The sequence below is a fragment of the Theobroma cacao genome, chromosome 8, assembly GCF_053813885.1.
Source record: "Theobroma cacao isolate CCN51 chromosome 8, ASM5381388v1, whole genome shotgun sequence".
In the NCBI taxonomy this organism is placed as follows: domain Eukaryota; kingdom Viridiplantae; phylum Streptophyta; class Magnoliopsida; order Malvales; family Malvaceae; genus Theobroma; species Theobroma cacao.
This window is the reverse complement of record NC_142646.1, coordinates 10,266,087-10,338,175: the sequence shown is the minus strand read 5'-3', so window position 1 is coordinate 10,338,175 and position 72,089 is coordinate 10,266,087. Positions and strand designations below refer to the sequence as shown.

The window sequence follows — 72,089 nt, the reverse complement described above, 5'->3', positions numbered from 1 at the left end:
GGTGATGGCTTCCATAATTTGAAGGTATAATCTGTTATCTTCAGTTTTTTATTTAGAATTGTGGACTCTAACTGGGTTGGTTAATTTGTATGTGAATGCTTTCCATAGGAGATTAAAACTGTGGAACTTGTCAAGCCTACTGGTTGGGTTCATCTTTCATTATCCGCAAATGATCCTTGGTGAGTGGCCAAACAATTGTTTCGATGTCAAGCCTATTGCTTTCTGAAGTATTTGGAATTTTGTAGTGATCATGTTTCTTTTGTTGGCTGTTGGTGCAATATTGTTAATTTGATCACTAACTGTTTGCTCTTTGTTAGCAGATTAAGAGACTAATTCATTTCTTTTCAAAAATGTTTGGGCTCTTCTTTACTACGTAATGCTTTAGGTCCCTAGTATATATATTTTCCTATTATCTGTTTTAGTTGCATGCATTTGTTTATTTATTTATAATTTTGTTAGTTATTGTTAGAAATGGAAAAACTGAATCTGTATCGATGTAACGTGGTTGCCTACTCTGAAAGGTATATACGAAGCTTGGGAATTGAGGGATGTGTAGACATCATTTTATTTTTATTTTACTTATATTTTCTTTTTATTTATTTTATAAGTTTTTAAGGTTTATATTGGGCCCTAATATGTTTTGTGGGTTCTAATTTCTTAACCCATTCCCAAAGCCTTTCTAATAACTCAAAAACAAGTTTGACTAATTAATTCAACCTAAAAACAGATCAAGCACCATAATTAAACAAAATTAAGTCAGAATTAAAACAAACATGAAGAACATGCCAGAGTAAAAATTGAAAGGCTAGTTGGCCATACGGAGGATCAAAACAACCATACTCCGATAAGGAAAAAAAGTTTTATGTTAGGAGCGAGAAATCTCACTTGGCAGAGACCAAAAACGAAGGGATCTAATGGCACTTATTGTTTGAAGAGCAGAATAAATAGTAAACAGTAACGAAAAAACTGAGGGAGGTATAATTCGAAGAGAAACCCTAAAAAAATCCTTTTTTTTCTTTTTGAAAACCCTAGCAACCAAAAAGCCTAACCATAGCCAAATCTTCAAAAAAAAAAATTCGATTTTTAAAAATTCTTAATGACCAAAAACTTAGTAGCCAATTTTTGAAAATCCTAAAAAAACCATAGAACAAAAATACCATAGTTTTCTACCAACAAAAATACCTAGCTAAAATCCAAAAAACTAAATCTTTAAATCCCAAAACAAAAAAGACAAAGCAAAACAAAAAATGGGGATACATAAGGGTCGGCATTAGGGTAAACGGTTTTTATTTTGGGTTTGGATTCGATGGGTTTGTTTACGCCTTTCGATCGTTGCTTGAGAAAGAGATTGAGAGAAAAGAGATTAAAAGTTTCAGTGGTTACCGGTCGAAGAAAGAAAGAGAGAAGGAGGAGGAAAAGAAGAATGAGGTAGAGAGAAGGGGGAGGAACGATGGTAGAGAGAGAAAATGAAAGGAGAAAATGAAGAGAGAGGAGAGAAAAAAAATGTTTTTATTCTTGGGGTTAGAGTGAGATGGCGTCGTTTTGGGGAAAGGGGGTTATAGTCCAAACAACGTAGTTTTGAGAGGTAAAGTAGTTGCTGTACAAGCATTAAACGGTGCATTCTGGGTGAAGCGTATTGAGTTGAAGAGGCAGGCTTGGCGCGTTTTTGTACGGGCTAGTCTTCTTGGGTCACCACTTGAGCCCAAGTCAGGTAAAGGCCTTGCTCCTTTTTTTTACATGGATTTGTTGTGGTTTGGGTTGTTTGGGTCTAACCCATTTTATTTGGTTAAAAATATATGATGTAGGATTAATTTAACTCATTTTAGCACAATATCTTAAAATTTTTAGATGACATTTTCGGGTTAGGAAATTAAAACAAACAAAGAATATAGAAATAATAATAATAGTAGAAAATAATAAAAATGTTTTAAATATGGTTAGCCATAAAAAGAATTTAAACTTAGATGAATATGTATTTATAAAAATATATGGAGTTAGGTAAGTGAAGTATATATATATATATGTAAATAGGGAGTATATGTCTAGATAAAATATAGTTATAGTAATAGATTTAGCTAAGGTAAAAAAAATGATATAGGAATAAATAAATGATTAGTAATAAATAAATAAAAATAAAATAAGGGAAAAAGTAGACATTTGTTGTCAAGTAAGGAAAATAATAATTATAATAATAAAATGTACATTCAGGATCAACATTAATAGTTAGGAAAGTATGTAAGTCGGATCTCAAAGTGCTTCACTATTAATCATGGGGATAATATATAAGTTGCACCAATGATGGGATGTTCATTTGGAACGCAAGAAGTTACAATTCCGAATGAACTTTCCCTAGGCCTAGGATTTAAATTAAGACTCTACCAATACGATGGGAGGGTCTTAATTTTTAATTTCAATATTTCTAATCCTAAATAAATGAAAATTACATATACTTAATTATGCACTAGTCAAAATATAAAAACAAAAGAAATAAGGAAATAATGATAACAATAAATATAAATAATAATAATAATAAATACAAAAAATGGGATGGATAATATATATATATATATATATATATATATGAGGTTTTAAAAAGAATATAAGATTATATAGAATAATGAAATTCCTGATCATAAATTATTAATAAAAATCAGAATTTAAAAAAATAGTAAGCTCATCATAATAATGAGTATGGCTAAAATATAAAGGCAAATATATATAATCATAAAAAAATATATACATAAATTTATGAAAAACATATATACACAAATAATAATAATTATGGAATAAAAATATTGGGTTAAAAAAATATGATTTTTGGGGAAGTTTATATAGTGAAATAAATAAATATTCACTTAGAAAAAATACATAATGAAATAAAATGGTTATATAAGAACTATAAGTAAATGCAAAATATTTATCCATGATATATGTGCATATAAAGAAAAATAGTATATTTTTTTAAGATAAGAAACAAATATCAAACTTCGTAGGCACATAACACATCACTATTCATCGCACTCGAGCATTTGGCTCATGATTGGTGTATTATCCCTCTACCTAAAAAGCAGAGTTAGAATTCCCCTTTCTCCAATTATAAAAAAACAAAAACACATCACTATTACATCGTTAAATGTCATGGCATGTAGATATTTAATAAGAGTTTTCGATAAGAGTATAAGTCCCGATGATGGGAGTTTTCGAAATATCTTGCGAAGGTGAGTTTTCTTTGAAAAATTCCTTATGTGAAGAGATACTTCTGGGTCCAACCAGTACGATGGGAGGGTTCGTAGAATATCTTTAATAAGAGGCTTCTTGTGAGATCCTGTCAAGCTCGATTAAAAGACGGTATTGTACTGAGTGGTACAACTAAGTTAAATCGAGCCTTGAACTAGTTCAAATAGAAATTCTAAGAGAAATTTGAAAATTTTAAAACCCACAGAATGGCTTAGAATAGTGATTCGGAGTTCAAGGTCCAGTTTGGAGTCAATCAAGAAAATTGACCGATTAAGGACAAAATAATCATTTTACCATTTGATGATAAAATGGAGATTTTTAGCCAAGATTTGATCACATTTGACCAAGAATAATTATATGAAATATAATTATAAATATTGGAGTATAAAATGATGTTTAGTAGTGAAAAATTATGATTCTTAGTATTTTTGGAGCACAAGGGTAAAATGGTAATTTTGCCACTAGAGGACTAAACGAAATTTTTTATAAAACGATTTTTGCCTCATTTGGTTAATATTGATCAATATTAGTGTTATTTGAGGTTGAAAAGTAGAAATGATGTGATTTCGGTACATTTCGGAGTATAAGGGCAAAATCGTAATTTTTCCATCCTAGGGGTAAATTGGTAAATTTTTTACCCCAGCACTTGTCAAGATCAAGGGATTTTAATTGTGGTAGGATTGGATAAGTACCGGAATATTTGTGGTGGAAAATTAAGAAGAAAAAGTCAAAAAGTTAAAAAAATTAGGCCAATAAGCATGTGACACATGGCATGCTTGATTATTTTATTATTTTCTATAGAAATCAGCCCATTAAATCCCCAATTCTCTCACCATATTCTGCCTAGGCAACCAGCAACAAGAACAAAGGAAGAACAAAGGGAAAAACAAAAAAACCTAGGTGAAAATTCAAAGAAAAAGTGGAGAAATCAAGGAAACAAGCTAGGTAAGTTAGAATTTTTTTAATTCTCCTTGATACCTAGCTTACCCATGCTTTTGTTCTTGATTTCCATGATTGAATATTGAGTTATCATGATGAATTCAATTCTGAAAAATGGGTATGGAAGAGGAATTGTTGTTGGAATAATTTGATTTTAGACCATGTTAGTGTTTAGAAATAGTTAAGCATGGTTATGAACAAAAACATAAAAGAAATATTCAATTTCTCTAGGGTTCCTTGTTGGTTGAACCATGAGGGCTGAATATCAATGGGGGATTGTTTTTATTTCAAGGAAAATGGCTTGGAAAATGATGAATTAAGGTGAAACGGTTATGTAGAAAAAATTTTGGTGCTAGTGCACCAAATGACCAAATTTTTCTACAAGGATTTGTAAGGGTTCTAATGTTGAATTTGGCTTTATTTAAATGGTATGTAGTAAATTAAGGTATTAGAGGAGAAATGGATTAATTTGGAGGTGATTTGGACACAATCGGCCAATTAATCGGGTGATCAGTCGAATTTAATTGATACCGCGATTAAGCGATAATCGGACGTATTTTTGCATTTACATATTAAGCATTAGTAATTTAAATTAGTTTATATCAATTTAGGGACAATATAGTAAATTCCTCGACTTTGTTATTTGTCAAGGTAGTGAGACGTCCGGAAAAGGCAAAGGAATTGCGCCTGAGGACTATTAGTTCGAGTGCACCCGAAATCCAGATTTTCGACACTTGTGAGTGAATTTGCATTTCAAAATTTATTTGGGAATTCTAATTAAGTTGAAATGAAATGCGTGAATGATTATATCTACTTCCCATTTAAAAATGAATCTCGGGAACAAGCCTTTAGTGAAAATATTTCTGTGATGTTAAATATGATTACGATGCATCTGTGTTTATCTGTATGATGCCTACATGTATTATTGAGAAATTGTGTGAAATTGAGTGTACTGAATCTGTGTACCTTTGTATTATGCTGATATACATTATTAATAAATTATGGTGAAATTGATACCATCGTGCATGTGCGGAGTGGGAAGTGCAATGCCAGTTGAATGACAAAGGATGTGATAATTACGACCGGGCATGTGCAGAGTGGGAAGTGCAATGCTAGTTGAATGACAAAGGATGTGATAATTACGACCGTGCATGTACGGAGTGGGAAGTGCAAATGCCGGTTTAATGATAAAGGTTGTGATAATTACTATCGTGCATGTGCAAAATGGGGACATCGATACGTAGCGCCCACAATTTCCTAGAAATTCAGAGGTGTGCAAAGAGGGATACTGAGTGATACCCCTTACTGAGTACTCCGATAGTTATTTCTTTGTACCACCAAGAATAGTGAAGACTTGGCGGTGTATATAATTGCTCATATCTTTGTGTATATATGTGTGATTGTGTGGTATGTGAAACCCTTGTTTGTGACGGTTTGTGATAAACCGTTAATTTTGCTATCTTGCTTGATAGAACAATTGGTGAATGAAATTGTTCGTGATACATATGCATATATGAATCGTACGGGTTGTGAAACCCTTATTATGTGACGATTTGTAAATAATCGTTAGTTTTACTACTTTGCTAGAATGATCGGTGTAAATTCAAAGATGTTTAATCCCTGAATGCGTAATAAATTTCTAGGTAAGGGAAAAAGGATTTGGAATAGTAGTTAGATGAAAATGGCCTTATTTTCAACCGGTGCATCATGATTGTCAAATTTCCTGGTTGAGATTGCTTGTTCCCTTATAATATTCACTCACTGAGTATTGTATTCACGTTTTATAAAAATTCATGTTTTCAAATCAGGTGACTGTTGGACCCTAGATCGAGGAGTCCCCGTAGTGCATCTCCTAGGTATGTGTCTGGCATTCGATAGCAATCCTTTTTATTGTAAATGTCTCTGCTGGAAGTCTTGGGTCCTTTTGTATTGTGAATACAATATAACAATGTGAATATGTGTATGCAATGTAAATTGCTAAATACATGACTGGTATAGTGCATGTATATTGTTATCGATAATGCCATTGTGTTTTGGCTATGTTCACACTCGGGAAAAGGTGTGTGTGTGTATGCATGATATGATAAATTTGTTAAGCAAAGGTAAATGGATAGGCTTGCTTGGGCTTAGTGAGCTATGCTCATTGAGCTCATGCGCCGGTTATGGCCCGGGAAATTGGGTCGTGACACTTCTACTCGTAATAGGTCTGCATTTACGAAAATGTTATTTTTTCTAAAAACACAAATGATTACCCCAAAGATGGAATTTATTCGTTTAATTTGCGAAGGCAAGTTTTCTAGATAATTCCCTAGGTGAGAGAATATCCTCGGATCCCACCAATATGATGGGCAGATTTGGGAAATGTCTTCAATAAAAAGTTTTCGTCTGACATCATTTGGATTTTATACCATGGATTTCACAAGTGCATCATGTGCACGTCACACTCGTAGAACCAAATAAAATATTTTAATTTGCTAGTAAAATAGAAGATAAAATAAATAAATGATAATTAAGGAAACATAATGAAATAAATTTAAGAATTAAGGCTCAAATAAGATAACCTATAATTAAGTGGTATTGTTCATGGAACGGGCGTCTCGGGGGTGCTAATCCTTCCCCATACACAACCGTACTCCTGAACTCAACTCTAAAAATCGTAGACTAGTTTAACGTTCTTTCAACAAATCTAAAATTAATTTAGGATTTTATCGATTAGAATTGAGTCAATAGGTGGCCAATCACACCTAGAAAAAAAATTGGTGGCGACTCTATAATTTTCCATGTCTAGCGGTCGGGTTCCTAGACCCGTACATTACGACAGATGATGACTCCACTAGGGACATCGAGAGTCTAAACATTAATTAATATTATGTTATCTTAAGCCTTTAACAATTTAGTGTTTCCTTTAGTATTAACGATTTATTGTGCATACTTTTGTTTAATGCATTTATTTATTTTGTTATTGTTCATTTATTACTTTTAATAATTATGGGGAATTTAGGATAGAGGGATGTGAGATTATTGGTCCAAGATCGATATATTCCTTCACACACATGACACATCTTGCATTCATGCATAAGCCTTCTACCCGAGCTATACCCATTTTTAAGAGGGAGTTTAGTAGCTACGCTCTCGTGAGGTGATAACTTCCGTATGGGTTAGTGAAAACTCTCACTCAGATCGAATCTAGTCCGTTTCAAACCTGTAATGGGTGAGGATCGAGGTGCCTTACTAGTCTGCGTGGACGATAGTGAGGAACGATTTGGAAACCTTGAGCTTCATTTTTAACCCAAACTCAACATATAGAATACCGTGAGTAGCTTTCTCCTAAGTAGAACCTTACTCGTGAGAGTATACCCTTTGATTAGGTACACGTGAAGGAATTTCTTTTACTCCCTCTATTTTAAATTTTCACCACAAAATAATAAAGTGGATACCCATGATACTAATTATTATCTTTAGCTCCTTTTAAAACAAAATTACTTTTGAAACTTTTCTTTACCATACTGACTTAAGTTTATTTTGGTTGTCATTTGCATTTTTACATGCACGCATTTGCATACATCATAATTGCATATAAGAGAAAATATTGGCTGTACAACACCTATTAACCAAAGAGATCCCGATTATATCCATGGCATCATCTTTAGTGGGTCCACTCAACAAATATAGAAATGATTGTGAGGTAGAGCTATAATGAGGCAAGTTCAGCACGATGAAGGGGATTGTTTGGCCCAAGGGCATGTCTCGACCTTACTGGAGAAAGTTCACCTTGACCTCACATAAAATGACTTCGCAGAAATGATAAGTATCTGAGACCAATGGAGACGCACTAGTCAGGACAATTTTCATAGTAGATATGGGCATATTGCATGGCTCTTTTATGTGCCCGTGGATGATTAAATGCTCAAGGTTATGATTTAGTTTTGGGATCCTTCATATCGTTGTCTCGTGTTCAATGAAGTGGACATGACACCAACCATAGAAGATATTCCTTGTTACTCCATATAGAGTAGATGCAACCAGATAAAGTATATTGTAGAGCATAGAATATCAGACGTCGGAAGAAGTTGGCCAAGCTATTAGATATTGCCACTGACGAGGTTGATTAACATTTGAAAAAGAAAAAAGATATTGAATGCCTTCCATGGACCTTTCTGAATGGCTATATTAAAAAGCATATGGAAGATAAACAAGGTCTTTTAGCCTTTGCAATGGCGAATACCAGTTGGTGGTCTTCTTGAAAGTTCTTGGTTATGTCGAAGTATCGATCATAAATTTCTTTGAGCAAGTGACAAGGATCATTAACCTTGCTCCGTACATCTTAGTCGAGACCTTCTAATCGTTAAATTACTGTCGGCACGAAGGTGAAGGGCGTTTTATCAAGTGTGCTCAGCTTCTCACTATATAGATCAAAGTCTACTTCGAGTGCAAGGTGAGTAAATTCTGAAAGCTTTTTTTGTTACAAGTTGCCTAGTCCTTGAATTCTATGAGAGTGAATGGCTAGTTTGCAAGAAAAAAAGAAGAGTGGATTGCCAAGTTTGGAAAGTTGATAAGTGTCGAAGTGACTTGGAGAGCTCTTTGGATGCCTAGAATGTAAGCGATGTACAAGTACGGGGATGAGCCATGGGTACCACTGATGGGTCCCAAGGGGGTACTTAGTTATTCCCTAATAATGGTACGAAGATAATTTGGGTCCGAACAATTTGTGCCCATGACCATCGGCTCAATTAGTTAGAATTCGCATACGGAGAGCTAGAAGCTTTGAAGAAAATCCAAGAAATTGTACAAGATTGGAAGAAGACAAGTAGAGTAGATCAAGGAAGATTCACTAGTAAGGTTACCACGAGGTATCTAGCATTGCATGCTTAGAGGGTGAAGGATGTTGTATATCCTCCTAAAAATGCATCAAAACTCCTAGTGAAACTAGAACCCCAAGATGTCCTCCTAGAGAGTAATTGGCTAGAAATAAGCTTGAGAAAGAAATGGTGAAAATGAAACGAAGATACGAAGATGAGTTGGAGGAAGTAAAGAAAGAAACAACAAGAAAGGTACGAAGGGCTTTTGAAAAGCAAGATGAGTGGAAAAACAAGTTTGAAGGATCAAATGCAACAAATTCTTCCTTGATGGCCAGAATTCAAGAGATACAAAACATTAATGGTACTTTGCAAAACAAAGTATAACGGCAAGAGCAAACCATACAAGGGCTAAGGAGTGATTGCAACTTAATGGAGATAACCATGGAAGGTTATAAGGGACAATATGAAGCTGTTAGGCAGCAATATTTTCAAATGAAGGAAATATGTGACCTATGCGAACAAAATCTTCAAAAGAGGGAAGCTAAAATGGAGTGGATAATAAAACAGATAAGGGAAGTAGCTTACAAGGCTAAAGAAATGGCCGACAAGACAGAAGAGCTCAAGTGAGAGATCTTTCTGAAGGACGAGTTAAGTGAGCAATTGATCAATCATTTTAGGGTGGTGCAAGACTAGTATGATAAAGATGGTTTTTCTTTTTGAAAGCAACGATGCAAATGTTTGAACGTGGATGTAATTAGATATTCAGTTTTATGGATATGGATTTCTTATGGTAATTAGTGTCGGATGGCCAATATTTTTCTTATTCTTTCTTTTCAATATTTATCACTTGCATTACAATCACATGATTCATTTAATAAAGGCATGAAAAAATAATATGAATTTGTTAGCATTTATTTAATCAAATAAAATTTTAACTTATGAAATGATTATAAAGAACAAAATTCTAGATAATCGAATCCTTTACAAATACAACACAAAGCTCGCTCAAGGGTCATGGGGGACGAACACTCAGAAAGGATGGACAAAATCGAAAAAAAACAAGAGAAAATCATGGGTCAGTTAGCTAGGATTTTGGAAATGATGTCAACCGATAAGGGAAATAAAGTGATGAGGAGTTCCAATATGCCACAAGAGGTATAGCCTTTGGAGGCCAATGCAAAGCCTTTGTATTTACCAGGGTTTACCTCATCATCGGTGAGAAATGCTTTAGTCTCTATGCTACAAGTGGGCCCATATCCATTCTGAGAAATGTTTTTGCCTACGGGACCACCTCTGACCTATGTTTAACCAAGGCCGATTGGAGGAATGAGTCCTTCGGATCCTATTTCTGTGCCTGATTTGGATGATCCGAAAGAACAAGAAACACTTAAGTGTGGTTCTTCTGAATCAAAAGATAACCCTAATACCCATTAGAAGTACGACCTATTGGAAAAAAGGTGGCGCATGGTAGAAAGGATAGGTATGTACTGCTCCATGGACACAATAGAACTTTGTCTTGTACCAGATGTGGTCATCCATCCAAAATTCAAAATTTCAGATTTTGAAAAATATGATTGTACCAAATGCCCGATCACACATATCACTATGTATTGTAGAAGGATGACTGCGTATGCACATGATGACAAGCTTTTGATATATTACTTCCAAGACAGCCTCATGGATGCTGCAGCAAAATGGTACGTTCAATAAGACCATAATCGAATTCACACATGAAAGGACCTTGCTCAAGCATTTGTGGCCCAATATAAACATGTTACAGATATGGCTTCGGATCCCCTCTCTCTACAGAATATGGGAAAAAAACTCACAGAAAGATTCAATGTCAAGCTCGACCTTATAAAATACTTGCCATGTCATTCATGTGATTAACAATATGCTTGCATACTTGGAAAGCCTCAAAAAATCGTCAAAAGACAGTAGTGTACTAAATGCTACAACTAAGTTGAATTAAGCCTCGAACTAGACCAAATAGAGATTTTAAGATGAAATTTAGAATTTTAAAACCCCAGAATGACTTAAAATGGTGATTTAAAGTTCGAGGATCGATTTGGAGTCAAATTGAAATTTTCATGACCTATGGTAAAATGGTCATTTTGCCACCTGAGGTTAAGATGTGAGTGTTGGATGAAATTTTTGACTAAGATTGATCATTTGGAGTATAATTTGAGTTTGAGAAGTGAAGAATTTTAAGTCCGGTATTTTTTCGAGCATAAGGGCAAAATAGTCATTTTGCCACCCCAAGGGCAAAATTGTAATTTTACACCACCCAACACTTGTCTAGCACATGGATTTTACCCAATATTATCATGGATAATTGAGAAAATTTAAGTAGTGGAGAGAGATTGCTTAATGGGTAAGTATGACATATGGACCAATGGAATGGTGACATGTGTCAAATTTTTATCCATTTATTATTTGGCTTTAAAAATCAGCCCATTTCTCTTCATATGGCCGGCCAAAGCAAGAACAAAGGAAGAAAAGAAAGAACAAAAACCCTAGGTGGAAAAATTCAAGGGAAAAGTGTGAAAATTCAAGGAAACAAGTGAAAAAAGGCAAGATTTTTCAATTTAAGCTTGAGATCTCTCTTTCTTAAGCATTTTTTCTTATTTTCCATGGTTGAATCACATGATTTCATGATGGGTCTCTTGCTGGCCAAACACTTAGAGGGAGGTTTTGATGCTTGATTTGGTTAGATTTCAATGTATTTTAGTGCTTTAAGTTGATTGGTGTTGTGTAGCATGAAAATCAAGCAAGAAAAATTCATGTTCTCCCATCACCCATCATTGGCCGAATTTTCCATGTAAAGTGTGGATGGTGGATTTGATTTTATTTCAAATGAATTGGTTAGGAAATGATGAATTAAGGTGAGAAAATCAAGTAGGAAAAATCATAGTGTTGATGCACCCATCATGGCCAAAATTCCCAAGAGAAAATGTGAAGATGATTTTGCTAAATTTTATGCTATTTGACTTGTGCTTGATGGTTTGGAGAATTGGAAGAAAAATGGAGTTAATTGGAGTTGAATTGGACATATTGGCCAATTAATCGAGTGATAGATCGAATTAGGCCAATACCGTTTTATTTAGGTACACAATTGAATTTGTGTAGAACACTGTGTTTAGACGATAATCCGAACAATTTGCATTCCATTTCATGCATCCATATAGTTTTATAACGGTTTAGCACCAATGTGGTAAATTGCTTGATTGTGCATTATGCCTAGGTGGTGAATCCTCCAATAAAGGCAAAGAAATTGTACCAGAGGATCGATAGTCGGAGTACTCTAAAAATTTGACTGTCGAAATAGTGAGTAACCTTATCATCATTTTAATTATCTAAAGTGGTCTTTTTATTCAATTTTGTGAATTTTATGAAAAATGAGTTAAATGGTTAATTTTTAGGTTTTATAAACAAAATATGTTTAAATGAAATGATTTTATAAATTGTCTTGAAATTGAATGATGGCTTTGAAAATAGAGTAATTGGAGACCATTTGATGTATTGTGAATTTATGGTGCTAATTGATTAGCTTATGGCAATATTGGCATGAATGGCTGAATTGGTATTTGTGTTGAAAATGTATAAACTGTTGTTTGCCTTGATAGGCTGGATAATGATAAAATTTCCATGTCATGTTGTTGAATTTTAATTGTATGGTGGGTTTAAGTTGTTGCAGTGGGCGAGTTTTGTGGACCAGCCTATTAGAGGGGCACGAAATCTGGTTATATATGTACCTCGGTCGGAGAGGCGCGTAGCGTATCTCTTGAGGTATGGTTAGAGTTCACGTCAGACCGAACCACCTCGTGATGATGAACTCCGCTAACGCCAAAAAATGGCTGTGTTTTTCAAACTAAAAATATATTTATGTGTATACGAAATTTTTAACAGCCTTGGCGGACTCGGTTAAATGCCTCGGCCAAGGTATTCCCGAGAATGATTTTGGTAGGAGCCAAGCTTTTAAAATACTCATAAGCCATGTTGATTATTTAAATGAAATGAATATTATGTTATGAAATACATATTGAGATGGAATATTTTAATCGTCTCCATTTACTCAACTTTAGATATTTTGAACGATGTTTGTTCACTCACTGAGATTATATAATCTCACCACCCTCATTTTCACCCATTTTAGGCTCAAAATAGGCTGTAGATAGCTTATTTCATCGAGGCTACCATTGGATTTGCATCCTCCAAACTGTAGGTTCACAGTCTTTCTTACTTTTGGTTATTCAGGGGCCCACTAGTTATTGTAAATTAAATTAAATATTCTGACTTACTGTATTACAGTATGTATGAATTTATTTTGCTTTTACACTGCAAAAAAAAAATTATTTATGTATAACTTTAAAAATGTTGTTTTATTAGAAAATAAAATATTTTATTGAATATTTCTTTTATTTTTTTTATATTATATCCAAATAATCATAATTTCATTTTAAATGAAGGTTTTAGACGTTTGAACTTATTTTTGATTATAAATTATGTGTTTTGTACTCGCATACTACATTTTTAGCGGATTTCAAAATTTTCAGGGAAAGATGACAAAAATGCCTCATTGAGACAGAAATCATTTTTTTATTGTTTTAAGTTGGAAATAGCTTAAAATCTTTTAAAACATGATATTTGGCAACGGTTACTCACAGGAAAAATGAGAAACTGATATTAAAGTTTTGCGGGGTTTTGATTGGCATTTCGAGTAATGAGTGTTTGTCGAGACATCGCGACTGTTGTCACGGGCTTGAGGGGAGTACCGGGTCGACATTCAAGGAGTATGCCTAAAGGTGGAGGAATATGGCTTATCAAGTTCAACTGCCTTGATCGAGAAAAAGACCACTGTGATGTTTGTTAATACCTGCGAGCACCTTACTATGAATGGTTGGTCAATAGTGCCCCAAACAACTTTGCTGATATGGTGATTTTGAGGGAAATGATCGAGAGTGCTATCAAGTAAGGTAAAATGGAAAGAGATGAGACAACAAGCACGAAGAAAGGGAATACTTTCAAAAAGAAAGCAAGAGAAAATCAGGCCATCTCTTCAAGACAACCACAATATGGGATCTACAACCTTTACCAACCATATCCTCCATACCTTATTACCTAACAATTAACAATACTTCTCAAAGTCCATACTTGTACCCACCAATGCCAAATGCCTTTCCTAACCTTTATCCATATGCTTTTATCCAACAGGCATCTTACCTCTCGAATATTCACCCACTTGTGCCCACATGTATTGCAACTTCAACCACACAACCCACAACATCTCCTAATAATACAACCAGTGAATCCAGAAAATGGCGGAATAGGCAAGAGAAGGTACAATTCGACCTAATTTCGACATCATACGTTGAACTTTTCACATAGTTGGTTTCAAATCATTTGGTGGCACTGTTATACATAGAGCCATTAAAACCTCCATTCCCAAGATGGTATGATACTACTGCTCATTGTGATTATCACTATGGAGTTAAAGGTCATTCTATTGAGAACTGTATAGCCTTCAAACATAAGGTGCAAGGCTTAATCAAGGTAAGGTTAAATTTTGAGAAAAATCCAAAATAGGGTGTTAATAACAACCTATCGCCAAACCATGTTGGAGCTAAAGTGAGTGTGATAGAAAGGGAGACTGTAAGACCTTGACCTTTAGAGACTCGTAAAGGGAAGTATACGCGATATCCCTGATCAGGGGTAATTTTATCATTTCCTTAGTAAGCCCATAAAAGTAAGATTTTTAAACAATATTATGGTCTAAGTAGGCCTAAGGCCTAAATGGATGGTGAAATTAGGGGTAAAATGGAAAGGAAACCAAAATTTCGACGATTTTCATGATAGGGGCAAAATGGTCATTTTTCACCTCGAGTTAAAATTTTAAGTTTTCATGAACCCGAGTATGTCTAAACCATTATGGACCTTGTCCCAGTGTTAAAAGAACAAAAAGATTGCATAAAAGATTGGAGGAGAGTAAGTTAATTGGTGGAGGGGCAATTTGGTAATTTCAAGGGAATGGATAAGTTTGGCTATAAAATATCTTGAATTTTCAGCAGCTTCTTGAATTTTCAGAAGCTTGTCTTCTTCTTCTTCTTCTCTTTCACGTTGCTTCCAACCTCTATGGAAGCTTGATGTGGAGCTTGTATAATTTTCTCTCTCTAGCTCTAGTTTTTATACTTTTGAGCCCTTTTGACTAGAACCCTTGTATTCTTTCAATCTCTAGTTTGTATAATTTTCTCTCTCTAGCTCTAGTTTTTATACTTCAAAACCCTTTATAAATCTTATTTTCATACTTTTTCTCACTAGTTGGATGTTTTAGAGAGAGAAAGAGAGAATTATCCCATTGATTTAGAAGCTATTAGAAGATAATTCAACTACAAAGGAACCCTGGGGTGAGTGATGCACTAAGCTTGGTTTTTAGCTGTGGACAATGGCTAGTAATTTAGATTATGAGCTGTTTTATTGTTGAGGATGTTCATTCATTTTATAGTGATTTAGATAGTGAACATAGATAGCCATTTAAAGTGGCAATTGAAGGCTAGCTAAGAGATAGCTTTTAGGGTTTATAGTATGTGAATTAACATAATGGTAATGTTAATGTGATGGTAGGTTCAAGGAAGCCCCATCATCACATTTGGACAATTAGGGGAATTGAAGTCATCTAAAGGATCAATAATATACCGGTGAGTGGACTTGCATTTCAAACTTGTTTTAGGGAATGTGAATGATTTTATCTAACTTGACTTTGAAAATGTGCGTTGGGAACAAGCCTTTGGTGAAGTGATTTTATATTGTGAAAATGTGCTATACAATGTGCTATGTGTTATCAAAATATGATAGTATGCATGATATGCATTGGGTGCTTCTTTGTATGTTGATGTGGACCCGGTTATGTGCGAGTAGGAGTGCACATAAGCCTTTGCTGACCTAGCTATGTGCGAGTGAGAGTGCACATAAGCCGTTGTTGACTCGGCTATGTACGGGTGGGAGTGTGCATAAGCCGTTGCATATGAGATGTTGATGATGGGAGGGTGTATTTGATGATTGATATCTGTATATATATACATATATGGTATATGGTTGTAATGCAAAAATGTGAGCATTTGATCTATTGAAATTTAGGAGTTTGCATATGTTACATGTTGCTTTTGTTATTGAGCAGGATGGCTTTGTTTTAAGGGAAAGGAAACCTTTTTCTTGATGTTCTGATTCTCGCTGTAGTGAGAAACTCTCGGGTTTTGAAGGGGTAGGCTGGTCGAAAACTCGCTGCAGCGAGAATCCATTTTTGTTGCAGCGAGAAAAGTACAGTAGCTTCTCGCTGCAGAGAGATTCATTTTTGCTGCAGCGAGAAACTTTCTATTTTATGACCAAAATCTCGCTGCAGCGAAAAACCTTTTGCTTTTCACCTCATTTTGATCAATTGTTGCCCTATTTTCCACTTCTTTGCTACCATATTTGAGCATGGATTTCCAACATTAAGGAATAAGTGAATTAAGCTTAATATGAGAAGGTTTGGTGAGAAACCCTCAGTTAGATGATAATTTAAATCAAGTGTCGCTGCAGCAAAAATTCATTCTCACTGCAGCGTAGCTGCAGCGAGAATGCCTTTCCACTGCAACGAGGACTCGTTGTTTATTGACTTGATTCGCATGAATGCTATTAAAGTTTTCACTCTCCAAATCCTTTGTTGAGCATGGACTTCTTCCAATGAGTGATTTTTCTCATGTGGGGTTTACATGAGGGGTTTAATAAGGTCAAAAATAAATTACATTGTTTTGAAAAAGAATGCATCATGATTTCGTTAAACATTCCTTAAGGTATGCTTGTTCCCTTCCTTGTTCACTCACTGGGTTTATACTCACCGTTTTCAACTTCATGTTTTCAGATCACGAGGTAGCCGGTAATTAGGACGAGGTGTCCTTGTAGACTCGTATCCATCTTTTGGTAGGTGTCTCGACATTCAGTAGCTGTACATTAGTCCAAGTCCCTCCGCTGGAAGTTGAGTATTATTTTGTTGTGTATAGACGAACCTAATGTAAATTGTTAAGATACATGTTGTAGACAAATGCATATACACTTGTTTAGTATGCTAGTATGAGATGGCAATGTGTAGTATTATTTTGATTCTAAGTTATGAAATGTGACTTAGCAGTTTATGATGGAATGATAAACATGTCAAACTAATAGGCTTGCTTGGGCTTAGTGGATTACGTCCATTGGACCCATGCGCCAGTCATGGCCCGAAACTTGGGTCGTGACAGAGACGTACATTAAAAAGAACATTCAAGAAGTGGAAATTGTGAGACCTTAACCCCTATAGGCTCATAACTACACATAGACACAATAACACGGGCTAGGGGTAGTTTTGTCATTTCCTCTAAAAAGCTCCTAGAAGAATATTTTATGATATTTTAATGTCTAAATAGGCATAAGACCGTATAAATAATGTGCAATGATGAAAACACGAAGAAAACTAGAAGTTTCAATAATTTTCACAACAGGGGCAAAATGGTCATTTTGCACCCTAAGTCAAAATTTTAAGTTTTCGTAAGCCTAATTAGTTTAGATCATTGTGGACCTTATCCCAGTGTCAAAAGAATAAAAAAAATTATACAAACGATTGGAGAAGAAGAAGTTAACTTGCTAAAGGGCATTTTCGTAATTTCAAGGGGAGTTGGATAAGTATGAGCTATAAATATCTTTCTTTCAGCAGCTTCCTCATTCTCTAGCAGCTTTTTTTCTTCTTCTTCCTTCTTCCTTCTCACGTTTCTTCATCCTCCATGGGAGTCCTCTTCAAGCTTCCATAACTTTCTCTCTCTAGCTCCAATTTTCATGCCTCGGTGCACCTTTTCATGAAATCCTTGTGCTCTTTCATTCTCTCACTTTAAAACCCTTGAAAAATCCCATTTTCCTATTTTCTCTTGCTAGCTAGGTGTTTAGAGAGAGAAAGAGAGAGAAAGCTCCCATAATAGCTTGGAAAATTTATTGGAAAGAATTTTAAAGTTTCAAGCTACCAAGGTGAGTAGGGGGTGTCAATTTTAAAAATTTTCATAAATATATACCTATAAGTATAATTTATTTTAATTACAAAAATTATGGATAGCATGTGCTGGTAGATATTTTAAGGAATTGTGAATGTTTGTAGTTGAGGTTATCCACTCATTTTAGAGTGATTAGAGTAGTGAAAATAGATAGCCATTTAAATGGCAATTGGAAGCTAGCTAAGAGAAAGCTTTAGACTTTATAAGTATGTGAATTGACAAATTGGTGATGCTAATGTGATGATAGGTTCAAACGAAGCCCCATCATCTCATTTGGACAATTAGGGAAGTTAGGATTGGCTAAAAGCTCAAATAAAACCGGTGACTGGACTTGCATTTCAAAATTTGTTTTGGGAATGTGAATGTAATTGTACAAACATTTAAAAGATTTTATCTAGCTTTTCTTTAAAAATGTACATTGGGAACAAGCCTTTGGTGAAGTGTTTTTATCTTGTGAAAATGTGATATATAAATGGTTTATATGTTATCACAATATGATGATATGTATAATATGCATTGGGTGTTTCTTTCGTATGTTGATGTGGACCCGGCTATGTGCGAGTAGGAGTGCGCATACGCCGATGATGACCCGGCTATGTGCGAGTAGGAGTGTGCATAAGTTGATGTTGACCCAGCCATGTGCTAGTGGGGAGTGCACATGAGCTGATGACAATGGGAGAGTGTGCATGATGATGGATACATATATATATAGATATGTGTGTCATGGAAAGTTCATTAATATGTATATGGTTGAAATGCATATGAAATTTGACATGTTAAGCTTTGGGAATTTATATGTGTTTCATGTTGCATTCGTCATGTGAATAGGGTGGTCTTTTCTTAAGGAAATGGGGTATTTTTACTAGTGCCCTGTTTCTCGCTGTAGCAAGATTCATTCTTGCTGCAGCAAAAAACTCTCGGGTTTTCGACGGTTTCACTAGACATGGTTCTCGTTGCAACGAGAAAGTTTGTGTTTTATGGCTTGAATCTCGCTATAGCAAAAAACTTTCTGTTTCGCTTAGTATCTTGATCGATTGCTGCGTTATTTTCCACTTCTTTGGTACCATAGTTGAGCATGGACTTCCAACATTAAGGAATAAACAAATTAAGTTTAAAATGAGGGGTTGGGTGAGAAACCCTCGGCCAATTGATAATTTAAGTCAAATGTCGCTGCAGAGAGAATTCATTCTCCCTGCAGCGTAGTTGCAACGAGAATGGCTTTCCACTGCAGCGAAGACCCGTCGTCTACTTGACTTGAATTGCATGAAAGTTATTAAAGTTTTCATTCTTCAAATCTTTTGTTAAACATGAACCCTTTACATTAAGTGATTTAATCAATTAGGGTTTTCCTGAGGGGTTTTGATAAGCACTAAATTAAATTGTATTGTTTTGAAATAAGTGCATTGTCACGACCCGGTACTCCCCTCGAGCCCGTGACAACCGCCGCGGTGTCCCGGTAGACACTTATTGTCCGGAATGTCAACCCGAAACCCCGCAAGGCTTTACTATCAGTTTCTCTGTTCCCTTGTGAGCAACCATTGCCAAATATCGTGTTCTAAAAGATTTTAAGCTGTTTCCAACTTTAAACAAATAAAATATTAATTTTTCGTCTCACAAGGGTAATTTGGTCATTTTTTTCAAAAATTTCGAAACTGGCTAAAACGTAATATACAAGTACAAAACACACAATTCATATTCAAAATGAGTTTAAAAGTATAAAATCTTCATTTAAAATGAAATTATGGTTATTTGAATATAATAAGAAAATAAAAGAAATATTAAGTAAAATATTCTATTTTCTTATAAAACAATATTTATAGAGTTATACGTGAATAATTTTTATAGCGTAAAAGCTAAATAAATTTATACATACTTAAATACAGTAAGCCAAAATATTTAATTTAATTTACAATAACAAGAGTGCCCCCGAATAAACAAAAGTAAAGAGGACTGTGAACCTACGGTTTGGAAAATGCAGATCCCACTGTAGTTCTCGATGAGATCAGCTATCTACAGTCTATACTGAACTTGAAATGGGTGGAAATGAGGGTGGTGAGATTATAAAATCCCAATGAGTAAACAGACATCATCATAAACATCTAGAGTTGAGTACATGGAGACAATAAAGTAAATCATCATAAACTGGGTTATACAATTAGAACACATCTCGTTCAAAATACGTAAAAAGGCTTATGAATCTCATAAAAATCTAGGCTTGTGCCATAAATCCATTCTCGGGGACACCTTGGCCGAGGCATCCTACCGAGACCGCTAAGGCTATTAAAATTCACATTTCACATAAATCATGTTTTTGTTTTGAAAACATAGCCGTTCCTTGGTGTTGGCTGAGTTCCCCCTCACGTGGTGGTTTAGCGTGAAGTGAACCCTAAACTTTACTCCAGGAGATACCCTACGTGCCTCTCCGTTCGAGGTAAGAATATAATGGGGTTTACCGTGCCCATCTAAAAGGCTGGTCCACAGAAACCCCCTACTGCAGTGATTAATTAATATATAATCCACCATATAATAAAACTCAATAACATGATATGGAAATTTTGTAATTCGCAGTTTTTCAAGGTAACCAAACAATTCGCATTTCAATACAATTGCCAACTAGCCAATCATGCTCGATTTATCATAAGCCAGTTAATTTAAACAATCAAATTGCCACAATTAACAGTCTCTGTGTACTCTATTTTTCAAAATCACTATTAATTTCAAAACAATTTATAATTTAATTTCATTGAAACACATTTATTCATAAAACATGAAAATTTACCTTTTTAAATTTCTTTTTTTCATAGAATTCATGAAATCATCTAAAAACCACCCTAGATAATTAAAATGACAGTAAGTTTACTCACAATGTCTAGAATGCAGACTTTTGAAGCACTCTGTCTACTGGTCCTCGGATGCAATTTCCTTGCCTTTATCGGAGGACTCACCACCTTGACACAGTACAAAATCGAGAGTTTCACCAAGTTGGTACTAAATCAAAATTAAACTAATTTAGACTACCAATGCATGATATGGAATGCAAAAATGCACTAGTAACTATCTAAACCCCGGTATTGGCCTAATTCGTCTTATCACCCGATTAAATTCCTAACGGGTCCGTTTAAACTCCAATTTAATTCTTTTCAGTTTCTATACCTCAATTGCACCCAAATTAACTTAATGTCCCTCAGTGTGGTGCAAATTATCAGTCCCAACAGCAAATTACGAAAATACCCCTAATGGGTAAAAATTCGTATTTTTGCTCCGAAAATTCCCATTATTTTTCTAGGCTCATAATTCATTATTCCTTAACCAATTCTCCTAGAATAAAATCAAACTGATCCTCACTCACTACATGGTAAATTCAGCCATTAATGGTTGGGGGAGAAAATAAATTCTTTTCTTGTTGTTTTGTTTCTAAATATGCTAAACTAACTAAAAACACTAACATAAATTAAAATCAAATAAATCCAACAACTTTCTCTCTCCTAACCCATTTTTTCAGAATTGAATTCATCATGAAAACATGTAATTTAATCATGGAAAATAAAGAGAAATGCTTGGGAATAAGAAAACTCAAGCTTAATAGAAAAAATCTCACCTTTTTCACTTAATTTCTTTGAAAATTCACACTTTTTCTTTGATTTTCTCTCTCTAGGGTTTTGTTTTTGTTTTCTCTCTCTTCTTGCTGGTTTGGCCAGCCATGGGGTGGAAGATGGGCTGATTTTGTGCCTTTTAAAAAGAAAAATAATAAATTAATAAAGGCATGACACATGGCATCATGTCATTGGTCCGTTTTTAAAATTTTAAAAATTTAAACATTTTATCTCCACCACATGTTTAGTCAAGGGTCAAAGATGAAGACAAAGGAAGACCATGTGCTGGAAAAAATATCCTGGTGGTGGAAAATTACAATTTTTTCCCTTGAGGTGGCAAAATTACCATTTTACCCCTATACTCCAAATTATACCGAAATTAAAATTTTTCACTTCTAAACCTCAAATCATACTTCAATAAGTCAAATTATACTCCAATAAGTCAAATGGGGCCAAAAAATTCTTTTCTAAAATTTCCATTTTGTCCCTAAGTGGCAAATGACCATTTTGCCCTTAGTTAGTGAAAATTCCGATTTGACTCCAAATTGATCCTCAAACTCCAAATTACCATTTTAAGTCATCCATGAACTGTGAAACTCTTAATCTCACCTTAAAATTCCTATTTGATCTAGTTCGAGGATTAAATAAACTTTGTTGTACCTCTAGGTACAATACCGACTTTTGTAAATTTTTCGGGACTCTCCTAGCATGCAATCATGCTATCATCACATGTAAGTCATGAATAGTATTTTATAAGGTCGGGCTTTACATGCATCATGATTTTTAAATCCTTCCTTACTGTTGCTTGTTCCCTTCCTTGTTCACTCATTGGGTTTATACTCATCATTTTCAACTTCATGTTTTTTGATCACGAGGCAGCTGGTAACTAGGTCGAAGTGTCTTCGTATGTTCGACCTTTGGTAGGTGTCTCGGCATTCAGTAGCTGTACATTCGTCCGAGTCTCTCCGCTGAAAGTCGAGTACTCTTTTGTTGTGTATAGACAGACCCAATGTAAATTATTAAGGCATATGTTTAGACAACACATGTATATTAGTTGGTAATGCCATTATAAGTTGGCAATGAATAGCATTAACTGTATTCTAAATTATGAAATGTGATTTTAGTAATTTGATGGAATAATGAGCAGGATAATATAGCTAGGCTTGCTTGGGCTTAATGGGCTATATCCATTGAGCCCTTGCGCTGGTCATGGCCCGGGATTTAGGTCGTGACAGAAACTCTCATGGAAAAAGTGTTTGAAGCTTTGATAAAAACCAACATGTTGGAAGTTTGGCCAGACCATTCCCGCATGAATGATTCGAAAAATACCCAAGGTCTGTATTACTTATATCACAAGGGGTGTGTAGGGCATTTAATTCAAGATTGTAACTCGTTCCAAAAAGAGGTACAAAAAATAATGGATGAATCAATGATTGAATTCTATGTAAAAGCTTCAAAGCCAATAATGAATGTGATAGCGAAAGATTTAACACAGAATTCAACTTGTTTAGTGAAGATAAGGCCTTTAACCATTTTCTATGGAGAAAAGGAAAAGTCCCATTGAAGATAAAATGCCTGCAAAAATCACCATTGAAGTCTCTAAACCTTTCCTTTACAAAAATGACAAAGCTGTTCATTGGAATTATAATTGCAATGTAAAAGTTTCAAATATGGGAAAATGGACGGTTGAATACTAATATAATTGGTGTTCGAGGAATTACTCGTAGTGGATGCTATTATACACCGAAAGTTTTGAAGAATCTCAAGAAAGAGAAGGGAAAAGAAAAGAGCAATGTTCGAGTGAAGAAAAAACGTAATCCTAAGAACTGACAAATGGCCTTAAAGGATCGATGACAGAGAAAGAAGTTGCTGAGTTCTTGAAGTTCATCAAACATAGTGAATACAATGTGATTGAGCTGTTGAACAAGTTGCTTGCTCATATTTCACTATTGTCTCTGCTCCTTAGTTTGGAACCCTATAGAAAGTCCTTAATGAGGATTCTGAATCAGGCATATGTTGATCACAACATATCAGTGGAAAACTTGAATTACATTGTAGGAAATATCTTAATGGGCAATATCATATCTTTCAATGACAAGGAAATCCCTTCCAGAGGTCAAGGAAACTACATGGCCCTGCATATCACCACTAAATGCAAAGGCTGCATTGTTGCAAAAATGTTGCTTGATAATGGTTCATCCTTGAATGTGATGCCTATGAGAACTTTGACCCGTCCACCCATTGACATGTCTTATATGAAGAAAAGCCAAATGATTATGAGAACTTTCAATGGAACAAGAAGAGAATTGGTAGAAGATATTGAGATACCAATAGAGATTGGTCCTTGTACCTTCACTATAAAATTCTAAGTCATGGACATTGCCCCTTCTTAAAATTACTTTTTGGGATGGCTATAGATTCACATGGCTAGAGCTATACCCTCATCTTTCCTTCAGAAAGTCAAGTTCATAATAGACAAAAAGATCATATGCATTAATGGGGAAGAAAACCTACTCATAAGCAAACTGACAGATACTCCTTATGTGGAAGCAATAGAAGAAGTACATGAATGTTCATTCCGATCTTTTGGATTTGTCAACACCACTTATGTGGGAGAAGGAACCTTACTACCCATTCCAAGGTTATCCAAAACCACCAAGATGGTGATCAACCAAATAGTAGGGAAAAGATGTTGAGCAGGGGCAGGATTGGGAAAGAAATTGCAAGGCATTAAAGGCTAATACGAGTTACCAAAAATAAAAAGAGGTTTGGTTTAGGATATAAGCCAACTAAGAAAGAAAGGGAAGAATTGATAGTTGAAAGAAGAAGGAAGAGGTTGGCTCGCTTTAAGGGATGTGAATTACAAACTGAAAGAATGACATTTCCTTACCTCTATGAAACATTCCAGTCTGAAGGTTGCATTTTCCCTTGAGTACTCACTACAAAGGGCCAAGTGTCAGTACCAGCTCTAAGTGATGCCTTTTCCGATTTGTTAATATGCACAATAGAGGAAGATGAAGAGTAACCAGGAAAGGAGGAAGAGATGCCTACTATATACATTGCACCGCCTAAATTGAAGTTGAACAGCTGGACTACCATGAGTTTGCCAGTCACCTATGGCTCTTTTTCAAAGTAATGCTAATTAAACATTCATTCTGATGCCCAAAAGCATTTGAAATCTTATGTATAAAAGGTTTTTTTATCATATATCATTTTAATAAAATGACATGCGTAATGCATTTTTCATATTTCCTCTCAATTTCACTATTTTCATTCTCATTCTTTTATTTCCCTTACTTTAATCTTTTGTGTTTACAATAGCCCTACATTCTTCAACTTCATCTATCTGTCAGGGTTCCAAATAATGAATGAGAATATGGTAATGATAGTGGTCTTGGAGTCAATTTTGAAAAGGCACATGTGTTAGTGAACTCGACAATACAGAAAACGTGGAGGATTATGATTTACCCCCAGACTTGTTAAGCTAGTCGAGCAAGAAGAGAAACAAATTGTCCCACATTAGGAGTCCTTTAAAAGTAATTAACATGGGAGATGAAGAGAATAAGAAAGAGGTTAAAATTGGCACTATATTGCCACCACCCAAAAAAAAATTAATAAAGCTCCTCCACGAATATGTGGATGTGTTTGCATGGTTTTACCAAGACATGTTAGGGCTTAGCACGGACATTGTAGCTCATAAATTACCTTTGAAACAAGAATGCAAACCAATTAAATAGAAGTTGAGAAGAATGAAACCAGAAATGCTGTTGAAAATTAAAGAAGAGGTAAAAAAGCAGTTTGATGCAAGATTTTTAGAAGTCATTAAATATCCAGAATGGGTTGCAAACATTGTCCCAGTACCTACGAAAGATGAAAAGTAAGAATGTGTGTAGATTATCGAGACCTAAACAGAGCAAGTCCAAAAGATAATTTTCCTCTACCCCACATTTATACCTTTATTGACAACACTGCTCGCCACTTTATGTTCTCATTTATGGATTATTTTTTGGAATACAACCAAATTAAAATGACATTTGAGGACAAGGAAAAAACTACTTTTATAACTATGTGGGGAACCTTTTGTTATAAAGTAATGCCATTTGGTTTGAAAAATGCCTGAGCAACTTATCAACGGGCCATGGTGACTTCTTTCCATGACATGAAGCATAAGTAAGTCAAAGAATCTGTGGATGATATGATTGTGAGAACCAGTACAGTGGAAGATCATGCGATCAATCTCAAAAAGTTGTTTGAGAGGTTGTGAAAATTTCAGCTTAGGCTAAATCCAATAAAATGCACTTTTGATGCCACTTTCGGGAAACTAATTGGTTTCATTGTCAGTGAAAGAGGAATAAAAGTTGACTTAGATAAGATTCAAGCAATCCATAATTTACCCCTTCTTAAGACACCAAAGGAAATCAAACATTTTTTTGGGAAGTTTGAACTACATAGCCCTGTTCATATCAAAACTCATTTCCAAATGCGACCTAATTTTCAAGCTTATTCACAAACACGATCTAGGGGCATGGAATGAAGACCAGATTGCTTTGACAAAGTTAAGGAATATCTTCTAAATCCATTAGTATTGGTACCACCCGTAATTGGAAGACCTTTTATTCTGTATCTGATAGTAAATGAAAGATCCATGGGATGTGTGTTGGGATAGCACGATAAAACAGGCAAGAAAGAAAAGGTCGTTTATTACTTGAGCAAAAAGTTCACTGATTATGAGTCCAAGTATTCGCCGTTGGAAAAGATGTGTTGTGCATTGGCTTGGACAACGCATCTGCTCTAGCAATACATGCTGTATAATACAACATGGCTCATAGCAAAATTGTACCCCATTAAATACATTTTTGAAAAGCCATCCTTATCAAGGAGAGTAACAAGATGACAAGTTTAGTTATTTGAATATGATATTGTATATGTGTCTTGAAAAGCCATTAAAGAAAGTGCAATTGTTGATTTCTTAACAGGAAGGGTGGAGGATGATTATGAACTAATGAAGTTTGAGTTTCTTGATGAGGACTTGATGTCAGTATGCTAGACAAGTGAAGAAGAATCTGAAGAGGATAAGAATTGGAAGATGTTCTTTGATGGGGCTTCAAATGCTTTAGGACATGACATAGGGTCAATACTGGTATCCTTAGAAAGAGACCATTATCCTATCACGGTCAGACTCAATTTTTACTACACCGATAATGTGGGTGAATATGTGGCTTGTGTCATGGGTCTTCAAGCAGCAATTGAAAGGAAGATTTGCAACTTAGGAATGTACGGGGATTCTGCCTTAGTCATATATTAGTTGCAAAGAGAATGGGAAACGCACAATTCAAAGTTAATTAATTACCATAAATTTGTTACAAAGTTGATTGAAAATTTTGATGAGATCCACTTCATCCACTTACCTCGAGAAGAAAACTAAATGGCTAATACAATAGCCACGCTAGCGACAATGTTCAAAGTTGGTACTGATATCAAAATTCAGCCCATTATGATAAGTCTCTGAGAATGCCCAGCTCACTGCTCAAGTTTGGAAGATGAAGCAGATGGGAAACCATGGTACTATGATGTTACGTAATACCTCAAATACTAGCAATATCCGAAGCAAATTTTGGAAAATGATAAGAAAACCATCAGAAAATTGGCAATAAGTTTTTTCTGAGATGGAGACATCTAGTACAAGAGAGGTAGAGATCAATTATTTTTGAGATATGTGGATTCGACTAAAGCTTGGAGAATAGTTAAGGAAGTCCATGAAGGAACTTGTGGAGCACACACAAATGGGCACATGTTGGCTAAGCAAATCATGAAAGTAGGATATTATTGGCTTACGTTAAAAACAAATTGCATAAACTTTACTCGAAAAGGTCACAAATGCCAGATATATGCAGAGAAGATCCATACTACTGCAACTTCATTGCATGTTTTGACATCACCATGGCCTTTCTCAATGTGGGGCATAGATAATGACTCTGAAAGTATCAAATGGGCATTGGTTCATTCTGGTAGCAATCGACTATTTCACCAAATGGGTGGAGGAAGCGTCTTATGCTAATGTGACTCAAAAAGTGGTATGTAAATTCATCAAGAAAGAGATAATATGCCGTTATGGTCTCTCAAAAAGGATCATTACAGATAATGCCAGTAATCTCAATGGTTCAATGATGAAGAATGTTTGTGCTAAGTTCAAAATCAAAAATCACAATTCGACACCTTATCATGCAAAGATGAATGGAGCCATAGAAGCAACCAACAAGAACATCAAAAAAAATAATTGAAAATATGACTGATGTGTATAAGGGTTGGAATGAGAAGTTGCCTTTTACCTTGCATGTTTATCGTACAGTAGTGTAAACTTCTACTGAAGCTACACCATTCTCCTTAGTATACAAGATGGAGGTAGTATTGCCAATTGAAGTGGAAATTCCTTCTTTAAGAGTCCTTAAAGAAGTGGAGCTAGAAGAAGCTGAATTGGTTAATGCTCGCTATAAGCAATTGAATTTCACAGAAGAAAAGGGTAATAGCACTTTGCCATGGTCAATTGTATCAAAGGAGAATGATGAGAGCATATGGCAAGAAAGTGCATCCTCAACAATTCCAAGAAAGAGAGTTAGTGCTAAAAAAAATCCTTCTAAACCAACATGATCCTCACAGGAAATGGGCACAAAATTGGGAAGGACCATTTGTGGTAAAAAAGGCTTTTTCAGGAAGGGCACTTATTTTGGCAGAAATGGATGGAGGGGAGCTTCCAAACCCAGTAAATGTTGATGCTGTAAAAAAATACTATGCCTAAAAAAAAAGAAAAAAAAAGAAAAGAAAAAAAAGGAAAAGGGATTCAAGTTGAAAACTTGAAAAGGAAACTTAAATCTAGGTGAAATGTTTAGGGCGAAATCCTGAAAGGGTGGTCTAGACATGAAAGAGGATCAAATACTAAAGAACTATGAAGGCTTTACATGAAAGGGGTGAAATCGTGATCCGAGATGTTCAGATAAAGACAAAGGAGCTGACACTTGTGCTTGCTTCGAGATAAAATTTCATACCACTATCAGTGTCTATCTGAACAATCATTAAGAAAAAACTATATCCCTTTTTGTATTAGATTGAATTTCATCTCTATACAACGTTTTTGTCACTATGCCTAGTTGTAGAGCCATCCCACATTTTGAATGAAAAATAGCCTTCTCTCTAATTATGTTATTATCATTTCCATTCCACAAAGAGAGGAAATATGCGTGCATTGCATTTGTCATAAAAATTGGAATGATATCTAATAAAGAGCATGAAAAGTTAAGAAAAACATTTGCATTGTTTTGAAAGAGAATTAAAGTTGACCGGAGAACGAAATGGAGTTTGGCAATATGATAAGAAAATAAAAAAAGGGAAACAACAAAGGAATGAAATACGTAAATAGTAAAAGATGCAAAAGATTATGAGCTATGCAAATAATAGAGACGCAAAACAGTCGCGACCAATGAATCCAAAAGACAAGAAAGGGAGGCACGTTTGGTTCATCCCCCATTAACCAATGAGAGGTTCCTAATGCACCATAAATTAAGACAAATAAGAACTTAGGATCCTTGAATAGTCATCCTCAAAACCTTGGGATAATTATTTTAATTAAAAAAAACCTAGATGTTGCTCATTTTTCAAATTGATTGTTAAAGTTGTCTAAGCCTTGGATGAAGAGTTGTTTATTTTTCAAAATTGTTCTTAAAAGTTTTAGAGCCTCAAATGAAGAGTTGCTTATGTTTCAAATTGATTTTAAAGTGGTAAAACCTCGTATGAGGAGTTGTTTATTTGTCAAATTGGCTTTAAAGTTGTTTATGCCTCGGATGAGGAGTTCTTTATTTGTCAAATTGACTCTAAAGTTGTTTACGCTCGGATGAGGAGTTGTTTATTTGTCAAATTGACTCTAAAGTTGTTTACGCTCAGATGAGGAATTGTTTATCTTTCAAATTGACTCTAAAGTTGTTTATGCCTTAGATAAGGAGTTGTTTACTTTTCAAATTGACTCTAAAGTTGTTTATGCCTCGGATGAGGAGTTGTTTATTTTTCAAATTGATTTTAAGGTGGTGGAGCCTCGGATGAGGAGTTCCTTATTTTTCAAATTGATTTTAAAGTGGTAAAGCCTTGTATGAGGAGTTATTTATTTGTCAAATTGACTCTAAAGTTGTTTATGCCTGGGATAAAGAGTTGTTTATTTTTCAAATTGACTCTAAAGTTGTTTATGTCTTAGTGTCAGTTAAAATTCTACTATACAAGTATACGTATCGAATAGATAGTATATAAGCAAGCAGAGTACGATCCCACAGAGAATTGATCTAAAATTTTACTAAGTACTAAAATTAGAACAAATTAATCTTATCCAAACACTCAAAATTAATTGATTAACTAAAACTTATTAACTAAAATTTAAACCAACAAGAAAAATCAAAATAATAATAGCTTGAGAAAATATCAAATCAAACAAGGCTAGGATTACAATATCCCTCACACTTCATCTAAATCTTACCTCTCTTCCTTAACTTAATTCAATGGGTTGAACTGCTAACCTAAAGTCCTAAATTATTTATAAGGGTCTCCTGACTCAGCTTATAAAAATATCTATTTTAACCAAAACACTATATCCCTATGTGAATTGAAATTAAAACCGATTCATTAAGTTCAAGCTCTAATCTAGCTACATATGGCCTATAGGTATATCCCTATCTTATACGTAAATTAGTTAATATAATCATAGGCTATCCCAATTTTAGTTTACTCTAAACTCCCTTTCCCAAGTTTGTTTAGGTTCCTAAATCAATTTAATTGGTGACCAATCAATTAGAAGCATTAAGAAGAAATTGGAATAAACAACTCAAATCTCATTAAAGATAAGCAAGAAAGAGATTAAAAATTTGGATTACATGTGAGTTCAATTGCAATCTCAAAAAAAGAAAATTAGCTACTCATGATTGCAAAAACAAATTACATTATAATAAATTCAACCATTGAGAGTAATAAGAAAAATAAAAGCCAAGGAAGAAAACAAAATAGTATTTGCTGCCTTGATCTCCAAATTTCAGCCTCAACTCCTAGTTTCTTGAATCTCCCAAAAGTTGTCTCCCTAATGTTGTTAAACATATTCTATTTATGCTAATAAACTTAACCTAAAGTTCCTTAAGTTGACCTAGGGTTTAATTGAGCTTAAAAGTGTAATGAGAGGCCCAAAAAAAAAAAATCAATTCCCATTCCTGGGACAATACATCTAGCCATTTTCTAAGGTAATTTTCTCTATTTTCAAGGTAGAACTGGGCAAAGCTATCTCATGAAAGTTGTAGCTCTGTCTCTTAGCTTTCTAATGGTTTAAAAATTCTATCATTTGAAGTTCTGTAGCATGAATTATAGCAAAAAAACTAAAGTATATGCAAGCAGACTTTTGGGTCTTTCAATATCTCACTTTCTAAAATTTAGCTCAATTTCTTTTAGTTCTTACAAAAAATATAAAAAACTAATAAATAATAATCAAATTAAAAAGAATAACATAAAATTAAAATAACTCATTTAAAAGTAAACTAATTATAAAAACAACCAAAATAAATAAATTATAATTAAAAATTAAGGATTTACCTAATATTTAATAATAAAATTGAAATAAAATAATTCTATAAAATAGAATTATCACACCCCCCAAACTTAAGATTTTGCTAGTCCTCGAGCAAAAGAGAATCACAAAAAGAAAACTGAACATAAAAATCCTTGAACAAGAAATAGAAGTACCAAATCATGATTTCCCAATATTTCCTCAGAAATTAACTCAAATTCCAGCTTAAGGTAACATATAGCTAATCCCTAAATTCATGCATCAATTCAAATGAAAACTTATTTTTTGAATGGACTTCTTGTGTGTGTGTGAATGCTCTCTTACAAAGAATATCATACAATTCGGATTAGTTTATGCCAAATTTAAGCATAGATTAGTACTAGGATCCCATAATTTTGCTTTTCATCTCTCTCTCCACTAATGTAGATTAACACTTATTCAAGGATCAATAGGTCTTTATCAAACTTATAATGTAAGGCTAGGGTCAAGGTATGATAAAGGATATATTTAGGCTCAAATTCACCCTAAGCACTTAATCAATCTAGGACATATAAAGAGCTCAATTTTTTTTTATATAGCACCCCCAAACTTGAAGTAAACTTTCCTTCATACCACACATTTTATTTTAATTTTTTTCAAGCCCCAAACTTATTTTTGACAATTATAAACAAGGGCTAATTTTGCTAACAACCATCACTTTTTTTTCTTTTTTTTTTTTCACCTTTCTCCCTCAATTTATCTTTAAGCTCAAACCATACCTTAGAAAGACTAAAATATTTAGAGGGTGAAAGGTTCAAATTGCTAGATTTAAATAGACGGGTCAAGGCTAACATAACTGTATAATTACAAAGAAAAGGTAAATTAGGCTCAAAAAGGGTGACTAAGGATAAAGATAACAAGGTAGGCTCAAAAAGGCTCAAACGATCCATAGATGGCCTAAATCACTTTTTATCCTAAGTGTTATCTAAAATTTCACCTTGAGAGAGAATTAAACAAATTCTAGAATTCTTGACTTCACTATACTTTTTCATCAACATAAAATTTCTCTAAATCACACAAAAATTCTAAGTAAAAGACTATAGTGCTCAAATTATTGGAAGTCACATTCTAAAGTAAAGTTAACACAAGAATATCACATAAAAGTAAATCATAAGTATATGCTTCCTAAAAGCTAAGAATCAAAAGATAATTAAAATATCATCCTAGAATTGGAACAATCATGAATGAGGTGCGACTATCTCAAATTTTTTTTTTTATGAAACATGTAACACATAAGTAAACATGCAAGACATATCTTAAAATAAAGTTAACTAAACATAAAAAAATAAACCAAAAAAATTCTAAACCACTCCCCCAAACTTAAATTGCACACTGTCCTCAATGTGAAAAGCTAAAAGAAAATATATAAGGAAATTAAACTCCCTTATCAATGTTGGTAGTGCCTTGAAAGCTCTAATTTTCTGTCTCCTCATCTTCATGCTTTACAAATAGGCATATACAACAAAACAAGCTAGGGAGAAGTTATAACTACTTATTTACATAGAAAAAAAAAAGTAGCTAAAATAACAACTAAATCTAAAAGGATATAGCTTGGGTTGCCTCCCAAGAAGCGCTTCTTTATAGTCACTAGCTTGACTTTGGTTGAGGTCTTCATTCACCCTTTAAGGAGGTTTGAGGTGTGAAAGTAGTTTCCTCCTAAATTGAGGTTGTAGTGGTTTTAACTCAAGATTAGGTGCTTGCTCAATTGAAGGTGGTGGAATAGGTTGACTTTTACCCAACTTCTCAAATTGAGTTCTTCTTGGATAATGTACTTTTGGTGCAGCCTTCAAAACATATGTAACATTTGTAAGTTCTTCATTCTAGTCCTTGGTTGTTGCATCTTAAACCAAACAAGCTTCAAGGAGTTTCTTTGGATTTTCTATATCAACAGCCTCTTTAGGTAACTTATCAACTGTATCTAGAAAAAGAATAGAAGGCACATATGGCTTGACTTGTGGTGGTGTAAATACTTCCTCCTGTTGCTTAATTTTTTCATCTTGAACTTGACTGCTGGCAGTATTTCCTTAATTTACTTTATCTCCATCATTTACCACATTCTTGCCATTTACCTCATCAAGATGCTTACTATATTATTCTCTTCTAGGATTAGGCTCGGTGTCATTTGATAAAATTTCCTGAGGCCTATTGTTCATGTAATTAGCAAGTTGGCCTAATTGAATCTCAAGATTTCGGATTGATTCTCCTTGACTTTGAATGATGACATCATTCTTTGTCATGAATTGTATGAGAACATCTTCTAAGGTAGGCTTGTCTTTAAGGACAGGAGCTCTAGCTTGTAACTTAAAACCATTATGGAAAACAGACTGTGATGAATATGTAAGACCTTGATCATTTCTCCAAGAAAAGTTTTGGTGATTCCACCTTGAGTTGTAACTGTTGGAGTATAAATTGTTTTGCTGCCCATTGAAGTTTCCATTAAATTGCATTGATTCATAATAAGTTGGACAATAATCACTTGAATGCCTATCTCCATAAAGCTCACATGCCACGAAAGGACTTTGAAAAACTTTAACACACCAAGTGTCAATTTTTTGAGACAAAGCATTTATTTCGACTACCAAAACCCTGATAGCCAATTCATAATCACGAGCAACCCTCCTAGGCACAAATTGTTCAGATGTCCACTAATAGTTACAATAATTCATCACCTCAACCAAAAGTACCTGAAGATAAAATAAAAAAATTTTGAATTAAGACTAAATTTTCTTGGTATTAGTATTAGTAAAAATTCTAGAAACAATTTCCCGGCAACGGTGTCAAAAACTTGTCAATTAAAATTCCACTACGCAAATATACATATTGAATAGATAGTATATAAGCAAGCAGAGTATCGATCTCACAGAGAATTGATCTAAAATTTTACTAAGTACTAAAATTAGAACAAATTAATCTTATCTAAACACTCAAAATTAATTGATTAACTAAAATTTAAACCAACAAGAAAAATCAAAATAATAATAACTTGAGAAAATATCAAATCAAACAAGCCTAGGATTACAATATCTCTCACACTTCATCTAAATCTTACATCTCTTCCTTAACTTAATTCAATGGGTTGAACTACTAACCTAGAGTCCTAAATTATTTATAAAGGTCTCTCAACTCATCTTATAAAAATATCTATTTTAACCAAGACACTATATCCCTATGTGAATTGAAATTAAAATAGATTCATTAAGTTTAGATTCTAATCTAGCTACATATAGCCTATAGGTATATCCCTATCCTATACACAAATAAGTTAATATGATCATATGCTATCCCAATTTTAGTCTACTCTAAACTCCCTTTCCCAAGTTTGTTTAGGTTCCTAAATCAATTTAATTGGTGGCCAAACAATTAAAAGCATTAAGAAGAAATTGGAATAAACAACTCAAATCCCATTAAAGATAAGCAAGAAAGAGATTTAAAAGTTGGATTACATATGAGTTCAATTGCAATCCTAGAAAAAGAAAATTAGCTACTCATGATTACAAAAACAAATAACATTATGATAAATTCAACCATTAAGAGTAACAAGAAAAATAAAAGCCAAGGAAGAAAACAAAACAATATTTGCCGCCTTGATCTCCAAGTTTCAGCCTCAACTCCTAGCTTCTTGAATCTCCCAAAAGTTATCTCCCTAATATTGTTAAACATATCCTATTTATACTAATAAACTTAACCTAGAGTTCCTTAGGTTGACCTAGGGTTTAATTGGGATTAAAAATGTAATGAGAGGCCCAAAAAAAAAATCAATTGTCAGTCTCTACAATTTCCCATTCCTGACATAGTACATCCAACCATTTTTTGACACAATTTTCTCTATCTTCAATGCAGAACTGGGCAAAGTGATCTTCATAAAATTATAGCTCTGTCTCTTATCTTTCCAATGGTTCAAGAATCACATCATTTGAAGTTCTGTAGCATGAGTTATTGCCAAAACACTAAAGTATATGCAAGCAGCCTTTCTGGTCTTTCAACATCTCACTTTCCTAAATTAAGCTCAATTTCTTTTAGTTCCTACAAAAAATATAAAAAACTAATAAATAATAACCAAATTAAAAAGAATAACATAAAATTAAAATAACTTACTTACAAACAAACCAATTATAAAAACAACTAAAAATAAATAAATTATAATTGAAAATTGAGGACTTACCTAATATTTAATAACAAAATTGGAATAAAATAATTTTATAAAATAGAATTATCACTCAGATGAGGAGTTGTTTATTTTTCAAATTGATTTTAAGGTGGTGGAGCCTCGGATGAGGAGTTGTTTATTTTCAAATTGATTTTAAAGTGGTAGAGCCTTGGATAAGGAGTTGTTTGTTTTTCAAATTGATTTTGAAGTGGTGGAGCCTCAGATGAAGAGTTGTTTATCTTTTTCAAAATTATTTTTCAAATGGTAAAGCTTCGAATAAAGTGTCACGACCCGGAACTCCCCATCGAGCCCGTGACAACCGCCGCGAAGCCTCGACAAACATTCTTCATCCCGAATGTCGATCGAAACCTCGCAAGGCTCTCGTATCAGCTTTCGCACTTCCCCAGTGAGCAATAGTTATCAAATAATCAAAATACGAAGGATTACAAATCATTTCCAAATCATAATATAACATTTTTTTTTTGCTCACAGGGGCATTTTTGTTATTTTTGTCGAAAACCTCAAAACTAGCTAAAAATGTAGTAAGTAAGCCGAAAATATATATTTAATGATTTAAAAAAAATTAAGTATCTAAAACGTTCATTTGAAGTAAAAATTTGACCATTTGAATATAATAAAAATATTTAATAAAATAAACTATTTTCTTGTAAAATAATTTTCATAAAACTATCGGTACATAATTCTTATAGCGTAAAAGATAATTATATTCATATATACTATAAAGCAAATAACTAAAGCATAAAATTTCTTTTACAGTGACACGTGGGCCCACATCTATCCAAAATGCATCGGAAGCTGAAAACCTACAACTTTTACCGATTCGAGTCCAAATGAAGGTCCTTGTCAAAGTCAGCTAACTATGGAATTCTTCTAGCCTGAAATGTGAGGAAATGAGGGTGGTGAGATTATAAAATCCCAGTGAGTAAACAGATACCATCTAAACTATCTAAAGTCGAGTAAATGGAGACAATTAAAATAAATCATCATACTGTAATTTCATTACCTTTCAACTCATTTCAACCAAATAAAATCAATCCATAAAAATCGAGTAATCAACTTGGCTTATGAATTTCTTAAAACTTTGGCTCGTGCCAAAACTCATACTCGGTGATACCTTGCGCAGGGCATCCAACTGAGTCCGCCAAGGTTGTTAAAATTTTGTATACACTTAAAATATATTTTTAGTTTGAGAAAAATACAGCCGTTCCTTGGCGTTGACTGAGTTTCCTTTCACGTGGTGGTTTGGCGTGAAGTGAACCCTAAGCTTTACCCCAGGAGATACCCTACACGCCTCTCCGTTCGAGGTAATAATATAATGGAGTTTACCGTGCCCCTCTAATAGGCTGGTCCACGGAACCCCCTCTGCAGTAAATAATTAATATATAATCCACCAATCAATAAAATTCATTCTAGCATGACATGGCAATTTATCGCAATCTAGCCTCTCAAGGCTGAATACACAATACAAATAATTCTGACACCAAAATCAATTTAGCCATTCATGCTCATATATTGTCATAAGCCATTCAATTTAAAACCATAAATTTGCAACACAAGCAGGCAGTCTCCAATTGCTCTATTTTCAAAACCAATATTCGATTTTTCAGAAAATTTATAAAATCATTTTATAAAATCACAATTTCTCTTAAAATATAGCAATTTACCATTTAAACTCATTTTCTATAAAATCACACATTTGTATAAAACTACTCTAAATAATTAAGACGTTAATAAGTTTACTCACAGTATTAGGAGTAGAAATACTCTTATCTTCTGCCCTCGGGTGCAGTCTCTTACGCGAAACAATTGACTCACCACCTATCCATAATCCATGATACAAAATTTAATAAATTGTGTCTATTTATCATAAATTATTTCAAGCTCTTAGCCATGCGTATGCACTAGATAGGATTTGAAATGTTTAGACAATCGCTTAATTGCGGTGTCTGACCTAACTCGCCTATACACGGTGTAAATTCCTAAAATCCCCAATTCGACTCCAATTCCATCCATTTCAATTTCAATTATCCAATTATATCCACAATACCTCAATGACTGTGAATTTCGTCCAATTTATCAGTCCGAACTATAAATTATGCTTTTACCCCTAGTGGGTAAAAATTTCAATTTATTGCACCGAAAATTCCCATTTAATTTCCAACCTCATAATTCATCATTTTTCCACCCAATTCTCTTAAAATAAAGTCAACCTCATCGTCACATACCATTGACTAGATTCGGCCTAAAGAAATTCATGGAGAAGATAAATATTTTTCTTGTTGTTTTGCTCATAAACATGCTAAACTAACACTAAACACTAACATAGCTCAAAATCAAATTTATCTAACAACTTTCTCTCTCTAAACCCATATGACCAGAATTGAAATCATCCTCAAATCACATGATTCAACCATGGAAAATGATGGGAAATGCATGGGAAAGGTAAAGCACAAGACAAATTTAAGAAATGTTACCTTTTTTCACTTGATTTTTGAATTTCTACCTATTTTCCCTTTAAATTTCTTGGCTAGGGTTTTATTTTCTCCTTTCTCTCTCTTGTTTCTTGCTTGGCCGAATGTTGAAGAAGAAGAATGGGTTATGGGCTGATTTTTTTATGCCTTTTTATTGTTTAATGAATAATATTATTTTATTCATATTTTGAATATTTTATTAATTCTTTTTTTTTCTAGCCATCCACTTGTCCTACTTTTTCCACCATGCATTCCCTTTGACTTATCCAAGTCTTAAGTGAAATTTTCAGATTTTTCCGAAGTTTTGGTGGAGCAAATTTTTCAAAATTACACTTTTACCCCCGAACCTTTCAAAAATTACATTTTTCCCCAAAAATTGAAAATTTGCCATAATGCATAATTTTAACTCCTCATACTCATTTCACACTCCAAATAATAAAATTTGATCAAAATCCTTTCAAAAATTAAATTTTTGATTTCGGATGGTAAAATTACCATTTTATCCTTTTATTCCAAATTATACCGAAATTAAAATTTTTCACTTCTAAACCTCAAATCTTACTCCAATAAGTCAAATGGGGCCAAAAATCTTTTCTGAAAATTCCCATTTTGTCCCTAGGTGGCAAATGACCATTTTGCCCCTAGATAGCGAAAATTCCGGTTTGTCTTCAAATTGATCCTCGAACTTCGAATCACCATATTAAACCATTCTGGGACTTTAAAATTCTTAATTTCATCTTAAATTCTCTATTTGATCTAGTTCGAAGTTTAACTCAACTTTGTTGTACCTCTAGGTACAATACCGACTTTTGTAAATTTTTTTCGGGACTCTCTTAACATGCAAACATGCTATCCATCACATGTATGTCATGACAAATATTTTTATAGAGTCGAGCTTGTCATCTTCTCCCCCACTTGGATCAACCATATGATCCTTCTTCTTGACTGATTTCAACATCCGGCTAAATATTAATATTTTAAAAATTTTATCTTGTCTCCTTGGTATCTAAAATACCTTATTATGCCTCACTTGACTTCTGAATCGCCTTTTATCTCACAAATTCTCCTTCGATAAAATTATTATTATTTTATTATTATTTTCTCACTTGCGAAATATTTTATCCTAAACTACTCCTTTCGTCTTTTATCACTTCTAAACATTTTAATTGACCTCAATTTGCATTCGATCAACTTTATTTATCACCATATCAAAGTATGGGGTATTTCATAAAGAGTTAGTAAATTAGGTCAAACATACTGTCTACATCTTTGCACTATTCCTGATTTCAGGAATGTGCAAAAAGATGCAGCTGTAGATGCCATTTTATTTTTATTTTACTTATATTTTCTTTTTATTTATTTTATAAGTTTTTAAGGTTTATCTTGGGCCTTGATGTGTTCTGTGGGTTCTAATATCTAAACCCATGACCAAAGCCTTTTTAATGACCCAAACACAAGTTTGACTAATTAATTCAACTTAAAAACAGATCAAGCACCATAATTAAACAAAATTAAGTCAGAATTAAAGCAAACATGAAGAACATTCCAAAATAAAATTTGAAAGGCCAGCTAGTCATACGAAGGATCAAAACAACTATTCTACGATACGAAAAAAAAAGCCCTCTGCCAGGAGTGAGAAATCTCGCTGGGCAGAGACCAAAATCGAAGGGATCCAACAGCACCCATTACTTGAATAGCAAAATAAATAGTAAACAGTAATGACAAAATCGAGGGAGGCAAAATTCAAAGAAAAACCCTAAAAAATCCTTTCTTTTATTTTTGAAGACCCTAGCAACCAAAAAGCCCTAGCCGTAGCCAAATCTTCAAAAAAACTCGATTTTTAAAAATTTCTAGAAACCAAAAACCTATTAGCCAATTTTTGAAAACCCCAAAAAAAACCATAGAACAAAAATACCCTAGTTTTCTACTAGTAAAAATACCTAGTCACAATCCAAAAAACTAAATCTTTAAATTCCCAAAACAAAAAAGACAAAGCAAAGAAAAAAATGGGGAGATATAAGTCGGCATTACTGTGACCAATTTTTATTTTGGGTTCGAATTAGGTGGGTTTGTTTATGCCTTTCGATCGCTGCTTGAGAAAGAGATAGAGAGTAAAGAGATTGAAAGTTTAAGTGGTTACCAGTTGAAGAAAGAAAGAGAAAGGGAGGAGGACAGGAAACATTGAGTAGAGAGAAAGGGGAAGAACGGTGGTAGAGAGAGAAAATGAAAGGAGAAAATGGGGAGAGATGAGAGAAAAGAATGTTTTTACACTTAGGGTTAGAGTGAAATGGTGTTTTTTTGGGGAATGGGTATTATAGTACAAACGGCGTAGTTTTGAGAGGTAGAGGAGTTGCTGCACAAGCACCAAATGGTGCATATTGGGTTGAAGAGGCAGGCTTAAGGCGTTCCTGTATGGAATAGTCTTCTTGGGTAATCACCTGAGCCCAAGTCAGGTAAAGGCCTTGCTCTTTTTCTTCATGGATTTGTTGTGGTTTGGGTTGTTTGGGTCTAGCCCATTTTATTTGGTTAAAAATATATGATGTAGGATTAATTTACCTCATTTTAGCATAATATCCTAAAATTTTTAGATGATATTTTACGGTTAGGAAATTCAAACAAACAGAAGACTATAGAAATAATAATAATAGTAGAAAATAAGAAAAATGTTTTAAATATGTTCAGCCATAAAAAGAATTTAAACTTAGATGAATATGTATTTATAAAATTATATGGAGTTAGGTAAGTGAAGTATATGTATATGTAAATAGGGAGTAAATGTCTAGATAAAAAATAGTTATAGTAATAGATTTAGCTAAGGTAAAAAAAATGATATAGGAATAAATAAATGATTAGTAAAAAATAAAAAAGGGAAAAAGTAGACATTTGTTGTCAAGTGTTAAAAATGGTGAGGTAAGGAAAATAATAATTGTAATAATAAAATGTACATTTAGGATGAACATTAATAGTTAGGAAAGTATGTAAATTGGATCTCAAAGTACTTCAATATTAATCACGAAGATTATAGATAAGTTGCACCAATGATGGGATGTTCATTTGGAACGCGAGAAGTTGCAATTCCGAATGAACTTTCTATAGGCTCGGGATTTAAATTAAGACTCCACTAGTATGATGGGAGGGTCTTTATTTTAAATTTCAATATTTCTAATCCTAAATAAATGAAAATTACATATACTTAATTATTAACTAGTCAAAATATAAACACAAAAGAAATAAGAAAAAAATGATAACAATAAATATAAATAATAATAATAAATACAAAAAAGGGACAGATAAAAAATATATATATATATATAAGGTTTTTAAAAGAATATAGGATTATATAAAATAATGAAATTCATGATGATAAATAATTAATAAAAATCAGAATTCATGATGATAAATAATTAATAAAAATCAGAATTCAAAAAAATAGTAAACTCATCATAATAATTAGCATGGCCAAAATATAAAGGCAAATATATATATATATAATAAAAATATATATACATAAATTTATGAAAAGCATATGTACACAAATAATAATAATAATAATAGAATAAAAATATTGGGTTAAAAAATATGATTTTTTGGGAAGTTTATATAGTAAAATAAATAAATATTCACATAGCAAAAATACATAATGAAATAAAATGGTTATATAAGAACTATAAGTAAATACAAAATATTTATTCATGATATATATATACATACAAAGAAAAATAGTATTTTTTTTTTAAGATAAGAAACAAATATTAAACTTCTTAGGCACATCACACATCACTATTGCATTGTTAAATGTCATGGCATGTAGATATTTTATGTACACGAGTATAAGCCTCGATGATGGGAGTTTCCGAAGGATCTTGCAATGGCGAGTTTTCTTCAAGAAATTCCATAAGTGAAAAGATATCTCTAGGTCTCGCTAGTACAATGGGAGGGCTCGAAGAATATCTTTAATAAGAGGCTTCTACTTGTAATAGGTCTGCATTCACGAAAATGTTATTTTTTTCTAAAAAAACGAATGATTACCCCAAAGATGGGATTTATTCGTTAAGTTTGAGAAGGAAAGTTTTTCGGATAATTCTCTAGGTGAGAGAATATCCCCAGATCCCACCAGTGTGATGTGTAGATCCGGGAAATATCCTCAATAAAAGCTTTTCATCCAACATTATTTGGATTTTATACCATGGATTTTGTAAATGCATCATGTGCACGTCACACCTGTAGAACCAAATAACATATTTTAATTTGCTAGTAAAATAGAGGATAAAATAAATAAATGATAATTAAGGAAACATAATGAAATAAATTTAAGAATTAATGCTCTGATAGGATAACCTATAATTAAGTGATATCGTTCATGGAACGAGCGTCACAGTGGTACTAATCCTTCCCCGTGCGTAACTGTACTCCCGGACCTAACTCTAAAAATCTTAGACCAGTTTAACGTTCTTTCAACGGACCTAAAATTAATTTAGGATCTCGTCAATTAGAATCGAGTCAATAGGTGACCAATCGCACCTAAAAAAAATATTGGTGGTGATTCCATAATTTTTCACGTCTAGCGGTCGGGTTTTCAGACCCGCATGTTACGACAGGATGGAGGATCCGACTACCTTGGAAAGGGTGTGCTTAAGGTAATTTCTTTTTTTTTTTCCCATTGTTGTGTAGATTATAGATTTGAGTTAAATTTGCAACTTTTCTTTCTTCTTTGTGTATTCTATTTCACAAGCTTTTGTTAAATTAAAGCATAAATGCCAATAACCATTGTGTGTGAATGTGTACAGCTATTGATGAAGTTGTAACTGTTTGGCATGGTTTTAGTATCTTGATGATTCTGTGGATACAACGTGTATGCTTTTAAAGATAAATTTTGTTTGGTCTATACTTTTTATTTTTTAAAAAAAGATATATTATACTTTTAATCATCTAATTCAGTGAATATTATTATTTTAATTCTCTAAATACAAAAATCTCCATTTTAAGTTTACCATAATTAACATTACTTTTAATCAAATGTTAATTATTGTTTTTACAATAATTTCTTAAATTTTTTAATGATACAAATAGTCTCTTTTAACTTTAGTATATGGTATAATCATCCCACACACTTTTCACACGATTTATCACAATCATCCATCAATAGTTCCATATACAACTAATCAATCAAAAGTTAAATGCATGTCGCTAAGTGTGAAAAGAATTAGTATATATGAAACTTAGATACGTTGATTGCATATATTTATTTTGTAGGCATGTATGTTTAGATGTACACAGAAACATGAATTGAAGTTTGATTAAGCAAACAAGTCATGGCTAAAGATTTTAGGTTCATGGAATAAATAAGCTAGCCATATCTTAGCACCATTTGTTTAAGCTCATTGTAAGCAACTTGGTTTCTTTTCACCCTTTGGCTAGTGTTACTATTGCAAAATAAATGGTTTAGAAAAGACTCAAGTGTTTTTACTTAATTGTTTGATGGAGAAACAAAGTTAAAGTGTTGGTACCACCATCTAGACTCTTCTTTTGTCACGACCCGGAACTCCCATCGAGCCAGTGACAACCGCCGCGACGTCCCGATAAGCACTCATTACCCCGGATGCCGATCGAAACCCCGCAAGGCTTAGCATCAACTTCCGCATCTCCCCGGTGAGTGATAGTTATTAAATTTCGCATTTCAAGAAAACATAAGTTGGTTCCAACTCAAAACAATAAAATATTATTTTCTAGCTCACAGGGGCATTTTCGTCAATTTTTTTTTTAAATTTCGAAATCCGAAAAAATGTAATATGTAAGTGGAAACACATATTTCATGATTTAAATTAAATTTTGAAGTCTAAAACATTCGTTTAAAGTAAAATTATAGCTATTTGAATATAATAAAAATATTAAATAAAATATTCTATTTTCTTAAAACACAATATTTTCAAAGTCTTCCTAAAATAACTTTTGTAGCGTAAGAGTAAAATAAATTTATTCATATAGTAATAAAGATAATTAAAGTATGAAATTTCGTTTACAGTGACACGTGGGCCCCCAACTAACCAAGAAAGTGTAGAGCTACGAACCCTTACTTCCTATGATGCAACTTCGAGATTAATTCTCGTCTTAATCAACTATCAACAAACTGTCCTGAGCCTGAAAAATGGATAGGAAGAGGGGTGAGATTAAATAATCCCAGTGAGTAAACAATTACCATCAAAAGCATCTAAAGCCGAGTAGATGGAGACAATATAAAAACGTTATATCTCAATAATGTTCATAACACAAAATTCGTTTCAATCTATACCAAATAATTTCTTTTCATCAAAATTTCCCCGACTTATGAATTTCTTAAACTTGGCCCCTGCCAATATCATTCTCGCGGGTACCTTCGTCAAGGTATCCCACTGAGACCGCCAAGGCTGTTCAATGACCCATACTCATAAACATGTTTTCACATCTGACACACAGCCGTTCCTTGGCGTTGGTTGAGTCTCACTCTCACGTGGTGGCCCGAACGTGAGGTGCACTCAAATCATACCTCAGGAGATACTTCACCCAACATCTCCCCCCGGAGGTAAGTATATAATTGAGTTACCGTGCCCCTCTCATAGGCAGTCCACGGAAACCCCCACCACTGCAGTGACCGTTTAATATACCACCAGACCCATAAAATTTCCAGTAGCTTAATATGGCGAATAAAATTTAATCCAGTTTACCGAGACCAATCCAAAATTGTTCATATGTTTCATGCCAACCCCAAAAATTTAGCCATCATGCTACCATAGTGTCATAAGCCCCAATTTCAATAACATATAAAATCATAAATTTCAACACAGTCTCCATATACTCAATTTTCCCAAAACAATATTTGATTTCAAAATCAGTATAAATTTCAGTTTTATTAAAAAACATTTTAATTGGAAAACATAATATTTTATAATTTAAGCTCACCATTCAATAAAAACATCAAACAAGTATAATTACTCTAGATATTTAAGACGATAAATTGTCCACTCACAGTTTTAGGAGTCGATGTACTCCTAATCCCAGTCTTCAAGCACAATTTCTATACTTTTACCAGTGTAATTTGCTCACCACCTATCCACAATGTACCATACATAATTCACCACATCAATGCTTGACCATTATAAAATCAATTCAGGCTCGGTATAAATGCATGATATGACATGCAACTTATCCGACTACCGCTTAAATGCGGTGCTAACCTAATTCGGCCTATTACCCGATTAAATTACTAACTCGTCCAATTTAATCTCAAATTAATTTTTTTCAATTTCTATACCTCAATTGCACCCAAATTGACTTAATGTCCCTCAGTGTGGTGCAAATTATCAGTCCCGATAGCAAATTACGAAAATACCCCTAATGGGTAAAAATTTGTATTTTTGCTCCGAAAATTTCTATTATTTTTCTAGACTCATAATTCATCATTATTCATTATAATTCCTCAAATAAACATCAAGATCATCAGCCAATATTCCCCTAGAAAATTCGGCCAATAATGGTAATGCAGGAAAATAAATTCTTTTCTTGTTGTTTTGTTCCTAAATATGCTAAACTAACTTAAAACACTAACATAACTTAAAACCAAATTAATCTAACAAGTTTCTCTCTCCTAACCCATTTTTCCAGAATTGAATTCATCCTCAAATCACATGATTCAACCATGGAAAATGATGGAAAGTGCATGGAAATGATAAATCTTAAGCTAAGCTTGAAAAATCATACCTTTAAACACTTGATTCCTTGAAAAATCACACTTTTTCTTTGAATTTTCTCACTCTAAGGTTTGTTCTTATTTCTCTCTCTCTCCTGCTGGTTTTGGCTGACCATCCCAATGAAGAATTCTGGAACTTTCAAGCCTTTTAATAGGCTTAATAAAATATTATTATTTTATTGACCTTTTGAATATTTTATTATTTTATTTTTTTTCTAGCCATCTTTTTTACTTTCTTTTTCTACCACTCAATCCTCTTCACTTATCCATGTCCTTCATGAAATTTCTAGACTTTTCCAAAGTTTTGGTGGAGCAAATTTTTAAAAATTACACTTTTACCCCCGTAAAGTGAAAAATTATATTTTTACCCCAAAAAATGAAAAATTGCCCATAGACATATTTTTCATCCCTTACACTCATACCATTCTCCAATTTGTCAAATGTGATCTAAATTCTCTCAAAATCTCAAATTTTATCCGCGGATGTAAAAATTACAATTTTACCCCTAAATAGTGAAAATTTCGGTTTGACTCCGAATTGATCCTCGAACTCCTAATTACCATTTTGAGTCATCCCTGAACTGTGAAACTCTTAATTTCACCTTAAAATTCCTATTTGAACTAGTTCGAGGCTTAATCGACTTAATGATACCATTAGGGGCAATATCATCTTTTAACGATTTCTCGAACTTCCTAAATATACAAACATTCTATCGAGCATGTGAATGATATTATAATTATTTTACAAAGCAGGGTTTGACATCTTTGTTCTTGTTTTTATGTCCATTTGCAGATTTGAAGTACTTGATAAGAAGTGAAGTTATGATGAAGAAGGCGGTGGCCAAACTTAAGCTTTTAAGCTTTGTTGCTTTGTAAATTTAGTTTCTAAACTTACCAGTTTATGTAAAAATTTGATTGATTTTCACTTCAAAGTTGATGATATAATTGAATACTATTCCTTTTTAATTTATTTTTGTAGGAAATGTATAATTTTACAATATCGCAGAAGTATGGTGAAGATTCATCTTCCCAATCAGAATTCAAACCACATTTTTGAATTGAAGATATTTGAGGGATGGAGACTACACGCACTCACGTGTATAGGTTTGATACTTGAGTGCCTATTATAGTTGTATTTAGTGCAACACACAGTAATGTAGCAACATCTTTTTCGTTGTTGGACTTGAATACTTTTTTAGTATGGCATACGATAGAATATTTAGCTTTATATTTATGTTTATATTTGTTTGACATTTTTAGATATTGTAGTATCCCTGAGAGAAATGAACACAATAAACAAAAGTATTTTCTAGAAAAAAAAGTACTTGTTCATTAAAGAAACAGGAAATATATCCTTACTTAGTGATAGGTCAATTTCCATACAACTGAATACACTTAACTTCCAATAACTATAAAACATGATGACCACTACATCTATGAAATAGAAAATAATAGAATAAAAAATGGTGTTGCAGACTCAGTAATTCTAGCTAGTAAAGGAAAAAGAAGATTGAATTTGGGCACGAATCAACTACTGGTTGAAGAAAGAAAATTTTGATGTGTACGATATCATTTGGTTCTTTCAGTTAATGAGTGGATAAAACACTCTCTGCCTTGCCATTTTGTTTTTAGTACTCTTGTTGGCTTAAATGCCATTTCTTTATGTCGTTCTATTTAGTTCCTATAAGGCTATTAAGCCACGTGTTTGTCTTTTTGCTTCTTTACCTTTTCATAGCCATTGTTCACAACTGTTGTAAAGCATAGAATTCTATGTTTGGAATCTTATGCCTTATCTAATTTTTTTCAGTGTTATACATTATCCAATGTTGACTTAATAGGCACGTTTTTGTTGCTATCATATAAATATTAGTACGAAAATGAGTCAGGTGCCTTTTTCCTAATATTGTCCATCTACTCTTTAATTTTTCAAAAGCTTTTCTGGTTTTTATTTTAGCTTTCTCTACTTGGATACCATCTCTAATTCTTTAGAGATTTCTTCATGGTATTAGAGTGTCACTTCTTAAAGGACTTGCAATTAAATTTCTTGAGTTGTTTTTTGGTGATTTATCAATGGCTATAGCCAACTTCAGTGCAACTACTCCTCTGATCTTCTCCGGTGACAACTACCTTTTTTTAGAATTTACTTAGTGTGGGACAACTAGCTGATAGTAATCATGCTTTGCTGTTCAAAGGTAGACATTGCACTGTGTTTGATCCTTGGGTTTTGAAATGTTTATTGTTGAAATGCAAATAACTGTTACCTTTTGAACTTAGCTGACACTGAACAAATAGTTCCATATAGTGTGATTGAGATATCAAAAGTCTAGCATAAATGACTTGGACATGTAAACCATAGTTCATTGTCATTTATGTCCTCAAAGGAACTTCTTGAAGGCCTACCTGATATTACTAAACTTGAGAAATTTTGTGAAAATTATCAGCTTGGTGAGCTGGTTAAAAAACCTTTTCCCAAAGTAAGCAACTGAGAACTACTCAGAAGTTGGAGTTTGTCCACATTGACATAAGTGGACCAATGAAAACTCCTTCATTGAGTAGGAGTAAATACTATATTTTGTTTATTCATGACATTGTTGACTCTATATGATTTTAATGATAACAAAACATTCCTTATTCATTAATGTCTAACTTCACTATTTACATGTGAAAGATAAAGTTAATCCCTTCAATCCCTTTCCATTTCTACTCACTGAGATTTTATATCTAATCACACGTACATTCTGTTTTAATTTGTTTTCAAATCAATAGATCTTTGGTTGGTAACTTTGGAGAGTTATCCTTTCATCACTCTTGGTAAGTGATTGTCGAGGCTCTCGATGGGTTATGGTTACCCTTTTATGTTACTCCGCTAGTTGAGTCTTATGATAGTTGGTTTTTAAATATTGACAATGTTTAAGTTTGGCCAACGTATGGCTTGAAAAATTGTCTATGTTTCATACTCACAAGTTATATTGATAAATATGTACAACCATGGTGGATTGTTTTGAGATGTTGAATATTACTCATGATTTATAATTGGTTTTAATTATATATATATATATATATAGTTGAGATGCATCTCCCATGTTTGGATTAAGTGGTAGTGATGGACTTGTTTTTGGAGGTTTGCTTGCGTCTAATGGGCCATACCTATATCAAGAAAGCATGAATGTAACATTTAATCATCTATAAATATTCACAGGTTCACATTTATCCTTAGTTTGGCACAAGCTCCATGCTCATCATCATCTATGGCCTCATTACCATAAGTATCACAAGTCATTTGCACCCTTTTTGGTGTTCAACATGAACAACTCATATCAAGAGTAAATAAACATAAGTATCATCAATCTTTTATTTACACAACATATTTCCAACATGAAAGTAAATAAACTGGTATGACTCGACTCACTCTATAATGGAGTGTAACGACACTAGAAGGCTTAAGGGAAAGCTTTATCACACTAACCAAGTACAAGCTAAGCTATTCCTCCATAAAGTGGCAAGCTATGTAAGCTACCGATCTAAAATAAAACAAAATAATCTTTGGGTGTCAGTTATAAAACTTAGTGAGCAAGCACGAGAAAGGGGATAAGCTAAAGGGAAGAGCTTCTACAATATACTAATATCTTGAAATAAGCATGAACTTAAGAATAATTATCATGCTTCAATCAAATTTTTGAAATAATGTTGTTTCCAAATCCGTTCAAATGATTCGTGTTGAAATCAAGGTCATGTAACAGTTTAGAATGGAAAAGGGAAGTTAAAATCAAGTGAAAAGCCACTTAAAAGGAGAAATAAGTTGTTTTGCACCTTAGGTATTGATGCCTCTTTGTGAGGTATCGATACTCTTTATCCAAAAGGCTTTCTAAATGATAGGTACTGATACTTTTAGAGGAAGTATCAATACTTTTAGCACAAAAAACTTCCTGAGGCATTTTGCTTGCTAGGTATTGATACTTGTTCTTCGAGTATTGGAACTTCATTCATAAAAACCCAAAAATTGTTCAATTTCCAACATATTTTCATGCCAACTTTCATCCTACTTTTAAGAGCAAAGATATAACATAAGTTCTTGATATAATTCGACATAACAATGTCAATAGCCATTGTTCAACACTTAAATCTAGTCTATAACTTGGAGTCTAATATATACATCATTCTAGCCATTCCAAACATAATAAATTCATAATGATAAACTTATCACAAGGACATATCACATGGATAATGGTACAATCCCCATTATCTAGGACATAACATAGATAATGGTACAATCCCTATTATCTAAGACATAACTCAGATAATCGTACAATCCACTTTATCTCGGATGTAAGTCACGTGGTACTACGGCCCAGGACAAGGCTACATATTTGTGTGGTGTTCAACATAATAATAGCTTACCATAATTCAATATCATACACGTTCTCTTATGTACTCATTCAAACTCGTGGTCATCACTCAACAATCATATCCTTACATCATGTTCATTACATAGTCATAAATGTGGGTATTTATTCATCCAAACATGCATTATCATAAAGGTGGGTATTCATTCATCGACACTCACATTACCATAAAGGTGGTATTCACTCATCCACACTTGTATACCTCTAGCCATGCAACAATTCCATATCATCCATACTATGTAGGATTCACTTAAAGGAAAATATTTGAAAGGGCTTGTCCCCCCTTATTCAAAGCTATTACATAATATTCATATTCACATAGTACAAATACATTTGAAACCCTTCTTCGAAAAAAAAAACATTGAAAATGATTTTAAATTTTTCATGTATATGGGATTCAACATAAAAAATCATGCAAGGCACAAACTTGATAAATACACTTAATTTTTGTAGATATCAAAATACTTAAAACAACATGCCTACCCACCTCGATTTATTTGTCTACTACCATGCGATCAAAACGTTGACTCCTTACTCTAACTAAATCCTTGGAGCTTCAATAAACCCTATAACAACAATGATACAATCATAAACACAAATTTAATATAAATCTCTACTCTTGAGGCTAGGCTATTACTAACCATAACCAAATCTTGTCTAATATAATTTTTCAAGTTGTTAATCTATTGTTCAAACATAAACTAATACCTTGAACACTTAGGGTGCATTTGGTATAAGGGATGTAAAGTCACATTCCCTGCAATGTGCCCAATTAAATTAGATTGCAGTGTTTGTTTTGTAACAGACCACTGCAATGTAAGATTGTAATGCAATCACATTGCAGTCAATGGATGTAATGTGATTGCAGTTCAAAACCAATGCAATCACATTACATTGCACTCTGCAATGTCTTTAAGGACATTTTTACCCATCATCTTTTAAAAAAATTACTCACAATTCGAAGCAAAGCATCGTTTTTGGGGTTGAGGGTCTGCTTCTTCTTCTCCATTTTGCTAAAGTCGCTCCTCTTTCTTCTAGCTCTACTTCTTCATCATCTGAAATTATGGGTTGAAATCTTTCATTCTTTTTTTTCTTTCTCCTTTTTTTATTTTCTTCTTGTATTCTTTAATCTGACTTTTTTCTATTAATTTTGGTTTTCTTCATATTTATATTTTAGGGTTTATCACTGAAACAATTTGGCCCTTGATCAGCAAGAGAGGTTGGATTTCTGGGCTAATCTTCAACAAGAGGCACAAGTAATTATGATGAAATAAAACTCTGCGTGTTTGGTTGTAATTTTTGGTATTGCAATTTTGGTTTTTATTCCCTCAACAAAATATGGGTAATCAAATAGTTTTCAAGTTCTATCCAATTAGAACTTCTATCCAATTAGAAATGCTGAAAGCAGCAGAACTGGCACCTAGCATTGCCAAATCCATGATACTGTCAAGATAAAGCCATATTCTTTGTGCTTGGTTTTTGATAAAGCATTGCGTGACTAACTTTGGACATTGCGTGACTAGTTTTTGATAAGTCATTGCGTGACTAGTTTCTGATAAGGCATTGCGTGACTAGTTAATAGGCATTGTGTGATTGACTTTGGGCATTGCGTGACTAGTTTTTGATAAGACATTGCGTGACTAGTTTCTGATAAGGCATTGCGTGACTAGTTGATGGGCATTGCATGACTAGTTTTTGATAAGGCATTGCGTGACTAGTTTCTGATAAGGCATTACGTGACTTACTTTGGGAATTGCGTGATTGACTTTGAAAATTACGTGACTAGTTTTTGATAAGGCATTGCGTACTAGTTGATAGGCATTACGTAACTTGTTATTAAGGCATTACGTGACTTGTTAGTAAGGCATTACATGACTAGTTAGTAAGAATGTTATATGTTCTAATTGCTTGCAATCCAACTAGTTAGTACGTTGGTTTATCAAGGAAGGAGCTTTATGTTTTTGTTTCTACCTTTTTTTGGGGTTGGGTCTTTGGATTGGAATTTTTTTTTTTTTTTGGAAAATTTGTAGGAGCTAGGTTGGTTTCTCGTAGGGGGTTTAGTCCCCTCATTCTTCGAGTTCATTTTACTCTTATGAGGACTGTTGGGTGGGCCTAAACCCAACACTGCGTTTAAATTAAAAGAGGTTACAATGTTTCAGTTGTTATGGGTCACAAAGTGATCTCAACTTCAAAAGGTCGTAACTTTGTTCTCGGTTGTCCGATCGGGGCAATTTTTTTTTTGAATCCCTGTAACTTTTTGAGATCTACGCGTTGATAGATGGTTAAAGGTGGTCTGCTACCGTTTTGACCCCCAAAAATGTCATTTTAACCATGAATTTGAATTTTTACTCTTTTTTTGCCTTTTTTTTAAGATTTGACCTCCCATTTTTTTTTATTTTGTTTAGGGTAAAATTGGTCTTGATAGTAGGAAACCATTGCAATTTTTTTTATATATTTTAGGGTGTAAAAAAAGAGTGCAACTGGGGAAGGAGTAGAGTCACCAGCTGATGCAGTGGAGAACATAGAAACTGAGGAAGTTGCATTTGCAGCAACAAGGGTAACTTCAAAAGCTTGCAGTGCATTGAATGTTGATGAAGATCACAATGGTGATGATGATGTTTCTCCTACTCAAGCTACCAATAGTGAGGGATCCACTGCTGCTAGAAGAAGGACTATAGAGCAAAGTGACAAAGAGGTGAGTCACAAAAAAACTAAGACAAAAAGTAATGGTGACAACATTGTTTATACATTCCATTCTAGTGTGGATAAGATTCGAGAAATTTGTCAAGGTGCAAAGGAAGGAATTGATAAATTAGCAAGTTGTTTTCAATTCATGGCTGAATATGTGAGGTTGAAAAAGCATGTAGTTGAGATAGTTCAGGGAGTTGAAGGTTTGACACCTGAAGAAATTATTAAGGCTGGACATATCATCTCTAGTGATATGTGGAAGATAAATTATCTATTTTCATTGTTGGAGGAGTTGCAGAAAATTTATGTGAAGGCTTTGCTTAGTGGCTCAATCTAAAGCAATGATGGGTATTGTTATTGCAAAGAACTAGTTATCAATTTAGGGTGAACTTTAACAGTGTTATTCACTTTGAACTCTTTTGTATTTTAACAATAGTGTGTCTATCCTTTAGGTGACTTCAACTTTGGTTTTAATAGAACTTTATGACTTTTGGTTTAGAGCATCAATCAAGGAACTTCATTTATGATTTTCAGTTATATGGTTTTGGTGATGTTATGCTTGATATTTTGTTTTAGCTTGATAGCAAGTTATTTTGAATTTATGATATTTTCAGAAGAAATTAATTGGAGATTGAGAATTATGGGTATTTTGTTGCCAATTTGCTATTGGTTACAAGAGAGGAAGCTATCGCATTAATGTATACATATAAAACGTATTAAGAAATAAAAATAAAATATTATCTTCTAAAGAAAAAATTTAAAATAAAATATACAATATAAGAAACTATATTAAAAATAAAAATAAAATATATACTTGTAGTAAAAAATGAAAAATAAAATATATTTAATTAAAAATATATTTAAAAATGACATTATATAAAAATTAACAATAAAAAAATACATGTTAAACTTGTATTTTAATATATAAGGGTAGTTTGGAAATTAACATTACATACCTTGTAAAGTACTTGTAAAACAAACATTGCAATGTTATCTTCGTTGTTGCAATGTTATCTTCGTTGCATTTTAATCATTACATTACTTATATACCAAACACTACAATGTTATCTTCCTTGCAATCATATTGCTTGCAATCACATTACATTGTAAAGTACTAAACGCTACCTTAAATCTATCTTCGTCTTACCTTACAGGGCTTGTAGTGTGAGGAAATCAACTTAAACAACAAACCCTTAGAGAGAGAAACTAAAATATGTAATGAGAGATTGAAATTAATTTTTAAAAATCATTTGTCACAAATCTCAGCTTATATTTCAAAAAATCAAAGATATATTCTCGAACTTGTCAAAGTGTATTTTGTAAAAATCATGAGGAATGATTGGAAGACCTAGCATTGGATGACTTGTGTATACAGTGTATGCATTTATGTTATGCACAATGCATAATGCAACATAGTGCAAAATAATAACATATACATATACACAAATATATTCACATAAACAATTAATTGAACAATCAAGAGATATATCACAACATCATCTATAAATAGGTATATTAATAAATCAAACAAATTGCAAGCATAGAAATCAAACAATCAACTATACAATACAATAAGCATAATTTACAAAGCATAATGAAGAGCATATTTATGGCATATTTTATCATTTAAGCACAAGTTTGAGGGATCATTAAGCACAGGATCAAAATGGTGTTTGAAAGATATTACCAATAATGAGGAACATTATTTGTTGAACTTCCATCAAGCTCATTGTTAAAGATTTCAACATTGCTCATGAATCATAGGACAAGGCTAATGATCAAACCCCCTTTAAACTTCGATTAGCTCAATGCCAACAAGATGTAATGATACAATAAAGAAAAGAGATAAAATTGATAATCACATTATATGATAGTCTTACCTTCCCTTGAATGGACGATGAAATCAAAAAGTTGCTAAAAATTTGGGGCAAAATCATGAGTGCATAATAAATGAGTATTAATATGAATATTGAATATGATAATCTAATACTCAAACATTCATGTAACTAGAAAGGTATGAGAATTTAGATAAATATTCAATATATGTACAAAATACTCATAGTTTTAAAAAGTATATATCAATTTGTTCTAATGCATGTCCAAGATATCAATTAATTTGTTTAAAAGAATTCACTAAGCCACATAAGAATAACGATTTAAAAAGAGAATTTTTTTCAATGTAAGCGAATCATCAAATATTAAGAGAATATTATCATTAAGCATTTTCATTCATTACCGATTTGTTCATTTAACAAGTATGTTTTCAATTTCACAAGAACAAATATCATTTACCTTTTCCTTGTGTTTTTAACTTGTATGATGTGAGCTCCTCCTACGAAAAGAAATTCAAGCTTTTGTATTTGGTACCAAAATTTTCTTAGGTCTTTTAGGGTTAGTAGTCTTGATTCCATTTTGAACCACATCAATCTTTTTCACATTACCATGTGGAGATTTAGTTCCTTTTGGAACCCATGTATACCTCAAAACTTTGTCTTTTTGTGCGACAACTCTCAAAGGGAAAGATAAAGTAGAATGTCCAAATTTAAAATAACAAATGTAACTAGAAAATCCATCATACTTATCATTATCTTTAACAAAGAAATTTTTAAGATTGGTTTCTTTTCTTGTGAAATCATAACCTAACCCTTCTTTGTTAAAGAAAACCCTTAGTAACACCAACATATCATTCAATTTTTGTTGGATATCTTGAAATTAAGAGAATGTGTCATGCAATTTATCATCTTTCTTTTTCAACAACTAAATTTCATTTTGCATTCCGTTCATGATATTTTTTAGCTCAATATTAGTCTTAACTAATTTTTCATTTTTTACTTTAAGCTTAGATATGATGCTTTTGTATTTCAAGGTCTTTTTTTCAAATTCAAACATTAGGTCATCATATGTATCTTGTAACTCATCAAAGGTATAATCATTTTCATCACGAGCATAAGAATCATTATCATGAGGAATATGATATACCTTATAGTCATCAAATGCCATGAGACAGAGGTTTGCAATTTCATCATCTTCTTCATCTTGTGGATCATCACTATCACTCCAAGTTGCCATCATTCATCCCTTCTTGAAGTTCCTTGAAGTGTTTTTCTTGTTGGGGCATTCATATTTGGTGTGATTGGGCTTTTTGCAATCATAACCTATCAAATGGTCTTTTGTATATTCTTCTTTTGGCACATCTTTCCTTGTAGGTTTCCTACTTCTAAAGTTTTTCCTTATAGACCTATTGAACTTCCTAGCTAGCAAGGCCATGTCTTCCTCATTTTCACTTTCATTCATTGTGCTTCTCTTTTTCTTTTTAATTATGGACTTAAGGTTATCCCTTTTTATATATATATATATATATATATATCCATTTTCTTAGACTCCTCTAACTCACTTTCATGCTTTAATGTCATCTCATAGGTCAGTAGGGATCCCATTAGCTCTTCTAGCTTAAAATTGTTGATGTTTGTTGCTTCTCCTATAGCCATTACTTTAGGTCTTTAAGATTTAGGTAGGCTATAAAGGATTTTCTTTATAAGTTGGACATCGGGAAAGTCTTTCCTTAAAGCCTTCAAACCCCCAACAATGTTGATAAATCTCTCAAACATCTCATTAATGGACTCATCATCTCTCATTCTAAATAACTCATAATCACATGTAAGCAATCTAATCTTGGATTCCTTAACTTTGTTAGTCCCTTCATAAATAGTCTTTAAGGTATCCCAAATTTGTTTTGCATTCTCACACATAGACACTTTGTTAAATTCACTAATATTTAGAAAGAAAAAGAGAGTGTTGTAAGCTTTGCAATTGATTTGAATCAATTTCTTTTCTTTATTATTCCACTCTTGCCTAGTTAATCATTATTTTGTTATCTATTTCCTTATAAGGCACATATGGACCATCTAATATTACATTCCAAACTTTTAAGTTCATAGATTGTATAAATATTTCCATGCACTTTTTCCAATAAGGGTATTTAACGCCTACAAAAGATGTGATTTTGGATTGATTGCCCTCCACCAAGTGCGGTTGTCATAACATCCATTTTTTATGAATTGAGCTTCTACGATGGATCACTCAAGGTGATGGGTTTGGCTATGGATAGCATGCTCAAAATATGCAGTAAAAAGAAAATTAAAACTTTATAACTAAACAACCAAAACATGCCTCCACCCATGGATCACCTTGGTGATATTTAACATATAAAAGCACAAAATAAATTATTATTTGGAAAGTTACCTTGTCAAGTAATTTAGTAACATAATGGCACTTCCTGAAGTAATCCCACGAACACCACAAGGAGTAAAAACCCTAGCCAATCAAGTGCTTGGCCTCCAACGATAGTACACACGATTGCACCTAAATCTTCAACAAAGGAAGGAGTTTTTAACTATACTTTGTGCTAGCAAAGAGGACAACAATTGTCTTTTTTTCTTTTTCACAATCTTAACCGAACCTCTCTTAAAAATTGCTTCATAAGCAATTTTTTCTTTCACACAAAAAGAGTGGTGGCAAAGACAGAAAACATTTTTCTTTTCTGAGAAAAACTAGATTTTCTTCAATTGTGAAAAACTCTCATGTGGAAAATAGTTAAAAGGTGACTTATATAGTTACGTTAAAATAAATTCAATTTTGCAATTAAGCCCTCAATATTGTAACACTTTATAATATTAGGCCCTTAACTTAATTGAACTTTTTTAATTAAGTCATTGCAAATTAAAATCAAAATTAATTTTCTTTATATTTTGCAATCAAGGCCTTATAATTATAACTATTTATAATTATGTATAAAACTTAATTAAACTCTTTTAATTAAGTTTATAGAAGTTAATTACCTAGTATGTGATTTAAGTCTAACTTAAATCATCACTCGCCCAATTTAATTCAAATGCAATCATCGTGTGTGACCCATTAGGTTCCTAACATGTTGGCAATGGAATTGATTAATGACTTAATTGATTAATATAAATTTCAAACAATTAATTTATTATCAATTCCATAAACCATTATTGGTATTTAGCAATGCATAATGGCCACCCAATTGTTACGAGAGTCAAAAGGTTCTTTAACAACCTTTTAGTGTACAATCTATCAGTTTAATTCATTCTCTCATCATATATCCTGGGGATGATAAGAGCTTGGTACAGTATCTACTCTTATTGACCTCCATATTCGTTCCTACAGTTATAGCATTAGCTTTATAGAAAATTATGAAACCCTTTTTTATAATCTCCATGTCGCCTTGGCCAAGGATTTTCATAAGCTAATGTTAATCAAGAACTAATAGGATATGTCCTCTAAAACACTTGAGGTGATGATTCCTATCTTGACCACTCATTTTCCTTCGTATGCTTCACACTATACCCAAAAGCATCCTATTTTGGCATTCTTAGTTAGGCACCCATAAGGATGAAATCAAAGCATAGCACTTCACACATAAGACAACCTGATGTCTCAAGTCTACGGAGTATTTCCACAACTGACACATGAGAAATGTTACATAGACGTTATAGTGTATTACCAAATGCGTTTCTCATGACGGGTCATGTTTAGTGAACTTGCTCTCCTATGCAAGCACCTATGTTCTAGTTCCAAGTATCTCTATACTTCAATCTATGAGATCGATTGCTTACTTCTAAAGTAAGAAATATAGAATATACCAATCTCTAAGCATCATTGATGTCCAGTCTCAATGATACATTAACTAGGAACATTTTGAGAATATGTTTTGATGCATAAGGATCTTATAACTGCAACCCATTACAATTCCCTTGCAAGGCATATTAATCTCATGGACTTCATCCAATTAAACTTATAACTCATTATAATTGATATCTTTTTTATGAAAAAAAACCTCTAATCATTCAACATGAATGATATTGTTGCACGATTGGAATCAACCCTTAACCAATCCCAATTGGTTGCAAGGCTTATCCCAACACAAGGTTATTAGACCTACAAAATTGAGCCCTAGCTCTAATACCAATTATTAGTGTTGTAAGTTCTATGAAATAAATACCGAGAGAGGGTGAATTTTTTTTTTAATTTCTTTGTAAGCTCAATAAAAATAATTCCTTTTTAAATTAAATTTTCTCTTTGTGTCAAAAGCAAAGCAAGTGATTTTTCCTTAAAGAAAATATCAACAATAAATCACAAAGTATAAAAGTAAATCAAGGCAGAAGTACTTTTATAGATACTTGGCTTTCTCAAATGCTTATGTCCTCTCCCTTGGCTCACCAAGGAATTTCAAATCCATTAAAGGAATGTGTTTTTTAACAAGATCAAACAAAACCCCCATAATAGCTTTTTTACAGGATCAAGCAATAACCCTTATATCGACTTTTTAATGGGATTAAGCAATAATCCTTACACCGATTTTTTAACGGGATTAAGTGATAACCCTCACAATAGTTTTTACTTGGCTCAACCACAACCCTCACTAACTTTTCAAGGTTAAGTTAGAACCTTTGCAAATGTGTGTACAAAGGAGTAAAAGTAAAGATTTGCCTCATGAGGGCTGAGTGCTAAAGGTTTAAGCTTTGGTGTACAAAAAAAAGAAATAATCTCACAAATATTAGCAAAAGAATTTACAAGTGAATGAGCTTTAAAGGCTTTGAATGCTTGAGAGAAGACTAAGATGATGTCTAGAAAGAAATAAAGATGTAAAAGTTTCTCTCTAGGGTTTCCAAATGTTTTGCTAGTCTTTTCTTACTTCAAAATCAATCAAAATTGACCTTTTATACTTACAAGGAGATTTGAAGCTGTTAGACACAAGTTTGAATTAAATCTGGCTATTGTTGAACTTAAGGATTGAGTAGAAAGCTCTTAAGATCGATTATGTTCTTTAAAAATCTCAAATTAAGGCTTTCATAGTCGAGTATAAACTTCTTCTACTCAATCCACTTCCCGAGAGCATGTAACTTTGAAGTTATTACTAAGCCTTGGGAATCAATTGGGACTCCTTGAAATTGAAATTTCCACATGTCTACTGCTCAAAGATCGATTAAAGCTTGCGGGAGATCGACTATAGCTCCTTGAAATTTGAATTTCCACTCTTTATTGTGATAGGATCAACTAGCACTTAAGAAAGATCAACTGGGCATTCTCTTTTTAAGTTTTCACATCTCTTCTACCATTAGATCGACTAAAGCTTCTCTAGGATTGACTAAAGCTTTGTTTCCTCAAGATTCCTTGTAATTTTTTCACTCAACTTCAACTCTATCTTCCTTGTTTCTTCTTTGTGATCAAATATCAATCTAAGACATGTTTGCTCTATGTTTTTCTCAATTGAATACTCATTGTTTGAAAGCTTTGTGATGTTTTCTAATAATGAATGACTTTTCAAACATTTGTATGACTTTAGGAAGATGAAAAACATGATTTTGACAATTTCAAATGCTTGTCATTAAAACTATGATATCATACAATATTGTCAAATCAAAACATAAGATATTTCAAAGCTAATAATGGATTTTATTGTGAAACCCCGACTTTTCATCTAAGGTTAAAGTGGAATTTTTCCAATAGAAATGTATAAATCGAATTTTTTTTATGAGTTGTAGAATGAGTTTTCCCAACCATGGAATTTTAAATTTATCCTCCATATAGTGTTTTAATTGTGGAAGAATGATGGTTAAATGAATGGGAGAAAAAGGAAACCAAAGAAAGACATTCTTCCAAATTAAAGTATGAAAGGTTGATCCTTAATTAAGAAGGGTCTATCCCTAAAGCTATTTGGAATCAAGTAGCTATTGGAAAAGCCTAGGATTGACCCCTAAGGAAGGGAGGGCCGATCCCCATTATACAAAGTACTTGGAATAAATTTTAGAAGTAGTTAGGATCAACCCCTATGGAAAGGAAGGTCGATCCCTACAAGAAAAAAACTAAGAAAACTTTCTAGACACTCTAAGATCGACCCCCAATGGATAAAGTGTCGATCCATACAAGTAAAAACATGAAATTAGCTTCTAGAAATGTCCAAGATCGAGCCTCATGGGCTGAAAAGTCAATCCCCGCAAGTCAGAAGCTAGAAATTAGCCTTTGAAGCAAAATGGTCGATCCTTGCAATAAAAGGGTTAATCCATGAGGTCTAACAAGCAAAAAATAAAAAGCCCTAACTCAAATTTTACTTCTCATTTTTCTTTTCTTCAGCCTCCATTCACTCTCTAACAACTTCCAAACCCTCTTAAAACAATTCAAGACCCCATTTAGCAAGGATTAACCTATCCAAATCGATTTTAAGGTAACATCTTTCCATTTTTGATGTAACCTAACTTTCATTTTCTAAGAATTTTAGCTTATTAATCCTTCTTTGAGCTGAGGATTTTAGGGGGTTTTTACTCTTCAAAAAGGTTGTTGAGGTAAGGATACTTAAAGTTGTTAAATAAGTGATTATGGTTTGAAGTTTTGAAGCTTATTGGAATTTAAATAGAAAATATTCGATTACTTAACTAGTTTCAAAAATGGGTTTGCAATAAACTAGGAAACTTATGATAGGATTTATTGCGCTAGGTGATTGCTAGAGCTTGAGATCGTAGACGGGGCAAAGTTTTGGTGAAATCGAAGCTTAAGAAAAATACACTTCTTGTCAAAGTGAGTGGATGCACCTTTTTAAGTATTTTGATATGTAAAGCTAAGCATGGTTTTATGAAATTGTTTAACTAGCATGACTCGAAAGCTATGTTTATAATATTTAATCAAAATGTTTATATCCAAATATTTTTAAAAAAGTTTTTTTATCTATTATGTATGTAAATATTTTACAATGTATTAGTTTTTAATAAAAGGGAACAAGTCGTTTCAAATATTTTCCATCAAAATGAGTTCAACGGTATGATAAGTATGAATGGCATAATGTTATATAAATGCTTGGTGGATGTAGGTATTCCCACCTATGAGTTTGTTAATGAATATTTAATTTATGTTTATGATAATGAAATGCTTGGTGGATGTAGACATTCCCACCTATAGTAAAGATTATGTAATATATGCTTTGGTATGAAATGCATGCTTATGAGTTGTATGTGATGTAGTTTCCATGTACGCTATGAGCTAAATAGTAAACTAATTTAATGAGCATGATTATGAAGTCAATAAATGAGTTTATGGATATGATAGATCCTATAAATTAAAATCCAAGATAATGGGGATTCTGACCACTATCCGCTTTGAGTTAGGGTGTGTACCATTCAAGTGTAGTTGAGGTTGAATGCCACTCACAATATGTTTGTTGTCGATTTTTATCATGCAAGTGTATGTATCGTAACAAGTAATATAATAGTAAGTAAAGTGTCGAATCTCACAAAGAATTGTCCCAACGTTTGTTAAATATTAAAATTAATACAACTTAATCTTGTTCAAATAATCGAATTAAAGTAATTAATTAAAAGAAAAAATAAAACTAAATAATAACTAAATTAAATCTAAAAGCTTATGGGCAAAACTTTACTAGAAAAATTCAATTAATAAAAAGCCTAAGATTACAATATCTCTCAACACTTCATCTGAATATTCTTTCTCTCTCTAAACTTACTTCAGTGGATTGAACTACTAACCTAGAGTCCCAATTTATTTATAAGTCTCTGTCAAGGTTCTTATAAAAATATCTTTCCAAATTAATTTACTATATGTCTATGTAAATTCAATTGAAAAAAGATTCATTAAGTTTGTGTTCTAATCTTAGCTATATACAACATATAGGCATATGTTTATCCTATATGCAAATCAAATCACCTAACCAATTAAGTGCATTTGAGCACATGTTATTCCATTCATGGCCTAATCTAAACTCATATCATCAAGTTGTGTTTAGATATCTGAATCAATTTAATTGGTGATCAAGCAATTAGAAGCATTAAACATAGAATTGGAATAAACACTCATATCCATTGATAATAAGTAAAAGAGAGATAAAGTATTAAAATTACATTTTGAGTTCAATCATAATACTAGAAAAAGTAAATTAGTTCATAATATCTACTAAAAACATCATCCAAAGAAAATCAACCATCTATACAAGTCAAAGAAAGTGAGAACAAAAGTAAAGAGAGACACTAAGATTTGTCAGATCTTGAATCCTTAATCTTCCTCGTTTTTCCTTGATTTCTTTCTTTCTTGGTAGCTCCTTTCTCTCTAGAAAAATGTCTTTGAATGGCCTTTTCAATTGCTCTCAAAAGCCCCCTTTAAATAGCCCTTAAAACCCTAGTTAAAAAATTTTTTTAAAAAAAAACTGAATGCTAGGATATCAAGTAGGCGACGCGGCCTTGTGTGTTCTGGTCAATGTATGGTGTGATGATTTCTTCTGGGCACTGCGACCTTCCTCCTTGGGCGCCTCAGCTTTGGATCCCTAGTGCTGCCTTGTGCAAATTCTATTGCAATCCATCCTTTTACAATGCAATTTTCTCCTTGATCTAATCTAAATTAGGCAAAGTGATAAACACAAAAGTTGTAGATCTATCTCTTAACTTTCCAATGACTCAAGAATCACATAAATTGGACTTCTGTAATGAGAGTTATGCTCAAAATACTATAGTATATATGAGAGAAACACTTGCCATACTTGCATGATTCATCACCAATTAAGGCTTTTTCATTTGAGAACCTTCGAAAACAAGAGACTAAATCAGAAATAGGTAAAATTAAGACATTTTTACATAAAATTAAAGTAAAACAACTTGAATTAAATTGACTCAACCAGATTTAAACTAAATTAAGTAAAGCGAATAAAACTACCTAAATTCAAACCTAAAACTTAAGAACTTAGCTATTTTAGTATCCAAAATGTGACAAAATAACTCTATATAATAGAGTTATCAATGTTTAGGAATAAGGGTGCTGAACCATTATCCTCAATTATGTATATAGCTCAAGTGGGGTGGAAGTACCACTTATTGATGAGGCGTAGACATGGGACGCCCGGACGTGGGCTAGGACCAAGTAGTCATCCCCATTGCATACATGATAATTGCGTATTACTCTTGTTATTGTTATGCTTCTTGTGATTGCTTCTTATGTTTGAAATAAATGATTGAGTTATAGATTAAACTTTAAGCTATAAGATATCCAAGTTAGATTAATAGATAAAATGAGTTCCAAGACACTGGTTGAGTTATGTGGATTGATAGATGATCACTTAATGTTAAATGATTGAATTCTATTCAATAATCTCGATCATATGAGTAGCTCATATGAGTTACGAAAATGTTGGAGTAAATTACTTGTAGCTTAGGTTTGAATGGTTAAGTATTACTATTTCTTAAGGAGGATCTGATACCACAAGTGAGACACAACTTCTTGGTTTTTTTTTTCCTAAAGGTTTTGTTTAAATGTTTGGTTACTTAAAGAATTATGAGTTTATGAAACCTTGATTTCACTACAAAAATGAGACTGATTTGTGACAACTTAGTTTTACAAGAATTTGAAAAGAATAAAGTATGCTTATCTCAAGTTTCATGTTTACATTAAAAATATAATTTGTTCAAAAACTTTTCCCCTTGGCTTTTCCCTTTCCGTATTAACTCACGGAGTCTTTGTGACTCACACATTAGTTTCCCTTTTTTTTTTGTCGATCAATGATTAGCTTTATATCTTGTCACGAAAACGAGATCCGATCTTTCTTGGTAGGTGATATAATAGCCACTTGAAGCCTAGAGAGTCAGATCATATTCCGTTGACAAGTCGATCTTTATTATTTATTGTTATAAAGTTGTTGGATATTGTTGTGATGATGTAGCCATGTTATGGCATTATACTTTGTATGAATTTTATATATGCATATATGTGAATTGATCATAATGGCTTGAGAGCCTATGTGATCATGATGGGTGTATGGATAAACATCTTATTATGAAATATTTGCCTATATGAATGCTTATGGGCCTGTTGATTAGTGAATTCCATACCGGTGCGGTTGTACATGTGTTTGCATGATAATGGAAAGTTTATGATGATGCTTGGTATATGATGAATGATGGTTATGTTTAATGATTTTAGACTTGCTTGGGTCTAACGACTATACTTGTCTAAGTCCTTGCACTGGTCATGATCCTTCAAAATGGGTTGTGACATTTATGGATGTTATTGATGTTGAATTTTATTATATTTGATGAATATTATTCTCTTGTTATAATTGTTTTTATGATTATTGATTTTAAATATAAATAATAAATTTTATTTTAATTTAGTCATGTTAACTAGTGTTAATTGTGTTAAACATATTAATAATTTTAAAAATTCAATCATGTTAACTGTTTAATTTTTTTTAATCATATTATGTTACATAAAATTTAACTCAACATGTTTAATAAAACTGTTTGTCATATCATGTCGTGTTACATGGTTATTAAACGTATTTGTGTACATATTTGATCTTAACACAATTATCGTGTTCTTGTTTATCTATATAACTGTCAGTACATTATATTTATGCGAAACGATTAAGATACCAAAATATGAATGACCTAATCTAAATGCATCAAAACTTTATTAATCCAAGCAACTAAAAAAATATTTATAATTATATTTAAGAAGCGAGATAAAGTTACTAAAAAGCACTCATATATGGTTCAGAATCCACCGTGAAGTTTACAAAGTCAGTTTTCTTATAATTAGACGATGAAACTTGAACGTCTCAAAGTGTATAAATATTTCAATTCCAATACACCTATATCTCTAAATAAAAGAAAACTTAGCTATTTAAAAGGAACTTTAGGAAATCAAGGGTCAAATGAGAAATCTATTTTAAACAGAAAGAATGACAAGAATATAATGTGAATTACATTATCTTATAGAAGTAGGAATGATAACAACTCCTAAAATTTCTAGTTTATTTACTTTCTAGAAAGACAGCAAATTTGGTTCTTCCGAAAACAATAATTTACATGAATTTGTCAAGCCTTAGCCCATTAACAAACGTTTTAAAACTGGTTTACTAGAAGGATAATTGGGCTTTTTATCAAAGTCAAAATGCATTGGGCATTTACTCAATGTTATTTTAATTTTCAATAGCAGTACTCTTCTTGTCGTAGAATTATATTATCTTAATTTGACATAATATTTAAATAAGTCTTAAAATTATTTTAAAAAATTTAAATAAGTTCTTATTCTTTTATTATATTCAATCAAGTCTTTATATTTTTATTTTTCATCAAATAAGTCCTTGTAATTAATGATTGACTACTTGCTATTAGTCTAAATGTCATTTTTCATTTTATATTGGCATGGCGTTAACATGGTATTGATGTGAAAGGTGAAAAATGTTACATGATTACATTATAATGTCAAATTAGCATGTTATGTCATCATTAGTTGTGATATATTAACATCACATATCATCATCAATTACGATATTTTAGAGTGCCTCATTAGTATCATGTGATATAAAATAATATATGACATTTTGATTAAGTTAATCATTAGTCATAAAGGTTTATTTGACTTAAAATAAAAGTGTAAAGCTTATTTGGTTAAAAATAAAAGTATAAGGGCCTATTTAATTTAAAATAAAAATATAAAGATTTGATTAAATATAATAAAAATATAAGGATTTATTTAAATTTTTTAAAAATTTTAGGAGCTTTTTTTAGATAAATTGTTTTTTAATTTTTTGATAGAAGGGAGATTGTGGAGTATGAAACTCAAATCAGAGCATAGCTAGGGTAGTTTCGGGCTTGGACTAGTATAAAGTTGCATAATTCCCTTGGGCTACACTTGCCAGAATAAGTGCAATGATTTCCTAATAACCCTTTTTCTTTAATTTGTTTTCTTCTTTCCAATCTTTAGGTTTAAACATAATTGAGGAATCATTGTGGAAAAATCCTAGTGAAGATGAAAACAAATATGGTCACAGCTAGCCAGATGACCAAGCATGCAATAGTTGTTTAGCAGACATATTTTTGTGGTGGAAACGACAATCTAATGATAATATAATTACACTCCAACTTCAACGAAGAAGAATAATTCTTAAATTCAAAATTCATTCGCTCAATTAGTGCTGTTAACCGGGTTGGGTTTTGGCGGTCTCATGAACTCGGCTTTCCTATCGGACTAAGCTTTCTATAAATTCATTCCCCTAGTTATGGGCTAGGCTTGCTTAATTATTAGGGCAAAACCCAAAATGTTTTGTTTTTCTTCTTCGGAGGGCAGTATGAACAGAACTAGTAGTGGACATATAAATTCTACCATGTTTCTCTTTTATATATATATATATATATATATATATATATATTAAAAAGGAGACTATATATTAATGTTAACTTTTCTTTTCTTTACTAATTATTTAGTTTATTGATTAAATTTTCCTTAATTAATTAGACTTTTTGTATAAATATATAGAAAATAAACATGCCTATAAAATGCTATATGTATCACGCCATGGAGTAATGATCTAGGTTTCATATTCTAATTGTTGAAGCATTTTATGCTAATACATTATTGTAACTAAAACCTAAAACTTGGTGTGGTTGATTTGAGAGTTCTACAATATATTGTTAGTATTTTTTAAAACAAAAAAGATATTTTGAAATATTTTTTTTGATTTGATTAAAATTTCATAAAGTTACTGATTCTAGATGTGTATAAATTTTACATATAGTTTATAATTAAAAAAATTTCTTTTTCTCCATAACAAAGAGACAATTCAGTAAGTAAGTTTGTTCGTCTTAACAATTAATGTCTTGTGTTTGAGATGGTTGGTTTTAACTTCAAATGCATGACTTTTTTGGCTTATAACATATTTTGTCCTTGACTTGTGAGATTGAAAAATCTTATTTTCTCTGAATTTTAATTGCTAAAAAAGCCTCCTTCTCATTGGAAAGGTGGGTACTAAAGATTAATATTTGGTAAAAAATGTATAGGAATTCTATTGTCCAGAAAAACATACAAACCACTCAAAAAATTTACTAGAAATTCTCTATGTAATATGCACGAAATACCATAGATATTGCAGCTGCAAGCTAGGGCCTACCCCACTGTCAAAACCGAAAAAATGCGAGCAAATAGTTCCAGAGCTTTAGATGCCCTCTTGACTGTGGAGGTTGACAAATTAAGGCCTTTGATCAATCTATCACTTACAATTTCCTATTATAGCTTGATGCCGACAACAAAATGTTCGATCTAATCATCAGGACTCGGCCATTGCTGGATGCCATCATTAATATTGGGATTCTTCATTGTAATACTAATACTGCCCTGATCTCTGCCATCCGTCCTTGCACGTGCTTCTCTGCTCATCCAGTTTTTTCATCTTTTTTACCACATGATAAATCCACTAATCACATTCCACTGCTGGTCAGAGCTGTACTGATTCCCAAAAGAAGCCTTGACATAAATTTTGACAGATTTTTATTTATTTCTGTTTCGGAGGATATGATGTATAAAATTACTGACATTAATTAGGCTCAGCAAGGTTGACTAAAAGACTTTTAAATGGATTAATCTTTGATCTCAGTCTAAATTAATTATGCTCAAACCTTACTGGTTGGAAAAGAAAGCTAAGATTCGTGATGTTAATTAAACCAATTGTTAAATTGACGAAGTCATTTTCAATAAGATTGCAGAATCGAAGGATCCCAGCCTTCCATCAGTGCCTCGTACAAGTAATTAGTGATAATAATCAGAAGGGCTTGAGCCCAAATTTTCATCTATGATTCTGATCATGTAACAACCTGTAATCAGAACAAGAAAATTGAAATGAGACATATTTTATAGAATCTTTCTTTTGTTTTAAAAAAAAAAAAAGTTAGATAGAATCAACCCTGGGATTGCTTAGCTAGTGCCAGGTAATTTGGAAGGTTAATCCACATGGATGACATATGATGGGAGTTCCATATTCACATGCGCTTCCTGGTAAGCAACCTTCCTTGTTCTTTTGCCTCCCTTTGAGATGTAACTTTTCAGAATAATGGGCTTAGTCAGTGAGATCAGACAGCTACAAGCCCGCCATGTCACCAGGGTGGAAGGTGCCTGATTACTTTGTTTTATTTTTATTTTTGTAACAAATTGACATAACATTTGTAACATATTCTGAAAAAAATTTTCAGCTGCCACCCCATGTACAGCTCGGTTTCAACTTTGTAGCAAGCAATAATTAGAGTAGAAATTAGAAAAATGTTCTATACCCATCTTTTCTTTTTCATTATTATGTAGTAAATTAAGTGCTACAAAAGGTGAAACCATGCAAACTAGGAATAAAAAACTCCGATAGAGTACATGACGACGATTATTTTTTTTTCCCTTTTTCCTTTCTAGCGCCAAGATTCTTTGCTTAAGTGATAGCACAGAGAAGCCCAGATTGTTGGCTGTTGTTTCTGTCTGTTAAACTGATGATAATATTCAGATGCATTGATAGTTTTTTCTATATAATTAATTAATGAATTAGCTTGTTGGTAAAGTATACCGGAAAAAAAATTGGGTGCTTGGAATCCTCTGTTTAAGGAAACTAAGATCTCAATCTGAATAACTTCCTGGATCTGTTTGGCACCCAAAATGCTTTATTCTCTCTCACACAATCTTCTCAACATCACAAAAATTCTACTCTGTCTGCATCTGTAGCTTTCTGTGTACTTCTTTATTTTCCTTACAAAAAAAACTATCAGTTTCTTCCTGCCATGTGATGCGTAAATACACACATACAGAGAGAGATGGAGAGATTTAATGGTGAGAAAGTGGGAAGCTAGGCATCACAATCCAGCTGCTTGAGAGAAGCTTGTGCCAGCAAAGCACACGAGGGGGGGTTGGGGGGGACAAAAAACAAACCAGTAAAAATAGTGTCTTTTTTATTTTTTGCAAAGACAAAAAGCAAAATACATACATAAAGAAAATGTGACAAATCTTCTCAAAAACCAATTACGTGCCATTCATCCCCTCCCCATAATAGCAATAACAGGGTGCCCCATTTCTACTTGATGTTTACCTACCTTACTTCTCCACCTCCTCTTCTTCATTTTTGAGTATTTTACTACTATATCCTCCTCCTCATTTTTACCGTCTTATATTTTTATTTTCGCTTGGACTAAAACACCCTTTTTAACTTTATTCCAAAATGCATGCTCTTTTATATTGTTAAAACAACAGCTATGAACTATGTATCGTTGGTACGAACAGCTTTTGCTTACACATGTTGTAACCATGCATCCACTCTCAATCAAGATATAATAATTAGATGTTGGAATTTTTCATTCTATGTATTCACTTTGATAATTTAATTTTGAGTCAGCGAATAACTAGTTCTACTTACAACTCATTTATTGCCGATTTAATAACGAACCCCCCCACCCCCACCCCCCCTCTCAAAAAAAAAATGGTACTCTGGCCGACTTCATTATTATTAAGTATAATTTTTTTCATATCAAGAAGCATAATTCGAGTTTAATTCAGTAACATTTTTTTTTCAATTTGTGCAATAAAAATAATCTTTAATAGCATTGTCTTATTAAATTATAGAACTAGACTTGCGATTAAAAGAGTGCAAAGTGTAGTTGAAAGTCTATAAATTGCAACACTTTTTAACTTTTTATGGGATAAAAAGGGTTTTTTCTTGGTACATATCAGGACGCAATAGGCCTCGGATTATATGAAAGGGTTAGCTCTCTTTAATATTATAAATCTTACTCTTTATTCTTAAGACCCAAATTTGATAATATTATAAGGCATAATTCTTGAAAAAAATCCCTAATCTATAAATTTTAACACTTTTTTAACTTTTTATGGGATAAAAATGTTTTTTTTTTCTTGACGCATATCAAGACTCAATAAGCCTTGGATTATATGAAAGGGGTAACTCTTTCATATTATAAATCTTACTTTTTATTCGTAAAGATCCAAACTTGATAATATTGTAAGATATAATACTTGAAAAAATTCTCCAAACTATTTAAAAAAAATTTAAATAAATCTTTATTCTTTTATTATATTCATCATCTATTATTATACATCAACATGTTATGTTAACGTTAAGTGACATAAAATGATAAATGATATTTTGACTAACAACAGTTAGTCAATTATTACATATATGAGCTTATTTGATTTATAATAAAAGTATAAGGACTTGATTAATACAATAAAAGAATAAAAACTTAATTGAATTTTTATGAATAGTTCATGGATTCTTTTAAATATTATGCCATTATAATGAAATTCTCAAATTTTAATCATTGTGGTGTCTTTGTAAGAAAGCATAAAAAACTATATATTACTAAAAATACTTGTAATTAAAACTAAAATTTATTGTAACATGCCTTCTAATGTCATCCTAATTTAGGAAAAAGAATTGGTTAAATTTAATTGTTATGTTAATAAAAACAAAATAATTATTACAATGTTGTTATTATTATTTATGTTGGGGGAAGGAGAACTGAAATATAGATTTAATTTATTAATTACCTATTGCCAATGAAACCTTTAGATAACTTCTGATGGTTAAGTCAACAAGATAATTATAATCAACTCTTAGTTTTGGGGAGACTCGTGCCTGCACTAAATTTATATTTATGTAATATTTATCTAGGAGACGTCATAATTTCTTAGATTTTATATTTTCAATTTACAAAACATGTTAACTAACATCTATTGGCACTAATTAAGATTATTATATTTATAAAAAAGGAAATTTGTAGTTAATATACTGATCTTTCTTGAATTTGGTGAGGTTAGTGCATTAAATGTAAAAACTTTTCTGACAATAATATTTAACTATTCTTAATTGTCCTTGTGAGTTATAAGCATCTGTTAACTAGAATTTTTATTATTATTATTAAGAAAAAGTGAATTTAAACTTGGCTTGCTGAGCAAGGAACACGTGCACTTATTTTTGAGTTAATCACTCGATGCTTATTTTATTATTTTTTAAGATTAAACAATCGTACTATAATTGTCTTTAAATTAATTTTCTCTATCATTATGATAAAAAATACTATTTAGTATACCAATAATATTCTGTGTAATATAATATAAAACGCCGTAGTGCTATCGCTTCTTAATTTATATTTTCCAAATGCTACAATCACATATATTCTGCGTATGGTAAGCAACATATAAAAGCATGAGAGTAGAGATCATTTTTTGCTTTGCGTGTATGTATTAGCAATTAATCCACCATAATATTATGCTTAAAATGTCCTATTGATTATTGGGTCCCACTTTCTTGCATTATATGTTCCCTGTTTCCTTTTGTTAATTTCTTGTATCAATAATTGAGTAACCGTTGAGTTGATAGCATTATCTTCCAACTCTCCTAACCCTAGAGGTTTCACTTAACAAATTATTTAATTTCTACTATTATTAAAAGATTATCCTTCCATTTCATTGAACCACTTTGTGGGGTCATCTCCAGCCATAAAAGCTTCAGAAAAACAAATTTCATAGAAATCATGTTTGATCTAGCTTGTAGA

General features: G+C 32.6%; 2 long non-coding RNA genes across 3 annotated transcripts in view; one reads left to right on the top strand and one right to left on the bottom strand.

The window, feature by feature from the left end:
• LOC18592610 (uncharacterized) overlaps positions 1-351 on the top strand; it is a 2,033-nt gene extending 1,682 nt beyond the window's left edge. For both annotated transcript variants that reach the window (XR_016027984.1, XR_016027983.1), the window contains exon 2: positions 1-351. This exon is cut by the window's left edge. This is a non-coding gene — a long non-coding RNA (uncharacterized LOC18592610).
• Positions 352-43,759: 43,408 nt separating this feature from the next.
• On the bottom strand, positions 43,760-45,728 carry LOC148761178 (uncharacterized). The gene is made up of 3 exons (XR_016027795.1): positions 45,620-45,728; positions 44,889-44,968; positions 43,760-44,023 (listed from the first exon to the last, which is right to left on the bottom strand). It is a non-coding gene; the product is annotated as an uncharacterized LOC148761178 (long non-coding RNA).
• Positions 45,729-72,089: the final 26,361 nt, after the last annotated feature.